At 40.0% G+C, this 72,089-nt stretch overlaps 6 protein-coding genes across 6 annotated transcripts; 4 read left to right on the top strand and 2 right to left on the bottom strand.

The window, feature by feature from the left end:
* Positions 1-2,907: 2,907 nt before the first annotated feature.
* Positions 2,908-5,331, top strand: LOC132127229 (proliferating cell nuclear antigen-like). Its single transcript, XM_059539001.1, has 6 exons — positions 2,908-3,368; positions 3,922-4,019; positions 4,187-4,254; positions 4,337-4,531; positions 4,615-4,738; positions 4,821-5,331. Exons 1-6 carry the CDS (start codon positions 3,148-3,150, stop codon positions 4,895-4,897), a joined length of 783 nt encoding a protein of 260 aa, XP_059394984.1. The 5' UTR covers positions 2,908-3,147; the 3' UTR covers positions 4,898-5,331.
* A 3,690-nt stretch (positions 5,332-9,021) lies between these two features.
* LOC132127230 (GTPase IMAP family member 7-like) lies at positions 9,022-10,689 on the top strand. Its single transcript, XM_059539002.1, has 2 exons — positions 9,022-9,309; positions 9,944-10,689. Exons 1-2 carry the CDS (start codon positions 9,276-9,278, stop codon positions 10,687-10,689), a joined length of 780 nt encoding a protein of 259 aa, XP_059394985.1. The 5' UTR covers positions 9,022-9,275.
* Positions 10,690-26,998: 16,309 nt separating this feature from the next.
* LOC132127024 (trace amine-associated receptor 13c-like) lies at positions 26,999-27,985 on the top strand. Its single transcript, XM_059538641.1, has one exon. It carries the CDS (start codon positions 26,999-27,001, stop codon positions 27,983-27,985), a length of 987 nt encoding a protein of 328 aa, XP_059394624.1.
* Positions 27,986-43,215: 15,230 nt separating this feature from the next.
* On the top strand, positions 43,216-44,327 carry LOC132127798 (trace amine-associated receptor 13c-like). Its single transcript, XM_059539919.1, has one exon. It carries the CDS (start codon positions 43,332-43,334, stop codon positions 44,325-44,327), a length of 996 nt encoding a protein of 331 aa, XP_059395902.1. The 5' UTR covers positions 43,216-43,331.
* Positions 44,328-52,409: 8,082 nt separating this feature from the next.
* LOC132126917 (trace amine-associated receptor 13c-like) lies at positions 52,410-53,345 on the bottom strand. The gene has a single exon (XM_059538516.1). The coding sequence runs from the start codon at positions 53,343-53,345 to the stop codon at positions 52,410-52,412; it is 936 nt and encodes a 311-aa protein (XP_059394499.1).
* An 11,555-nt stretch (positions 53,346-64,900) lies between these two features.
* LOC132127023 (trace amine-associated receptor 13c-like) lies at positions 64,901-65,978 on the bottom strand. Its single transcript, XM_059538639.1, has one exon. The coding sequence runs from the start codon at positions 65,897-65,899 to the stop codon at positions 64,901-64,903; it is 999 nt and encodes a 332-aa protein (XP_059394622.1). The 5' UTR covers positions 65,900-65,978.
* Positions 65,979-72,089: the final 6,111 nt, after the last annotated feature.

Genomic DNA, 72,089 nt, shown 5'->3' with positions numbered 1-72,089 from the left:
ACTTTGTTTTCATAGAAACATAGATAACATATGGTAACAACATACCTCTTGTATAGTGTTCTGCACTGTCAAAGTTCATCTGTAATATAATTATAATGCATGCACTTTTATAACACACAATTCATCTACATACAGTATATACTGTATAATATAGTTCAACCTATTTTCATATAATTATTGTACATGCACTTCACACTCTAACTTTGTATAAATTATGATATAAATAAGCAGCTTACAGTCCAAAAATTCTGGAAGAGTTTGGCAGGGTATCCAGCATCTCACCAATTATAGAAGCAGCACAGCAACTCGTGACAGATGTGCTGCTGTTACCATCCACTGACATCCTGGCACCTTCTGTGAGTACAGCAGAGGTCAGAAGGTGCTGTCAACATGCTCTGTCCCCAACTGCCTCAAGTCTGCCACCACTGTGCCCATCCCCAAGAAAACGGCTATTAACAGTCTTAATGATTACAGACCTGTGGCTCTCACTTCCACTGTGATGAAGTGTTTTGAGAGGCTGGTACTCAAACACATTAAATCATCACTTCCTTCCACCTCGAATCAACATCATACAGAGCCAACAGGTCAACTGCGCTCTCTACACTGCGCTGAATCATTTGGAGCCCCCGGGAACATTTAAGAATCCTGTTTGTGGACTTTAGTTCTGCATTTAACACTATCATTCCCAGCAGAAAGGTCACCAGACTGCTTGGGTGTCAGTGATTACATATGTATAGGTAAAGTATTTTATAACAAACCGCACACAGACTGTCAGACTGGGGGGGCCATCACTCAACCACTCTGGATCTCAGCACTGGAGCTCCACAAAGCTCTGTGTTGAGTCCTCTGTTATATTCACTATACACCCACGACTTCATACCAACCCACAGCAAAAACACAATCATTAAATTTGCAAATGACACCACTGTGGTGGGGTAAATATTAAACGGTGAGGAGTTTGCCAACAGGGAGGAGGTGGCTAAACTCTCAGAATGGTGTATTAATAACAACCTGGCACTCAACACCTCTAAAACAAAGAAGCTTATAATAAATTTTCGCAAACAGAAAGAGGAACCAGCCCCAGATACATTGGAGGAGAAATGGTGGAAAGGGTGACCACCTTTAAATTTCTTAGCACACATCTTCCAGGACCTCCCATGGACTGTTGGATGATGGATGGACACATCATCCCTGGTCAAAGTGGCACAGCAACGGCTGTACTTTCAGACGTTGAGGAAAAATAACCTGTCTCCGCAGCTGCTTGTGTCCTTTTACCACTGTACAGGAAGCATACTTTCCCATGGCACTCTGTTGTGATTTGCTGTATACTGTACACCTGTATCCATTTGCGCTGTTTACTTTTTCTGTATCATTGTTTACATTTTGTTAAATGTACATTTTTGTATGTACAGGTGCTCGTCATATAATTAGAATATCATCAAAAAGTTGATTTCATGAATTCCATTCAAAAAGTGAAACTTGTATAATCATTTATTACACACAGAATGATATATTTCACTTTTTTTTTTCTTTTTTTTTTTGATGATTATAACTGACAACTGAGGAAAATCCCGAATTCAGTATCTATATAATATTGTGAAAATATTCAATATTGAAGACACCTGGTGCCACACTCTAATCAGCTAATTAACTCAAAACAAATTTTGCATTTCATTTGGAAATCAGGGTCCCAGAGTCTGGAGGAAGAGAGGAGAGGCACACAATCCACGTAGCTTGAGGTCCAGTGTAAAGTTTCCACAGTCAGTGATGGTTTGGGGTGCCATGTCATCTGCTGGTGTTGGTCCACTGTGTTATCTGAGGTCCAAGGTCAACACAGCCAAATACCAGGAAGTTTTAGAGCACTCCATGCTTCCTGCTGCTGACCAAATTTATGGCGCCTGCACACAATGACAAAGCTACCAGTACCTGGTTCAAGGGTATTGAGGGCTGTACATGCTCATACTTTTCATGTTCATTCTTTTCAGTTGGCCAAGATTTCTTAAATCCTTTCTTTGTATTGGTCTTAAGTAATATACAAAATTTCTGAGATACTGAATTTTGGGATTTTCCTTAGTTGTCAGTTATAATCATCAAAATTAAAAGAAATAAACATTTGAAATATATCAGTCTGTATTTAATGAATTAATATAATATACACTGAATGGAATTAGTGAAATAAATTAACTTTTTGTTGATATTCTAATTATATGATCAGCACCTGTATGTGTGTACTTTCAATGTGAGTGCAAAACATTCTGTTCTAAGCTGATATAATATAGTAAGAAGATATACATAGCTAAAACTGTGTATAATTGTTATACACTTTTATGACATCATTTATTTTGTAGTTGATGCGATTTTATTTATGAGGTTTTCGTTGCGGTTTACTGCAATAACACATACACACACATGAATAATTGACGTTGGAAATGGGGCCCTCTTGTGGCCGATTGCTGCAGTTCAAAATTCAACGTTTTCAATAATCATTTGTCACATTAAGTAGCGTCACATTTGACCAAAGAGTATATATACTCTTTGTTTTGAATGATAGATGGATGGGATGGATAGCTAGATAGATACTTTTTTACAAACACCCAGATATTCATGTCATTTGTAGGATTTATTTTTAATTTCAGAAATTGTTTATCTTAAATGCTGTACTCAATTATTTTGAAATGTAATTTCCGTTTTAAACCTACCAAAAATAATTAATACTATTGCTACTACTAATGATTAGCAGTACTCATTATTAGTTAACGCTTTGACAAATCACAAGCTCACGTACAACTCAACTAAATGCGTATAAAATGACGCCCTCTTGTGGCCAGCGGCTGCACTTTCGTCCGTGTTCCAGGAGGAGTCCAGCTTTACAGGAAATGACGAAGGCAAGAGTGGACTAGTTTATGAAAGTCCCAGCAAAAGCGCGCGCAGTTACATTCAGAGCCTCGAGAGAAGAGAAGACAGGACAGATACGCCTGTGTTTCTTTTAGAGTCTTAGGATTCGTACGTGCTACTGCTAAAACAACTTGATAGTATAAAATTACTGCCTTCTTGCACTCTAAGACAATCATAAATCCAGACCGCGCTTGTGTTATAACAGGAATCAGATCAATTTTTTTCCTCCTCCCATTTAAAAAAAGCAGCACAATGTTTGAGGCACGTCTCGTTCAAGGATCAATCCTGAAGAAGGTTCTGGAGGCTCTGAAGGACCTCATCACCGAAGCCTGCTGGGATGTCAGCTCCTCGGGCATCTCGCTACAGAGCATGGACTCATCTCATGTGTCTCTGGTGCAGCTCACGCTCCGGAGCGATGGCTTCGACTCCTACCGCTGCGACAGAAACCTGGCCATGGGTGTCAATTTGAGCAGGTAACGTTAACGTCACTGATGGAAATTATTTGAGTTTAGTAGAGAGTTTATTTGCCATGTAACCGCTTACATCGTGAAAACTGAACATGTCTGTTCATGCCCGGCTGCGCGAGGAGCCCGCCATTTGTAAGATGTAAAAATAAGTTTTATTCCTTTCACGATGATTAGTATTGTTGAAATGCTGTTTAAATGCATCCCAAATAACTGCAGTTCAAAAATGTTTAGTATTTGGCGCGTAGAGTGTTTCCTGCATTCTCCCCTCACTGCTGAGTGTGACGTCATTTCCCCGCGCTCAAACTGGTTGGCGCGAAAAAGAGCCGGGTTGCTGAATGACAATGACTTCATGACACAATAAAAACCTCGTCAGAAAAGACGGACTAAATTTTTTACTGATAGTAAAATATTCGAGTGTATAATAATAGTTTTAAAAGGGAAAGTATTGTCGTTTTTTTTGTTTAAGCGTGAATTGATTTGATTCAGAAGACAAATCTATTTTTCAATAAAGTGTTAAAACTGAGTGTTTTATTCTAATTATTTTATGCTTGTTTTCTAGCATGTCAAAGATTCTGAAGTGTGCTGGAAATGAAGATATCATCACACTTAGGGCAGAAGACAATGCGGACTCTTTGGCACTTGTCTTTGAAACACTCAGTGAGTTCAGAAGACTTTAATATACTTAGTTGTTACATATTTAACTTAAATCTAGGAAAAAAGTTACAATTTACCTATGCCTTATCTGTTGTCTTGGCTATATGTTATTGATATTGTGCTGTGAGTTATAATAGTAAGAGCACACGAAACTTCGAATGTGTTTTCAGATCAGGAGAAAGTGTCCGACTATGAGATGAAACTGATGGATCTGGATGTGGAGCAGCTTGGCATTCCAGTAAGACTTATTTTACAAATACTGATGTGAATGTGCATGTGTTTTTATATTTTGTATTTTTTCATTCTCTTTTTCACTTCAGGAGCAGGAATACAGCTGTGTGGTGAAGATGCCCTCTGGTGAATTTGCCCGAATCTGCAGGGATCTGTCACAGATCGGTGATGCTGTCATGATCTCTTGCGCCAAGGATGGTGTGAAGTTTTCTGCTAGTGGAGAGCTGGGCACAGGCAACATCAAGCTCTCACAGACCAGCAATGTCGACAAGGAGGATGAAGCGGTAACATTACCAAGAAATGTCAGGTGTGGCAGTTGTGAGTTTGTGTGTCTTGAAGGGAATTCACAATGCTGTGTTCTCTACAGGTGACAATTGAGATGAATGAGCCAGTGCAGCTTATCTTTGCATTGAACTACCTGAACTTTTTCACCAAGGCCACTCCTCTGTCCAAGACAGTCACGCTCAGCATGTCTGCAGACATTCCGCTAGGTATGATGCATGCTCTCATGATCATATTAAATTGCTTTTTGAGTTGAAACAATTTAAATGGTTGTCCTTTTTTACTTCGCAGTGGTTGAGTACAAGATTGCAGATATGGGACACGTCAAATACTACCTGGCACCCAAGATTGATGAAGAAACATCCTAAATCCAATGTACAAGACTGAAATCTGTCTTCGGCAGCGTTTCGATCTGCATATCAGAAATTATTTCAATAGATGTTTTGGGAAAATGCATTTTACTACTATGTGCCTGCGGTGGTTTCCAGTTCAATGGATTCACAGTTCTGTAACCATCTAAGCCATTTCATGTTATTGGCTGATATATGGGCACACTTAAACAATAGTAGTTTGGTATTTGGCTTTATCAGGCGCTGTGGGCTAAATCTAAGGTTGTTAAAGACCATGGACAGACTCAACTTTGGTTCAGTCTCATTTGCTCTGTCTTTGTGCCCGTCTTCCTCCTTGACTCCACTTCAGGTTTTTGTCCAACTGCTCATTCCAGTGTGTAGATAATTCTGTAAATATACTTAATTGGACACTGTTCATCCAGTCAACCATTAATAAACGTTTTTGTAATGATGGTTCTCTTCTGTGTTTCTTAGGTCATAATGTTCTTGATTATTTAAAAGAATGTTGTTCAAATCTTATTAAATTATTATTTTAAATATAAAACTTAATGAACTTTTAAAATGCAATATTCTAAAAGTGTTGAGAATTCTGTTTGAAACAATGAACTTAGTTTGGCCCCCAGAGGGAGCCAGAGTAGCAGACTTTGCTGCAGTAATGTTTGCACAACTTTATTTTTTTTTTAGAACAATTTTTTACTTCTGTTTTGTAAAAAGGAAATATGTTTTTTTTTCTCTTGAGGACGTCAGAAACAGCATTTTCATTTTGTCTAAACGGTTCCATAAAGAACCTGAAGAACCTTAGTTTCACAAAAGGCTCCTTGTAGCGAAAGAAGGTTCTTAAGATTGGAAAAAGGTAAGGAAGAGATGGTTCTTTTAAAGAACCTTTGACTGAATGGTTCTTTGTGGAACCAAAAATGGTTCTTCTATGGCATCGCTCTGAACAACCTTTTGAAGCACCTCTTTTTTAGGAGTGTAGTTTTGATGATGAGGGCATGTCACTAATATGCTGCTGATGTCTGTATGCAAGCCAAATTGTTGAACACTCTGATAGCATTTATGGTGTTATATGTTACTGTACATGATTATCATGGCTTTAACCTTTTTTTCATTTAGCATGTTTTTTTCTCAGCTGTCTGCAACCCTATCAGAGCATACCACCTGATAACCCTTGATTTATCAGACACTTTTCATCATGATCGTGCATGTTTGGTAAATTGCAAACTTTTGTGAACAGCCTGGATCCTTAATCTGTATGCGCCTTGTGGTTAAATTGGACATGAGGTGCATTACTTACAAATTTAATTTAAAAAAAAAAAAAATCATGCAAACATTCCCAATTCGAGCAAATACACCTCTGTGGTTACTGGAAGCAATGTACAAAAACCATTTTGATACAAAATGCCAGCCAAAATATTGACTGACTAGCCAGTTATAGTGGTGAATTGAGATCACTTGACTAGTTTGGATTGATCTGAAAGCCACATAAGAAAAAAAAAAAAAAAACCAGCATGTCGATTTGATCACATACTATTAGATGACAGAGAAATTTGTAAGATATATCTTTGCTGTTTACAGACGCCCATGACACTTCGTTTATTTGCTTCATTTCTACATATGATATATCAATCTCACATATCCTACAGGATTGAGATGATGTTAAAAGTTAAATTATAAGATTTAAAGGATTTATAGTTAAGTACAGAGACTTATTTTTTAATTGATTTAGACTGTTTAGTCACTAGTATGCTAAATAACAGCTGTCCTTGACTTTTTGTTTCTTCATTGCATGTTTTGTAAAAATGTGTCTTAATGCAGTAATGTATAGTAATGTAAAGTATCTGTATAATTTAGTCGGTTTTTGAGTAACGGAATAATGAGTAAAATTGGCTAAAGGAAATATTAATTTATACTGTTTGTATTAAAGCTAAAACAAGCGATGGTGGGGGGAACTAGTAAAAAAAAAAAGCTATTGGCATTTATGCACATAAGTTTACCAAACTCCAGTTCCCACCTTTTATTTCTATTACAACCTTATACTGGAAACTAGCAAAGCATATATTTGAACAGTGTTTTATTTCAGATTCATGATAGACTGCATGAAGGAATTGTAGGCAGTTGTGTTACATAGGCCTATGTTTATTGCACCATCTAATGGTTACACATAGACATTACACTGATTATAACTCTTCTGTATATTTTCAAGAAAATCTTCAGTAAAACACTGAGCTGATTTGTGACATATATTCAGTTTATCTCAGATTCTTGCTTATCCTGCATGTTGTTCTTTTGACCTATAAGCTGTTTGTCGAGCTCAGTACTTTCCACATTTCTCCTGTAAACAGAAATTGTCTCCTTGCACTCATCTAGAATCTTTTTGAGGGTCTTATCAGCTTCAAAGGTCTCTCTTAAGTTATTTTCAATGCTCCCTATGAGCACAATCAAGCAGTTTCTTTCCAAGTACTGATCTTAAACATTTAAAGGGTAAGTTTATAAAAAACTTTTTCAGTGCCACATTTGGAGTTGGCCTAGATTCTAGAATAATAATTTCAGATAATTAAACATAGGTAAGCATTACCTAGCATTGTCAGTTGTTCTGTCTCATCTTTCTCCTTTTGATGAACATGATTGTTCATGTCTTCATGTAATCTAAAGGATAATGATGACATTTAGGTAAAAAGACTTAAATCAGCTTTGTGAACAATGCATGCGACAATAACAAAGGTTTTCCATTTGTAGAAGTGTACCTGCCAGGATCAACGTCTAGTTACTCTGTCGTTTTTGGAATGTGTATCAATATAGCTGTCTGACCAGGTCTGAGTCTGCAACAAATACTCTCATCACATTCATGTAAAATCTTTCTGAGGTTCATATCCTCTCTGTTTCAGGACGAGCCAGATAACGAACAATAGACTGACTCGTTCTCGAGTCAAGAACCGGTTGCATCGGTTTTCGGATCACCAGTACTTCTTTCGGACAGTTCGATTCAATAAACCGGTTGAAGAAAACGGTTCACCGGTTCTTTTGCGCTCGACGTAATGACGTCATTGGCGATGATTGGTTCGATTTGGTGAACCGGTTAAATCGAATGATTCGTTCGCGAACCGGATATCACTACACTGCAGACGAGCTGAAAAAGCATGGAAGTCATAGTTTTTGATATTTTTGGACCAAAATGTATTTTCGATGCTTCAACAAATTCTAACTGACCCTCAGATGTCCCATGGACTACTTTGATCATGTTTTTATTACCTTTCTAACCATGGACAGTAGCGTAAATTAAATTTTAATGGAGGTACAGAAAGCTCTCGGACTAAATCTAAAATATCTTAAACTGAGGTCTTACTGGTTTGGAACGACATGAGGGTGAGTAATGACATAATTTAGATTTTTGGGTGAACTAACCCTTTAATGCTGACACCTGTCAATCAAGAAGAAGACATTCTGAGAAGAACCATTTTCAAAATGTCAGTTGCCATTATTTTACTAGTCATGGAATGGGAAATGCAACATTAACCTGTTAACAGTGGTTTCTTTTGTTCATATATTTAAAAAAAGGGGTAATTCTTAGAAAAAGTACCGCATTTCCTTTACTTATCTAATTTTTGTACTTGTATTTGCAGTCATGTCATGGCCAATACATGTACGTAGCACTTGATTTCTTTGTTCAAATCTATTACACGATTAAAACAAATCTAGAAAACTGTGATTGACCGCATTGCTACATTAAACTCTGTAAAATGTTAAGTTGGTCGCAGTGCCATGCACTTAATGCCTCACATTAATACTTAATTAGAAGGGCGTTAACTGCATGACTTAATTGGCACTGTTGCAACTTAAAGATAAAAGAGATTAAAATACGGGTATGCAAGTTAACAGGTTAAATAATCAGTTTTGAAGTTAATATTTATTCATCTTTCTGTTGAACTTGACAGTATTTTATCTCTCGTTATTTCACAGGGAGCTTAGGTCAGCTGTGACCTGAAGAAGAAGTGGTGAAAATGCATGTGCCCTGTGTTTATCAGTGTCCTTATGTTCACTGGGTAAAAAGAAAAACTAAAAATGTATTTGGCTGTTTCCCCAAGTTTTTTTTATAAATATTTTGAAATACCGTGAATAATTTTTTTGGCGAAAATAATCATGCTGTGACAGCCCTACAAACAACGTGTTTTACCTTTTGGCATGTTGAATTTCCAGTCTGTTTACCAGGTTGCAAGAAACACCTCTGGTTATATGTTGTGAGGCGAAGCAGGAAAACAGTGATCAAATGAAAGTAAAAGCTAGCTTTGTACAAATGCAAAAAAAAAAAAAAAAGTGACGTCACAAAAAAATCTGGTATTAATAAGATCACGCCAAAAATTGTTTCAGTCGCTGTCAAGAGAAGCTGTTGCTGAAGGAAATGAGCTGCCCATGTCCCAATTCTATTCCGCGAGGTAGGTTGTGTGCAAAACATTTTGACTTGGGTTGTTTTGAGCATTCTGTTGACAAGTAACTTTGCACCAACATGTCAACTAACTCTCAGTAGAGTATTAGTAGACTCTCGGATTTCTGCAAACTCTTTAATGTGATTCTGTCCCAACAGACATACTGACTATGAGTAATTTTGCAAGTACATGTCAGCTTGTTCTAACCCTAACCCCACCAGTCAACTAATACTTCACTAACACTCTAATGAGAGTTAGTAGATGTGTAGATGCAGTGTTACTTATACTCAACAGAATGTTAAATGGACCATCAAAATAAACTGAAACCGTGTTGTTTAGTTTGGTTTTTAGTAAATGCTGAAAGCTCATTAATGCGCAAACATTTATCATGTTTGAGTAAAATAAAAAAAATTGAGTTCTGATTGTTTTCATTAATAAGTATTAGTATGTGAGGATTATATAACTCATATAGTTTAAATGTTCAACAAAATATTTTTAATGGATTTGAATCATAAAGTTTATATGTGCATTGATATGATATGATATAATGGGCAGGCTTAAAATGTAAAACAATTTCAACTCAGTTGTCTGTATGTTTCATTTTCTGTTTTATTTTTCATCCTTTGCTGTTTTCATACTGTAGGTCCACGACTTCGCATAGTATTGATTGGAAAAACTGGAGTGGGAAAAAGTGCTGTGGGAAACACTATACTTTGCAGAAAGGTTTTTGAATCAAGCCCTTCTGCAACCTCTGTCACTGAGCGGTGCAAAAAAGCAATGGTCTGTGACAAAAGAGAGATTTATGTGATTGACACCCCTGGAATCTTGGATACCAGCAAATCAAAAGAACTCATCAAAAGAGAAATAGTGAGATGTATACAGGTCTCAGCACCAGGTCCTCATGCGTTCCTGCTGGTTTTACAAATTGGCCGTTTCACTACTGAGGAGCAAAGATCAGTCCAGGCCCTGCAAGAGCTCTTTGGAGGAGAAGCTTCAAAATACATGATAGTGGTCTTCACTCATGCAGATGCACTAGGTGATCAAACAGTTGAGGAATATGTGAAAACCGGCCATGCAGAACTCCGTAGAGTGATCCAGAGTTGTGGTAGTAGATATATTGCTTTTGATAACACTGAAAAGAAGAATCGAGTTCAAGTAAGAAGATTAATTGAGAAAATTGATGAAATGGTGGCAGCAAATGGGGGAGAATGCTTCACTCAGGACATGTTTAAAGAAGCGGAAGAAAAGATTCAGCAACAGAAAGTGGAGAGAGCAGCCGCAGAGCTTCTAGAATATCAGTTTAGCTTTCTTGGGATTCTTGACAACAGAGTTGCTTTGTTCCAACAAGTATTGATGGAGGGTCTTTTACAACAGGCCGCTCTTGATTAGCAGCACTTCTGAAAACTTAAACAAGACATCTTAAAAAGTTAAATGTTGATGTTAAACAGTGGTGGAATATGATGTTATATATATATATATATATATATATATATATATATATATATATATATATATATATATAATTTGAATGGGCAAAATATAGCAAAATGAAAAATGATACATAGTTATCTAATATGAAGGCACTGTATTCTTTTTAGTTACTGAATTGTTTTCAGAGACTTTAACTGAACTAACACATTCAGTCATGAAATATTTAAACTACTAAACGTGATGGTGGGACTGATAGCATCAGTCCAGATATTAACAGTCAATACAATTTCAAGCAGGGAATCTACTAGTTAATGTATTGTGATCCATTAGATTACCAATTAATTGTATGCCTGATGTACTGTAATACTTTAGATTTTATATAAAAAAAATTCTTCACTACTGTAGACATAAATGTATCACTGTCTTTACCATTCTTTCTTCTTGAAGATTAAATTTCTTCAGAATAATCTGAATAACAGTAGTTTTTCTATTGTATTTTAAAGTATGCTAAGAATCAGTCATCCTTTGTATATAAATGTAACATTGTAAAAGTGTTAAATACAATAAAATGTTTATACTGTGAAAGCATGAGCTGTATTTATGGGCCTATTTAAAGATGGTTACATGAGAAGTTACACGAGTAAGTATGGTGACACAAAATAAACAGTGGCAATTTCCTAAGCAGATAAAAATGATGACTATAATGTATGGCGGAAGAGCACTTCGCAGCACTTCACCCTCGGCGTAGTAATATCATCACTCCTGAAAGCTCCTCAAGTTGGTTGTTTTGACTAAAGATAAAGGGATGTTATACAGTGGAGGCGGAGTTCTCAAGAGTGATGATATTAATGCGCGAGTGCTGCGAAGTGCTCTTCCGCCATACATTATAGTCATCCTTTATATCCTATTTTGGTTTCAAAACAGCTAATTTTGCCGAAAGGTGAGGGATTTTCATGTAAGTAATGGGCAACATGGGCTGCAGCACTGGGGGCCCTCGAGACGATTCTCTTTTGCATCTTAAATAAGGTTACCTGCCACCTGTTCCATATAATACAGAATCGTCCCATAGCTATTAAAACCGTATAAAAGCTATACAGAAAACAAATAATTTACAAATCATTATTTGAATTGCGAACGTAGCCCCTACAAAAAGCTTTAAGACCATGCAGAATCCTCTGCCGCCAGGTCACTCCTGTTTCACAGCGAGTGGGATTTCTGCAAATCACTCAAACGTAGAGATGTGATTATTGATCGTAAACAGAACATCCATCAGGGCTCGCAAAATTACAAAATTACTGGTAGCCCTTCGGGCAGTTATTCTTGAGATTTTGGATTAAAATATTTTTAATACACAAATATCAACAAATATGAAGCAATGAATTTTATTGAACTATTTATAGGGTGTCTGCAGAATTTTAAAAAATTAATTTAAGGCAATTTATGACCCATTTTAAGTGCTGCACAAGTAAAATGAACACTGTATGAGTGGTGTTGGACAATGTCTATGGTAATATACAGTTCTGAGCCATACAATTGCATGATTTACAGTTTAGATACAGGATTTAAAAAAAGAAAAGAAAAAAAAACTCATTTCAGCCTTAATAACCCTTGATAAATCAAGCATATAAATTATGTCAATTTAAAACATAAATATTACTGTCTTAATTGTTAAGATTTTTAGAATCCACATTAACTTCTGTCTTAGCTACATCTCTATGTGTTTGCTGCACACCGGCGGCGCCAGCGGGGGTCTTGGGGGGGGGTCTCAAGACCCTGCAAAAAAACGCCTTGACCCCCAATTTGACCCCCCACCCCCTTCCTGAATAAAAAATATATATATCCGGGATAAAGATAAAAAAAAATATTTCTCTTCAAACTACGCAGAACAATAATAATTATTATTTCGACATTTATTCGTACACTGAACCGAGAACCGTTTCTGTCAGACGCTTCTGATTCGAGAACCGAGGACCTGATGATACTGCGCATGTGTGATTCAGTGTGAAGCAGACCGACACACAGAGCGTCTGAACCGAACTGTTTCTTTTGGTGATTGATTCTGAACTGATTCTGTGCTAATGTTATAAGCGCGGGTAAACCGAAGGCTAGAATGAAGGGCAGTCATCGCCAATGACATTACATTGAGTGCAAAAGAACCGGTGAACCGTTTTTTTTTTTTCAACTGGTTTATTTGATCGAATTGTCCGAAAGAACCAGTTCACTTGAGCATCTGCTCCTTTGCCCCTTAAGTGCCCTTTTGTGAATGCCTGCCCACGCCCAATCATAATATTAATACAATTTATTAAGAATTTAGCCGTAAATAAAATGACCAACATAATGACCTTACACCTGACGACGATGACCTCATCCGACCGGGACGATGATTCACTCACGCCGCACGCACATTTTTTAATTGTTAGAGGATATTTTCAACACCGTGGCAGCTGGTAAGTGGTGTTTCATTCTCAGCTAAGTGATTTTTATGTTTATTTACTTATTATTATTTTACAAGAACGATGTGATGTGAGAACATGCAGATATGTTGTTTATATTGCTGTGTGTAGCCTGTAGTGTAGAAGTAACACTAGCGTGCTGTTTGAGGGAGAAAAGTTTCACAGGCATCGAGGGGTCTGGTCTTTTTTATGTTATGTGACTAAACTTTTATTATATTACACGACTTATTTATTTTTTAACATGTTGAGTGCCATAAAAATAATTATCACAACACTGGTAAGGCTTATTCAGATTTTCCCATTCTCTAATTATCATTATACAAATAAAAACAATTCAGAAATGAATTAAAATATAAGTATATTTTAAATGTTACGCAAATAATTTTTTTTCTACAATTGCAACAGTGTTTACAACAGCAAGACCACTTTAGCCTGTAAACTCAATAATATCTCTCTGGAAATAAATGTAAAAATATCAATGTCAATAAAAAATGCATAATATACCTGACATCAAAGTGCAGTGTGAAGGATATGAATAACAAATGTAGCCTGTCATTTGTTTACATTGCAAAGGTGTTAAATTTTAGACAACTACAACAGTAATAATAATATTAATCACTATATTCCAGTGTATCAGTTTTTTTATGTTTTGTATCAATATTTAAGGTGGACATATTGATTAGGTGCAAGAGTAGTAGTGATGGTTAAAATAATAGATTAATGCTGAAATAGTAAATTGAGCCTTGTTCCTAGATGGACAGAGGGTGGAAAGTAATAGATCAAATGAGGCGATGGAGTTTGAGGAAGAAAAAGAGGGAAATGTAGAGGCACAAGTGACAGAAAGAGAGCAGGTAACAGCAAGCCAGGAGACAGAGGCTGGTGAGAAAGAGGAAAATGCAGTGGCACAAGTGTTTTCTATAGTTTTTACTATAACCGATGTTCTTAATTGTTCTGTAGAACAGATAAGAAAAAGCCATCAGGTTGGGACAATTTAAGATATTTCAGTTTCTAATCCCAGAGCTATTATTTTTTTAAACTTAAAATTCTCTTATCTATTGTTTCTTTTTCAAAACTGCATCAAAGCATTTGCTGCTGTATCAATACATAATCATCCATATCGATACGCGAATCAGCAAGGAATGCATCACAATATATTGCTGTATTGATATTTTGAACAGCGCCATTTAAAGCCTTGTTCCATGTGCCCCTTTTATACTTTGAGCACCTGCCCCTCCAAAGGTCTCTGCACGGCCCTGCTCAGAGGGAGTGTCAGCCACGTTAAAAAAGTTAACCGCTTGAGTCATTTGTGGATTAATGCTTATTGGAGATGAGAACCGTTTCAAACAATTCAGTTCGATTTGGTGAACTGGTTCAAGAAGATCCAGGTACATTGAATGATTCGTTCGTGAACCGGATATCACTACACTTCAGTGTTTTGAAATCTCACACAACAGACACGGAACAGAAGACAATGCTGAATAAGTCGTAATATTTGCTATTTTTGGACCAAAATGTATTTTCGATGCAGTAATATGCAGTTATTAGCCGTGTCCTCTGTATTTTTTGTTGGTTTTCATGAGACCCCCCTTGAAATGACCAGGACTCCCCATTGCCCCCCCCCAATCAAAATTGTCTGGAGCTGCCACTGTTGCTGCATACAGGGCCAGCCCTAGCGTTTTGGGGGCCCTAAGCAGATTTCCAAAAGGGGCCCCCATAAGTAACCCATCCAAATGTACACATCCTACACTGAATATATATATATATGTATATCTCTTTCAAGATACAGATAGGAAAATATATTTGGGTAGTTGACAAATATGCAGTAAAAAAAAAATAATTTTATTTTTATTTTTGTAAAACAATATTCCTGGTCCTTCAACTAATTAAATTTGTCCATAGAGTTTAATAAAAGGATATGGTGTCACACCAGAGGACAAAGATTTTAGTGTCATAATGTATCAATTTCATATGCTTTTAGAAATATATGAATGAAAAAAAAATCTAAAATAGACACTTGTAAAACTGATATTTTTATTATAAATTGTATGCTTTCCTTTTAAATTGATAAAAGTTGTAATTTATTGAACATCCTATGACAATTTTGAGATTTAGCTAAAAATGTATAATAATAATAATAAATCTAATAACAAAGAAGTTTTTATGACAATGGTTCCAAGACAAAACATTTGAAATGATGACAATATTAATTATTATTATTATTTTTTTTATCTTGTGACAGTGAAAAAATGTCATGTCATGCAACAACCCATTAAAGCAAACTTTTTAAAATGTAAAATTAAAGAGTTTAACAATTGCTTGAGAGAAATGTATACAAATTCAGTGAGATTAATGCTTAAAACAAAAACACCTGGTTATGAAAATTATATTACAGAACATAATAATAATAATAATAAATGGGCTGGCAAAAAATAATCAGACATAAGTGTAAACACATGCTGAAGCAGATTTAAGCAACACCAAAGTGAAGGCAAATATCTGAGATGAGACACGAGATAGGGTTCACATGAATGAGACTAGTCAAGATTTTTACACTATTTAAAAAAATCTTCACTGATGAAAAACCTGCCTGAAAAAATAGTCTGCAGGTGCATTTGGAATGTTTTAACTTATCTTGCAATAAATGCCATATCTGCTTTCTGAGAATGAATTATTATATGCAATAACAGACAATACATATTTTGCCACAAAATCAACTCATGATTTCGAGAGTCTCTTCGGACCTATTGTTTGCAGGCTGTTAGTCAGAGTTTTTAGAATGTTTGACCTCCTATTTGAATTATTATTCCACAAATTGATCATTGAAATAAAAAACAAACAAACTAACTAAAAGAAGAGTTATATAAATTGTTATTTATCTGTTGCACAAAAGCAAAAAACAAAACAAAACAAAAAACATTAACATTAAAATGACATGCAAGCTAGACATAGTTTCTATTTATAGCACGTATTTAAAGGGTTGCGCAATGTGGGCAATCACAGACTCAGCTGTTAGCTGTATCCACTAATGTTGTTAAATAGAGAAACAAAATAATAATAATAATAATAATAATAATAATAATAAACTTTAGTGTGTTAGCTATTAAACTTGGACCTCCTTATTGAAAGCCAAATTCAAGCACCAAAAGCAGCCCACACTTTATATGTTCTCTTTCATTAAAAAAAACAATTATTATAATACTTTTCATGCATTCATAGGCTACATGGTTGCAATAAAATTTCAATTCAAATTGTTAAGTGTCATTGTTTAAAAATGATTTATTGACTGACGTTTCATAAGATGGTCAGTTGTGCTTTCAAATGTTATGCCATATTGTATGTAGGCCTATGTAATTTCACAGTATATCCGCTTCCTAAATTATTCCACCTATGTGCGGTAACAATTCCATGTTATTTTTGTATGAAGAATGAGGATTTAATTGAGGAATTCTCATTGAAGAAGAGCAGGAAGAAGCCATTTTAGTGGTGAGTGATATTTAATTAATTTTATTTGCTGAGCTGTTTCTGATTTGTATGATTATTACTCGATAATACTGTTTAATTTATGTAAATAGCCTATATGGGATTATGAGGTGCACATTGTTTATTTTTTATTTCATCTTTATATGCTGTATGTTCACTGAATATAACATGCAAAGGCTTAACGCGGCACTGGTCACCATACTACTCATGTAACTTTAAATAAGGAAAACATGGAAGTGTTTGGTAGCTTGTAAATTCATCCCTGTTTGGATCCTAAGGAATGAATGGTGCTAAGCTAAACGCTATCATAGTGGCGCCACATGCTACAGTGACTGAGTGCACGCACTGAGCCAAGAGAGGTACGTATCAACTCGTCTAAGCAGAGGGAAAAATGGTCTAAGCATAGTGGAATATGGAAAAACAGTGGCGTTTTCCTTTAAATAGGAACCATCAACTTTTTTTTCCAAATTGTTCAAAATATCTTCTATTGTGTTCAGCACATGAAATGAACTCACACAGGTTTGGAAAAACTTATGGTATGATTATGTAAACTATGAAACCCCGCTGAGCATTACAACAACAGGAAAAAGTACACCTGTATGTCTTCTCTGCTTATCAGACAGGATGTTTCTCAGAAGGAAGAAATTCTTCAGTGTTTTTCTTACAAGGAAGAAATTCTGTTTTTTTCCTCAAAAGGAATCTTAACCAGTCAAACTCTTGCCTTCAGCTTAAAAAAATAAAAAAACTTGTGTGACCACATTATCTAAAGATTTTACCCCTGACTAATACATGAAAATGGTAGTTTGATGTGCAAAGGATGATTTTTCCCCCATGCCATTCATTTTTCGTTTGTTTGACCTAGTTTTGGTAACACTTTATTTTAGGGTCTCTTAACTAGTTGCTTATTTGAATGAATATTACTAGGATATCAGCCATGTATTAGTACTAATTAAGCACATATCAATGCCTTATTCTACATGATCTTATTCTACATTTCTAATCCTACCCAATACCTAAACTTAACAACTACCTTACTAACTATTAATAAGCAGCAAATGAGGAATTTATTTGAAGGAAATGTCATAGTCAATAGCGAATAAGTGTTCACTATAAGAAACGGTAGTGCACAAATAGCATTTTTGAAGAAAATACATACATATTTGTACTTACACTCAATAATACATGGAACATTGCACCGATGTAATGTGTATTGTTATTGTAGCAAAAATGAATTAATGTTTTTAAATTGAACTACTAGCTCAGAACAAAAGATGAATCAGTTGCCAGTCTCTACTGAATTCTGCAGTCTTAGTGTTCTATATGTCAGAATTTCCATTTTTCTTCTTCATTTCCAAAATCATCTTTAATAGTCTTTCAACCTGTGAAATGTTGTGTTCATTGTTGTTAAATGCATGTCAACTTGACCCACAGGTTCTGATCAGCTCTTGCAGCTGTGAGTCAGTGTTATTAAAGGGGTCATATGATGCGATTTCAAGTTTTCCTTTCTCTTTGGAGTGTTACAAGCTGATTGTGCATAGATAAGATTACTGAAGTTGCAAAGACAAAAGTCTCAAAACCAAAGAGATATTCTTTATTAAGACTCTGCCACGCCCCCATAAAACGGCTCATTCAAACATGCCCCCAAATGTATATGTGGAAATATTTGAATAAAGCTGCCCAAATGTTCATGAAAAGAAATAAGGCATGGTTTCAGTAACCTCAGTAAGTGTTGAAGCAGTTATGTCAAGGAGACGCTGTATGTACAGTATCTAGGCAATCTTCTCTCATTAAGTAAAAAATGCTCCTCTAGAAAGTCTAGAAAATTCTTTTAGGGTGGATAAAGCTTTCTCTTTTTCTTATTATAATAGAAATGCATATTATAATATATAAATGAAGATTATGTTTTGGTTATCATCTTATTTTATAATGTAGAATTATAGGTTATAATATATGATGGATTTTACCTGATGTATGCTTTTGTGCCATCGCTTCCTGTGTTCTCCTTGTCATATACATGTGGTGAAACGTGTAATATCTCTGCCACTGGCTGCCAAATTTTTATTGCAAAAATAATTATATTTTTTAGTTTTCTGATCTAGAAATTGGAATGCCTAAAAGCAGTTCAGTGTTTTGACAACACCATGTACTCCCATCACTTACCCATTAATTTATATTTGTCTCTATCATGGGTGCTTCTCAAATGGAAAGCTGTATCCTACCGAGGCTGCGTCCTTCCTAGTCTTGTAGGCTAGACTCCTCATCGGCATTAAATGCTAGAATGAGACTAGTAAATCTAGTAAATGCATGAGCCTACATCACATATGTTCCCGGCCTCACAGTCACGGCACAGAAACAATAATAAAACTTAGTTTTTGAAAAATACTTTGTATTACAAATCTTCATATTATTTGGCTTTCTATTAATGCAATGCAATGAATCACAGCCATCTACAATCTCCCTGTGTCTTAAATTATTGGCAGTTTAGCGTTTAGTAAGTAATTTACATCAAAACAAAAGATAACATCTATCCTTTCATGTCCGAAAACATAATATTTGTCTTCCATTTCATAATAAATTCAGAGAAGCTCAGTACTGATGCGTTTTTCGTCAGTTTCTTTTCACGAAATGGAATGGGGACAAAGGATTGTGTGCGACATAGAGGATACATCACATGCATGGACGCGAATTGAAGGCTGCCATCCAAGGATCCTTCTGATTGAGATGGCCTTCAGTGATGTTTGATGACGTGGTAGCCTTCCCTATTAATATAATATATAGCAAACAAAAATATTTTGTAATCCGTGGAAACTCTCGAACGCAATTAAGTGCAAAGTCATTTACTTGCTTTTAGTCATTGAAGATTTTCAGTGATCTGAATTTGTTTTGAGAACTGACAAACACCATTCCATTAATAGGCTTCAGCATCTTGTCCACATTACCACTTTACCATGGCATTATTTACTACTGCATTATTTCTCTAATAGTTTTAACGGCCTGGTGTCACAACAGCATCTCAAGACATCGTTTAGACAATTTATTTCAAAATATTTGTCAAATTGTCGTCCTGAAAACTCAGTGTTTAATGAATTTACGGACCTCAATCCAAACCCTCCACTGTGAATTCAAAAATTTTATTTGGAATGAGCCATTGATAAGCAGGCTAATGCAGTTTTTAATGCAGTTATTAGAGAGAGAGAGAGAGACAGAGAGAGAGAGAGAGAAAAAGAGAGAAAGCGAGAGAGAGAGATTAATAAGTGTGTGTAAATACCTGTTTCTGAGCATCTCTCAGCAGTGATCAGCAGCAGCGTCTACTAATATTGAATCTTTAAGTTGAACTGCTTCAAGAACCTTCAAGTATTATTATTCAACTATTTTACTGATAAATTCACAGGGCAATGCTGACATGTTTCTGTGCGCATTTCCACATGTGTGCACTAGTGCAAGAGATAGAAAGCATGATCATTTCCTTACATAAAAAAGGTAGACATTATGGAAATAGTTTGTCATTTTTAATCTTATTGTCTGTTATATTTATTTGCTCAATGTCTTTTGGGGTTTTGGTTCTTTTACTGTTGTAGATAAAGTATAACAAAGATATTATATATGTCATTGTACTTGGGCTCCCCTGGAGCAGTGAGCAGGCACGTGGCTAGAATGCTTATGCATAAATTCAGCCCTGTGCCTTACACTCCTGGGCCCGGTTTTTCAAAAGTAATCCAGTAGAATTTTTGATAACGGATTGGAAAAAATCTTGAAAATGTGTTTTTCAAAAGAAAAAACGGATTACATAATCGGATTAGATCACGCAATCCAATCTTGGTTTTGATCCGGATCAAACCTTTAGTTTGGGGTTTTTTTAACAACTTTTTTGTAGGATTTGGATCACTTTGATCCCAAAAATCTGGATTAAACTGATCCCATCAGAAGGGTGGATTCAGCATGGATTTCATGGCCAAAATGTAATGAAAACTTTAAAAATGTATCAAATAATACTATATTTGGATCATGCAGTATCTTACAAGATATCCTATTTATTCATAAGGTTTTAATTTTATTTGTTCATCCGTCAGGCTACAGTGATTAGGTAGGCTTTTTTTATTATTCAATACATCTATACTTGATACTTGTTATAAATATCCTCAATGTATAGTGTTTGTGTTGTATGTCTCAGATGAGCAAACTGCTGGAAGAGGATGGGGTGGGGTTTTTCTTGTTTTTAGTTTTTTTTTTAAATGTGTGGGTTTTCATTTCAAATAAAAATAAAAACTTATATTGACCCCACACTGGCTATTCTACTTGTTGCTCTTAACATATCTATAGTTCTACATTGTGATTTCCTATCCTGTTTGAGCACTGGTTATCCTGATTTGGTGATCCTGAAAAGTTCCTATCCGGATCAGATTGATCCAATCCGATGTTGCTTTAAAAAACTGGCTCCAAAAGTAAGATGGATTACGTAATCACGGATCGCAAAAAAAGGATTACTAAATCCGGATCAATTTTATCCGGATTAAACCTTTTGAAAAACAGGGCCGTGAAGATAAAATGAATCCAAAACAGCCCCCTGGTGGCTAGTTGCAGTATAGGTTAAAAACTCCAGCCTCTGCATATAAACATATCAACCATATAACTGTGACAGAAGTATTATACAATAAAAAAAAATAATACTCCCTTCACCTTTAATGTCAGAGTTCCCACAGTCACGGAAAACCCTGGATTTATTGTTTAAATGTTCTGGTTTCCAGACCTTTAGATGTAAAATAAATGTATAGTTGGTCTTTAATTGTATAGATTACACTCTTTGTGATCTCTTTGGAATGGTTTTTAAAATCAATATTTAGTATTCTTTTTAATTAAGAAATTCATGGAAGTTAATACAATGGTTAGATTCATGGATTCAGCCACAACATTAAAACCCCTTGCTTAATATAATGTGGGTCTCCTGTGGGGTTGGCACCAAGACATTGGCCAGCAGATCCTTTAAGTTGCAAGATGCAAAGATGGGCTAAGTGGATTGGATTTGTTGGTCCAGCACATTCCATAGATGCTTAATCGGACAGGAATATAGGGAATTCTTGGTATGCATGGGTGAAAAATATTTCATCATATAGATCTGGTACTAGATATTCTGTGACATTTATGTAAATCCATGTCATTTAAACTCTAGAACTGGAAAAGGTGTGAAAAAATGTAAAAAATATAAGGCAAATAGGCATGGGAACACTGTAATGTCAATGCTGTGTGTGTATCCGTTGACAAGAAGATAGGTGAATAGGTAATCATTGGGTTCATCATCTCTAAGAAGTATGTGTAAGGTATGTGTTAAAAGGAAAAGAGAGTCAAAGGTCATCCTGGTCTTCAGTGTTCTCTGCACTAATGACGTAATGATTCTCTTGTGACCAATCAACACTTTTACCTTTTTTTGGACCATGTTAATTATCTGACAAAAACGTGTAATGCTCTAGAGAGGCTATTAGCACTTATCACAAATGTTCGGCATCCATAACGATGTCTTCTCCTTCAATGTAAAAATAAGTGTCTAAAGAAAAAAATGAGAGTGACAGTTCAACCTTGTCTCTATAGTGTCCAATGTGCTTGCCTTATGATGCAATAATTCAGTGAACTCTTTCGTGACCAATCAGCACTTTTACCATGCCGTGTTTTTGTTCAAATATTAAACTCTCTTGAGAATCTGTTAGCACTTGTCACAGAGAATTGTCATCTGTAGTCTCATTAAAGTTGCTGTTGAAACCTAATAGTCAGAGGTGTCATGTAAACCGACTGGAGCTGATGCAACCAGAGCGATTGTACCTGAGATCCCTTTGCATTGGGAGTGGGTTACTCATCATTACACCAAAACACTTTTTGTTTGTCTTGTACAATTTAATACATAGTTTAAATGATTTTGGAATACTTGGCAGAAAAATACATAATGCCTGTGTACATAAACAAGCGAGTCAATAATGTCAGCTACAACAAGTAAATGTAAAGTTTAAGCTTGTTTTTCCTCTTTATTTGTTTGTAAAGTACCAATATTGTTTTGTTTGCTATAGATGGCCACAACATATTACTGCAATCTTATTTTTTAATTGAGAGTGTGTTTACACTTGTAGTTCAGTTCTTTTGATCCAGACCAAATAATAAAAATATACATTTAGTTCAGGGCTCCTCGCTTACTTTTCTTTTTTAATTTTTAGTTTTTTTAAATTTAGGAGCACAGTCTACAATTTCAGGAATACCTTCTAATCAGTAATCAAAAGTTTTAATTAAAAAACAAATTAGCCTTTCCATCATGAGATGAAATTTGACTCCTTAAAGTAATGTTCAGGGAACTTTGTTTTTATGTTTGTAATGGCATTGTTCTAATTTTATAAAAAGTATGTAATCTTTTGTCAAATTAAAAAATATATTTATAGGATTTAAATATTTCTATTTAAAACAACAAACAAGGAGAATAAGAGGTATAATAAGAATAGGTTAGCAATCAAATTAAATAAATATTAAAAGCACAATTTGTACTGCAGGTGGCACAGATGAACACAGAAGTGGCTTGTATGTGTTTTGTTTTCAGATGCTTTTATACAACTTTGTATATAGAAATAGTAAATTATTAAAATGATAAACTTTAAATTAAATTTTAATTTAGACAGAAAAGCCGCTGATCTATGAGACTCGAAGCCTGCTTGCCGTTGACATCCCTTTGCAGTGGACCAAGCTGAACCAGAGACCTCTCTGCTCGGCTGATTCACTGCTTCTTCCACCACCTTCAGTGTTGCAGCAGCAGAGGTCCCAGCTTATTTCCTGCCGCCATCCGGCGAGTCTAAAAGCTCTTATTTCTTAGTAAGTTCTAAAAGAGAAAAAAAATCCTAAGGATGTTGTTGCAAATATCATGCTGCAAATATGGCTTGTGCAGGGATCCTGTCTGGACAGTCCCTACGCAAAGCTGCTCTCTCACTAAATCTGGGCCCATAAATAAAATTTTCATTAGGCATTCAAAGATTTGTTTAAATTATAAAAATTTGTATTTGCTTAATGCTGACGGCAAACAATAAAGTATTATGATGTTTGCCTTTCTATTACTAATAGGCGTAATACAATAGCAGTTGTTATAATACTTTCTGTATAAATTTATTTCTTTGTTTAACCATCAGATTATTAGACAGACTTCTATCCATATCAGACAGAACTGTTAAAAATGACAGCGAACAAGAGAGAGTGTGAGCACTGTGTGCGCTCAGGCACTGCCACTCTCAGTGCCGTCAAAATAAAAGCCCCGCCTCAAACACATCTGCCAAGCAGAAAAACTTATCGGCCGATGCCGATATTTGAAAAATGACAAATATCAGCCGATATATCGGCATTGTTGATATATCTGCATTGGCGATATAACGGTCGACTACTAGATTGCACCCCACTCATCACTATGATAATTATATAAAACTTGCGTCCATTAACAGCACATTTATTCAGATCTTTATAGATAAGCGCTACTTAGCAACAGCACGCTGGCATGTACTAATTTAGTTACCAAAACAACAACAATACTTGCATGTAAATAGTCAAACAACATATAGTAGTCTTTAAATTTTGATGTCCATCCTCAACCTAACCACAGGCTCCACTCTTCACCATAAAGGTAACACTACAAAACCAACATAACAGAAACCTATGTTAATCCTAACATAACTCAACATTGGAGTACTAACTTATGTCTCTCTATGTTAATCTTGTGTAAAAGACTGTATAAAACATGGACTTAGTGTCCATGACGTCATCCGTAGACTCCTTGAAGAGCGTTTTTTGAAGCTCAAAGTGTGCAGAGTAGGCCGTTGCCATCTTGGCAGCACATCACCGTGTGCAAATCCAAAATGGGCAAAAAGGCGGGAGCTGGTTGCTGAAGCCACGTGGTGCTGGTGGTTATGTGTGTATTAATCCTCTGTGAGTTTTCTTTGCAGTGCTCAATCGCAATGTTTACTAAAAACTTGTCGATAATATTTTCAGCCGGTATGATAGCCCTGATTCTGGTTTCATGCTTCCGTTATCATGAGGCCAGGTCATAGGTTTCTGCGAGAGCCTTCTTGATTATCAGGCCCGGCACGACACTGCAAAGAGTTTCCTGGATGTCCGGCCAGGAGGGGTTGGCACCAAGACATTGGCAGCAGATCCTTTAAGTTGCGAGATGCAAAGATGGGCTCAGTGGATTGGATTTGTTGGTCCAGCACCAGGGCTTCCTGGTCACCTGGATTTGCGAGAATCTTCTTGTATATGCTGTCGCAGGTAATGCTCCCCTCGCCAGAGGTTTGTAAATTTGAGCTTGTACACACGCTAAGCTCTGTGTACTTTCTGAAATCCATATGGTGGTGGGTGTGCACATTGAGCACTTTGCACACTTTATAAAATCCACGTAAGTGGTAAGTGTGCACACAAGACTCTGCGCACTTTCTGAAATCCTGTACGGTAAGGGTTAAATGCTCAGCTTCGTTCCCTTTATTTGAGTTGGTTAGAGCTTGGTTCCTTGGGCTCCACTCAGCCAGTGTTTCTTTATTAATACACTTCAGCAATCGTTTCCCTCACACTTGAAGGGCTATTTGGGCGGTCCTCGTAGTAGTTTAGCTGCGCTCCCATTTACCAAAAAGGGTTACCTATGAGTACACTAGTTCTCCTCTCACGTGAGATTGAGTTCTCTGTTTTCGAGTTGATGACTCTCAAACATATTGTTTTGGGATGCACCATTCCATCTATGAGCTGCTCTTTCCAGGAGAGCCCCCCCCCCCCCCACCTTAGAACTGTATTTAAAATCCATGTTATGGTAAATTGTGCACGTGAAGTCTTTGCACACTTTCTGAAATCCATACTGTGGTAAGTTTGCATGCTAGTCCTCTGCGTTCTATTTAAAATCCTATATGGTGAGGGCTTCGCGCAGTTGCTTTCCCCCCCATTCATCTTGGGCATCACTCCACCTATGTATCCTCGAATACCTATCTCAACATTGTGTTGCTACTAGGGATCTGTTGAGACAGTTCCTTCAGCAGCTTATGAAAGAGCAAGCGGTAGCCCCTGTGCTAGGCTCTTTGCCATATCCCTTTAAAGGAATCTTTCTTGATTCCAAGCCTTGAGCTCTACCCCGAGCCGAGGCCCTAACAGGTAAGTTGGGTGTGTGTCCTTGGCCTTTGGCTGTAAAGGATAATGTCACGGACATCCGTCTAACATCCCAGGAGCAACTCCCATGGAAATGGTAGAGTTGGTACTTAGTACTAGCCATGGTTCTGGCCTGCACTTCCCTCAGCATGACGGCGTGGGTATACTGTTCCCCATAGCGATCCCTAGAGGACGCAGTTCGAAGTTCGATGTAACCATGATTCCCTGAATAGGGAACAAGACACAAGACCTCTAGCTTCCTGCCATGCTTCGAATGCAAGCTTTAGACGAAGAAGTGAATGATGTGTTCTCCCGGTGCCTGTTTATCTATAGTGACATCAGGGGTTGTTGCCGGCCAACTTGTTAGTGTTTTTTCAATGTATGCTTCAGACACGGGTCATAAGGAGGCTTTCCCCTTAGCGACCCCTAGAGGATGCAGTGTCTCGTTCCTTACTCAGGGAACCATGGTTACATTCGGAGCCTGAGACATTTTGTTTGTATATTTGCTTTAGTGTGATGAAAGTATGATCGTAATGCAAAATGTACAATAACAATGATGTGACTATAATTTTGTGCAAATCCAACGTGTCCAATGCCTTTCCAAGGACATGTCAAAACTATTTAATGTGTAATACTTCTAGCTTTTCATGTTTTTTTGTGATGAAAGTATGATCGTAATGCAAAATGTACAATAACAATGATGTGACTATAATTTTGTGCAAATCCAACGTGTCCAATGCCTTTCCAAGGACATGTCAAAACTATTTAATGTTTAATACTTCTAGCTTTTCATGTTTTTTTGTATTAACGTGCATAAATGTTAGAATTTAGGCAAGTTGTTCTAACAGTAACTTATGTCAAACCTACTGTAGGTGGGTCAGATACAATTTATAAAATGTAACTGTAAAAGAAGCTCTGAGCTATTCTATGTCTTGAAAATATTATTGGATTAGTTTTACTCATTCAAAACTATAAATCAGATTAATCCAATCTATGAATATATAAATAGTAGGTGGGTCAAAACGTGAATAATCAAATCTAATTCTGAGTGGGTAGTCGCTACTCTTTCTGAAAGTATAAAACATGGTCATGTCAGTGATGAGCGCAGGAGGCCAAACTGACAAGCATCCTCAAACAGATTTGGAACAGTTCTCTGATGAAGCACACAGTATACTCTATATTGTGTTATCACCAAAATGTCTATCTGGGGAGCGACACATATGGAAAATGAATCAATTCAATTCTGCTTTCCAAATAACAATTTGTCTTGTACCAGAAACATAAAACCTGGTGCAGAATACATTTTTGTGTACCTATTCATTTCTACAATATCAGTATTTACTGTGTTTCTGAACTTGTTGGTGATCATTTCCATCGCTCACTTCAAACAGCTCCACACTCCAACCAATGTGCTGATCTTCTCTCTGGCAGTGGCTGATCTGATCGTGGGACTGATTCTTATGCCAGTACAGGGCATAAAATTGATTGAGCCATGTTGGTACTTTGGAGAAATATTTTGTTCAATATTTCCTTTTATCTTCTATGTGGTTATTACGGCATCTCTTGGTAATTTGATTATTATATCTATGGATCGTTACATTGCTGTGAATGACCCTTTGCGATATCCAGCAAGAGTCAATATTAACAGAGCTGTTCTTTCTATTGTTGTAAACTGGGTATTTTCTTGCATGTATTCTTTTTTTATTTTGTATGAGTCTATACTCTATCCAGAAAAAAATCATACATGTGTTGGAGAATGTATACTTTTTATTAAGTTGGAATATATCATAACTGATGTCATAGTTACTTTAGTAACACCGTGTTGTTTAATCATTTCTTTATATATGAAAATCTGTTTTGTGGCAAAACATCAAGCTGAGCATATAAATTCACTTTCAGACAAAAAAGCCAAATCAGAAAAAAAGGCTGCAAGAACCTTAGGGATTGTTGTCATGGTTTATCTTCTTTGTTGGATACCATATTATATAGCTGCTCTTACGCTTGGGCAAGACACAGGTGACTCTCTGGTAATTAATATAATGTATTGGATTTTATGCATGAATTCATGCTTGAATCCACTTATTTATGCAATGTTTTATAGATGGTTCCGAATATCAGCAAAATACATTTTGACTCTAAAAATATTTGAACCTTCATCAGAATACTTCAACCTGTCAAGATAAATGATTTTATGCTAATCTTATGGTGTTACACAACTGTAAAGCCTCTGTACAGCACACATAAAAGGGAAATGGTTAATGCAAAAAATTTATTCAACCTCATGCTGTTCCAAAATGTTATGACATAAGGTTGGGTAAATCATATCAGCTTTTTAAATTTTTGGTTGAATTATAGTCTTTGGTTCATCTGTTTCCAAACAGAATAGTTTAGGTTCTTTTGTAATCTTCATTGGGAAAAATAATGTCTATGTAGCACATATGGTTTTGAAATGTTTAGGTAGGGTGTCTAATGACAGTGTGACAGATCTGAGGATTTCAAATGATTAATATCATCTAAAGAAGCTTCTAAGAATTTATTATGTTTAGACATTAGGAATTATGCTGCTGGATAGCATTACATATAATTGTGTAAAAATATGGTGTCTTCATGGACATTTCCATGGTCTTTTTTTTTTCTTTTTTTGGTCCATTTGTGGCTTTATTGTGCAAATGCTCAAAAACTGTGGTGAGAACTTTGCTACTGAGTAACAGATGTTGTCTGATGGAAAAATGTAGTAGTTTTTGTAATGTTCAAATGGTGTTTCAGAGACAATCTTTATTATAAATGACAGACGTCTTACTGTTGAGCCCTGAATTATTATATATATATTTTTTGCTGCCCTAGGGGGAAATGTTTTAAACGTGATAACAACAAATAAGATAAACTGGTTGAATACCTAAAGATTAGTGTGAGTTATATATGACCATTCAGTTTTCTAGACTCTGTTTTAATGGTTAAATGAAATTGTGTTAATCAGAAAACGTATAATTAATTGAAATCATGAAACAATACTAAACAGGGATTTATTAGTTTAACAAAAATGTAGATTTTAAGGCCCTTTGAAATGGTTTATTTTTTCTGCTAAATAAATTCTGGTATATAGTTTTTCTGGTAAATATTCCTTTATAAATAATGTTGTTAACACTTTCTATGAAGCCTGTATTTATAATACATTATAAGGGTATTCTTAAGGCATTATAATGAATACATAATGCATTATATATATATATATATATATATATAAAAAAAACATTATAATATGTTGTATCATCTCATGAATATTCATAAGAACAGTTTTAATATATTATAATATTTACTTATTTGTTGTTATAGCTTTTAAGAATATGATGATTTATAACACAATGAACATGTTGCATCCACTTTTACAATTGATTATATTTCTCATAGTTATAATGTATTATATGTCTCATTGTAACAAGGAATCAGAGACATTCAGATCCATGATCAGCAACAGTAACAAGCTGAGGTCGGGGCAGGCAGCAGAGAATAACAATCGGTATAAACAATCCAAAGTCAATCACGGAAGGAACAAACACTAGGAAAACGCTCGGAAATGCTAGACAGAACTAAACAAGACTTCGCAATGTGAGTGTGGATGTTACAATGTTACAGTGTCACTGATAGAAAACAGGTGTGGTTCAATAATGATTTCCTAGGCAGGGGTTTATGGGAAATCATGGGCGTCAGTTTGGTTTGAAATGTGGTGGGGACAGAGACGCATTCAGAAGTGCATTTTCAGAAGTGCTGGGTACAATGATGCATTTTTTTTTTCTCTTTCGCGCAGGTCATGTTTTGAAAGACGTCCTGTATCTTATTAATGTAAATAAATAAAAATGTATACAAAAATGTGATGATGTCCGACTCGTTTTATGAAGAAGAAAGCCGTACAAAGCATTAGACATATGATATATAACCCACTAATCTGCTTCATATCATCATATAAGTACCATGTTGACAATATGACATGGCCATGACGTGGTTTAATGTACCTAAACAATGATTACCAAATTTCTCTTTCATGTTGCTTTGTTATAACCACTGAAAACGGGGAAAAAAATCTAACCCAAAATCGGGCCTCGCTCTACATTACCCCGCTTATTACATGGCTACCCACCAAATAAATCAATAATTTGACACAAAATATTGATTTAAAAAAGAGTTTATTGATTTAAACACGATTGTATTGCTTCCGCTAAAGAAAATAGTTCTGTCTCTACGATTAGAATCCTGCCGCGTCCATAGCAACACTCTGTTTTTCATGGCAACGGTGTTATTATCAAGAAATAACAGACTTCATTCTACAGTGGAATTCAACCAAGCCATGTAATAATTTGATTTAATTCCCAGTACAATGTACCATATCTACACACAACACAACTTAAGCACTACAAATTTTATCAAGATTGAAAAAGCAAAAATACGTGTAGCACAGATGAACACTATTGACTATCACACCATGATCTGACTGCTCTCAATTCACAACAACATGCATCCATCCAATCTACATCAGGCATTTTGACTAAAACTTGATCCATTCCTCATCATCATCATCATCATCATCATCATCACAACTATTCCAGAATTCAGCAATAGATTCAAGCAATAATTAAACAAGATACTGACTACTCAACAATCATCTCCCCCAATACTTGCTGTATGAACGCAAACCGTAACTAGCTAATTAAGTTGGTGGCTAAGGAAGTCTAACGTAACATTAATTGCAAGAGAAGAATTAAAACAGCCGATCCCTTGTGTGCAAATGCACAAGACCTAGCCATAATACCAGCAAATCTTAATAAACATAAGTTATCGCGTCTTACCTTTGTGTCAATGGTCTGCAGACCCATGCTGTGTGTACAACAACATCCATTTGTTCTACAGGTTATCACTTTGATATGTTATAGTCCATGGCACTAGGATGCAACCTTGTGATATTGTATGAAGGCTAAATGACTTGCTCGTCTATGATACATTCGCCAGAAATTCTGGCCAATCCCAGCAAAGACTAGGTAGCCTCGTTACCGCTCATTCACTGTCCATTTCAAACTGTCAACTCATTTGAAAAACATTCTTTAAAAAAAAGAAGCGCGATAGTCATATAGAGAAAATAATATCAGCATTATGTCAAAAAGAAGTGGACAGGACATCAGAGCTTTTTTTAAAGCCAAGCAGACATGCACAGTAAGTGCCGGTATCTTAACGGCTAAATGAATAACCCATTCTGTCACTCTTTTTGACAAACAATGTTATTAGCTAGCTAGCTAGCTAGCAGTTACCCATGCAGTTACCGCAGCGCACAGTTTGCTTTGCTCTTCATGTGGGTGTACCACTTGTTAACTTCCCGGTCAGAAGTGACCGCACACCTAAAAATGGTGCCATCTGTTGATAGAAAATTAAATAAAACTTGTTATTTCATGGGTTTACCACTAGATTCCTGTATAGCTCTCTATGGAAAGTTTTGTGAAATCTAGTTGTTTTTGAACCCAATTACTTACTTTTAAGATGTGGATTTGAATGTATTTTTAAGATAAATTCCCAAATAATACTTTTTGCCAAGGTTTATACATTTTTTTTTAAATAAATTTGATGTGAAGTGTACACGTTTTTTGCATTATTACTGTGATTGTCAAGAATAAATTAATACGTTACCTCCTCCACATGTTCATGCAGGCGGCCAGTAGCACCACGAACAAAATGGTCCAGTCCGGAGAAGAAGTGAAAGTGAACAGGCACGTCAGCTGAGCTGCACCTGCCTCAGTGACATGATGACTCCCCCTCCCCCTCCCCCAACCTAGAACGTATCCCAATGTTACAGTTGTTGCAGTTTTAATGAACAGAAAAGCGTGTAGGAAATGTAGTCCAGGGTGTACTGTGTCATGTGAAAGTCTGTGTGGTGAATAAACGGATTTGCAGTGACTGGATAGCGAAGGCGGATCAGGGTGAGAGATGGAGGGCCAGGTCCGTGTGGAAGTGGAGTGGCTGGGGGCTTGGCCTTAACATGGGGGACAGGAGCCCTTCCTGGGCCTAACATGGGGAACAGGAGCCCTTCCTGGGCTTAACTGGGGAACAGGAGCCCACCGGGCAGAGCTGGAGCCCACAAGGGCAGAGCAGGTGGAGCTGGAACCCACCAGGTCGAGAGCTGGAGCCCACCAGGGCAGAGCAGGTGGAGCTGGAACCCACCAGGGTGGAGCAGGTGGAGCTGGAGCCCACCAGGGCAGAGCAGAGGACCACCACAGCTGAGCAGACAAAACAGAAGCCCACCAGGGCGGAGCAGAGGACCACCACAGCCGAGCAGACAGGACAGAAGTCCACCAGGGTGGATCAGAGGACCACCACAGTGGAGTGGATGGCACAGGAGAGCAAGTCTGGTCAGGTAGGACTGAAACAGAGAACATAAACAGGTTAATGGCAGCCGCCGTGGTCGTGATGAGATGGTAAGAGAGAATTCCCAAATGGCCCCCATAGCCGTGACAGGGAAGGCATAGAGTTCACAGATGCTTCACAGCTGCTTCAGTGCATGGCTCTCCAGTGTTTGTACTGTTTTTGTACGTTTTTCCTGTTTTTTTTTGTTTTGTTTAACAAACATGATCAGTTTCACCAGGGATGAACTGCTGAACATTGGGCAGAACACACCTCAAAATCTTTTACCGAATTTCAATTATTCTGACATTTTACTGTCAGCAGAGCAGTGGCGCTGAACAAATGCTTCAAGATGCGCAGACGGGGAAAGCAAGCCGGCGCGCTCGTCAGATTCAGGAAGCGTGGATTTTGAACGCCACTGCCTAGCATCCATCTGGCAAATCTCTGCTTTCTACCAAACAAAAAAGACGAACTCTTTCTGCTCTCTCGGAAAAATAAGGATTTCTCACACTCTGCTGCTCTGTGTTTCACAGAAACCTGGCTGAATGACGCCATTCCAGACAGCGCACTCCATCTGCCGGACTTTCAGCTGTTTAGAGCAGATCGCGACGCAGAATCAACAGGGAAATCGCGTGGGACATGCTTTTACATCAATGAACGGTGGTATACAGATGTAACTGTGTTAAAGAAGATGTGCTGTTCCGATCTACAAGTGCTTTTTGTAAACTGCAAGCCGTTCTATTTGCCGGAGGAGTTTCATGTGTTCATTCTGGTGAGTGTTTACATTCCTCCGCAATCGCATGTAAGCCATCTTTACAGAAACTTGCTGAACACATCACAGAGACAAAACAACAACACCCAGACTCTATTTTAATCAGTCTTGGAGACTTTAATAAAGCAAATATATTGGATCACAGTTACACCATAATAAAGGATGCATATCACTCTGTTCCTCGAGCAGCTTTGGGACACTCTGATCACTGCCTGGGTCTTCTTATACTGACCTACAAGCAGAAACTTAAATCTGCTAAACCTGTAGTAAAGACTGTGAAGAGATGGGCCAGTGAAACAGAGCAGGATTTACAAGCTTGTTTTGATCTCACTGATTGGAGTGATTTTGAAGCTGCTACCACCGATCTGGATGAACTCACAGAGACCGTGAAATCCTATATTAGTTTTTGTGAGGATATATGCATTCCTACCAGGACTTATTTAACATTCAAAAATGATAAGCCATGGTTTAGAGCAAAACCTATGGACCAACACTAAAAGGTTTGAAAACGTACTCGGTTACTAAACGTAACCTCGGTTCTCTCTAGAAGAGCTGTCTCGTACTGCGTCTTAGCTAAGACGCTACGGGAACCCAATGCAAAACGCCGTGCGCGCAGGGATCACACACCAATAAACCTGAAGCAACGCCCAGGATTTACAGTGCACAGTCACCTGAGGGACTCACAGAGAGTCCAGGACAGAAAAGGGGGAAAGCCCTCCGTCCCATATCTAGCAGCATCCGTAGATGTGGCAATATGACATCACACAGCCGCGGCAAAGCCTGACCAATGTGGCAATGCGGGTCTTACGCAATACTGCCCATATAACAGTCGGCAGCGCATAGCGCTCATGAACTCAGAGTTCCCCTCAGGGCCCTGATTCGACTATACCGACAGCAGCCTTGCTTGCAAGGCGGGAACCTCCAGGTTATAGAACCTGATAAATGTAGACGGCGAGGCCCAACCTGCCGCCATACATATATCCTGCAAGGAGATCCCAGTAGACCACGCCCACGACGAGGCGACGCCTCTTGTGGAGTGTGCTCTGACGCCCAACGGGCACTGAAGGCCCCTGGAAGTGTAAGCTAACGCTATGGCGTCAACTATCCATCTGGATAGAGTCTGTCTCGAAATAGCCATTCCCTTGGAACGTCCACCGAACGAGACAAACAGCTGCTCCGTCTGCCGAAAGGCAGCAGAGCGAGACACATAAGCTCTTAAAACCCTGATAGGGCAAAGAAGACTCGAGTCTCTATCCTCTTCTGACACCGGCAGGGCAGACAGGGCAATAACCTGAGCCCGAAACGGCTTGTTGAGGGATTTCGGCACATAACCGTGCCTAGTTTTGCGTATGACCCTTGAGTCATTAGGCCCAAACTCCAAGCACGACTGGCTCACCGAGAGCGTGTGCAAATCACCCACACAGAGAGCCAACAAGAATACTGTCTTGAACGACAGATGCTGAAGGCTAACCGATTGGATAGGCTCAAAAGGGAGACCCTTCATGGCCTCCAAAACCGCTGCGAGGTCCCACATAGGGACCGACGGAGGTCTGGGAGGATTCAGCCTCCTAGCTCCTCTGAGGAACCGGATGACCAAATCATTCCTTCCTATTGACTGACCGAGCGCTGTTTCAGAAAACGCTGCAATTGCCGCCACATAAACTTTGAGCGTGGATGGGGCTCTGCCCTTATCCAACAGCTCCTGTAGGAAGGAGAGAACCTCCGTCACCTCACAACTAAGGGGTGAATATCCTCGAGCTGTGCACCAGCTGGAGAACACCGACCACTTCGAGGCATACAGAAGTCATGTCGACGGAGCTCTAGCCTGAGTGATGGTATTCAGCACTCCCACTGCGAGATCAGCGGGTAACCGTTGAGTGCCCACACATGGAGGGACCACAACTCTGGTTGAGGGTGCCAAATCGAGCCCCTGGCCTGCGAGAGGAGGTCCCTCCTCAACGGTACTGGCCACGGGGCGACATCTGCTAACTGCATCAAATCTGGGAACCATGGTTGGTTCTTCCAAAGAGGTGCTACAAGCAGTATTGAACATCTCGTTTCTCTCACCCGTTCTATCACCTGCGAAAGGAGGGAGACGGGAGGGAAAGCATAAAGCGGGCAGCACGGCCATTCCCGTGACAGCGCGCTTTCGTTCTTGGAAAAGAACGCAGGGCAGTGAGCGTTTTCGTGGGACGCGAAGAGGTCCACCTCCGCCCTGCCAAATCTCTCCCACAACAGCCGGACTGTTTGCGGGTGTAGAGACCATTCGCCCGTAGGAACATTGCCTCTGGACAGCCTGTCTGGACCCAGCGCATCAGCACATTTTGATATGGGGACAAAAGCGCATCAGCACGTTCTCCACTGCCAGCATTTCCAGACAGTTGATATGATGGAGCTTTTCCCGTTCTGACCATAGGCCAAAGGACGGTCTGCCCTCGAGCAGCTCTCCCCATCCCGAAGTGGAGGCGTCCGTCGACACCATCTTCACATTCAGGGAAGTCCCCAGGCTTATACCTGATCGGTACCAGCCGTTCGCTGTCCAAGGTGCCAGAGCTGTGACACAGCTCTGATTGACCTTGAGATGCAGCCGGCCAGACGCCCACGCTCTGCGCGGCATCCGCGTCTTCAGCCAGAACTGCAGGGGGCGCATGCGGAGCAGGCCCAGCTGTAGAGCCGGAGATGCTGAGGCCATGAGGCCCAGCATCTTCTGACAGTGTTTGAGCGACACGGTCGCGGCGCAGCGGAAAGAACTTCGCTGCGCGCTGAATGCCCATCACGCGCTGTGGTGACAGCCGCACGTCATGGAACACGAGTTCATAACTATACCCAGAAACAGAATCGTCTGACTGGGGTTCAGCGAACTCTTCGCCCAATTGACACTGAGGCCGAGCTTCACGAGGTGATCGAGTAAAACGGCCCTGTGGCCCACGAGCTCCGCTCGTGATCGGGCCAGAACCAGCCAGTCGCCCAAATAATCCAGCACTCGCATGCCTCTGAGTCTGAGAGGAGCGAGCGCTGCATCTATGCACCTCGTAAACGTACGAGGAGCCACAGAGGACTGTAAACTGGTATGCCTGGCCCTCGAAGGCGAATCTCAAATATCGCCTGTGGTTTGACGCTATCTGTATTTGAAAATACGCGTCCCTCAGATCTATTGACATGAACCAGTCCCCTCTGCGAATTTCCTGGCCGTAAGCATTTTGAAACTGCGTTTCATCAATGCCTTGCTCAGCTGTCTTAGATCCAGTATGGGCCTGAGACCCCCGTCTCTCTTGGGCACCAGAAAGTATCTGCTGTACAGCCCCCCCCCCCCCCCCCTCGCTTTGAGCTTGAGACACAGGCTCTACAGCCCCTTTGCTCAACAGTTTTGATATTTCGGCCCGAAGTATGTGTGCTACTTCTGTTTTGACCGTAGTTTCGACGCGCGCTGAAAAGCGTGGAGGGCGTCGAAAAAACTGTAGCGAGTAGCCTCTCTTTATAATGCCTAGCACCCAATCCGAAACCCCTGGAAGCGCTGACCATGCATCTGCATGAATGGCTAAGGGCTGGATGCGAAGCGCGCTCTGTTGACTGGGCAACGGCGGCGCTCGGGTGTGCTGCGCATTTGAGGCGGGGAGCGCGCTGATCACAGCGGGCAGATCGCTCCTTCTCGACCCCGTCCCGGCGCTTAACCGACTGGGGGAAGTCTGAGCAGGTCCCGTGGGACTCGATTTGTCTGCGAGTAACTGTGGGATGCATATGTGCACATTTACCACTTTCAACTCGCTGTCTGCCTGTGCAGAGCGTACGTGCACGGGCCTCGTTTCTACAGAAGCCACGCTTACTATGCGGCGCGCTCGACCGATCTGTGTCGATCTTATGTGCGCGAGCCCTGTGTGCAGGGCTTATGCTTACATGTGGAGATGGGCACTGAGGAGTGGGCATCGTCACTGCATTTATAGCACCATCGGCCGTGGCCGGACGAGCGTGCACGGGTTTTGTTTTTACAGAAACCACATGACGCGTGTGACATAGTAATTGTGGGCACTGAGGGGTGGGCACGCTTACTATGCAGTGTGCGCGATCGACTTGAGTCGCTTTTATGGGCGCAGGCCCTGTGTGCAGGGCTGTGCTTACATGTGGAGATGGGCACTGAGGAGTGGGCATCGTCACTACATTTATAGCACCATCGGCCGTGGCCGGACGAACGTGCACGGGTTTCGTTTTTATAGAAACCACATGACGCGTGTGACATAGTGATTGTGGGAACTGAGGAGTGGGCACGTCTACTATGTAGTGCGCGTGATCGACTTGAGTCGCTTTTATGGGCGCGAGCCCTTTGTGAAGGGCTGTGCTTATATGTGGAGATGGGCACTGAGCAGTGGGCATCGTCACTACATTTATAGCACCATCGGCCGTGGCCGGGACACCAGAAATTACACCTTTTTCGGGAAATATCTGGGTAGCCGTGATAACGGTTTTTGTGTGCAGGCAAGCGGGCAACCGTACAGGCTTGCGCATTGCAAAAGACGCTGAAACAGTCACAATCTCTGGAACTGAAACAGCGGCGCGCTTAGGTGAGAGTCCGGCCACAGTGGAACTCGTACACCGGCGCTTCGATGAAGCAGCCATCGTGTGTAGTGCAGACGCAGCGTCATGCAGCATGCATAGATGGCTTTCCTAGGATGGCTTCGGGGCTCCCGGCCTCACCGTAATCCTCTGCCGCGGTCCCCGCGGTGCGGGGCGACGGCTGGTAGAGCGAGAACGGGGGTCTCGAGCTGCGTTGCTGAAGCTGTTGAGATAACAGCTTTTGTGTGCAGGCAAGCGGGCAACTGTGCAGGCTTGCGCGTTGCAGAAAACGCTGAGACAGTCACAATTCATGGAACTGAAACAGCGGCGCGCTTGGGTGAGAGCTTGGCCACAGCGGAACTCGTACACCTGCGCTTCGATGAAGCAGCCATCGCGAGTAGTGCAGCCGCAGCGTCACACAGCAGGCTTTAGATGGCAACACCGCTTTTGCCGCCGTCCAGCAGTGGGCGGACAAAGGTGCGTCGCTATCGCCTGTTCCACCGGCGGAAGTGACTGGTAGTTCCTGTTTTTAGCATCATCAGTGTGGAGAATGCTAGTGAGACAGACGAACGAGTTCGCGCTGAATATGGAGCGTTCCAAGCCTTTGCCACCTCTTCGTGAAGCTCAGGAAGAAATGAGGCGGGCTTTGAGAAGTACGCTCATCCGAAAGGGAAATACCATCCAGCCGGGAATGAGAGGGGGGGCGCTGGTGCAGACCACTCGCGGCCGAGACTCATCGCGGCCAACGCAAGCATTCGCCCCGGCTCCTTCTCGATGTCAGCTCGTCTGCTGGGCTTCTGAGCAGAAGCTGGGCTCCTCACTGCCCGAAGCTAGCAGAGAGCGCTTGTCCTCTTCCCCCGACGCGGCCCTGAGATCGACTTCCTCGGACGACGCGCCGGCAAACAGCGGCCGCTGCCTACCGGGAAGCGATGCAGGGGGCCAGTGAAGCAGGGCGAACCGGCGAGCTCGGTTGAGCTGAAAACGGTTCCGGAATCCGCTGGAAGCGATACTTTTACGGCGCCTCAGCGCAGTGGAGAAAGCAGGCTCAGAGAAAAAGGCCAGGCGAGTCCTCAGAGTCACCATGGCAACAGCTCGCAGTGGGGGCATCCGCCGTCAGCGAGTGCGAGCGCTGCATGATCTTCACCCAGGCAGGAGACACAGATGACGTACCGGTCTCCCTCGCTGAGTGGGGCTCTGACGAGCCGCAGGAAGGCATCTTTTTAAAAAAGACGCGAGCTCTTTTACGACACATAAAGAACAGCTGGATATAACAGAATTGAAAGGATATAGGCTCCGGATAGCGCAGCAGGAACGGCAGTGGAAGGCGGCGATGCCAGCAGCTTCAGAATGGCTCGTCCTGCTGATATGCTTTCTCAGACGGCGCTTGCTTCCTCCGTGATCCAGCGATGCGTGAGCTTTGCTGAAGAGATGAAAAATCAGGTGAGTCAGCCTTTTTGAGCTCCTTTTATAGGTTGGGCCACACCCGTTTCGGCCCAACCTATAAAACCCAACCATATTGGTCTGATGTTGCATCAGTCTGCGCTCGATAGGCTGTGCAGTTGCCGCAGAACAAGCCAATGAGCGAACGAGCCGTCTTGCCTATGGCTGTGTACTGCTGCAAATGCGCTTTACAAAAATACAAAATTAAGGATAATTTTTTGCTTCAGTATTTCGTGAAAAGAGACTTTTCCCGTAGCGTCTTAACTAAGACGCAGTACGACAGAGCTCTCGTAAGAGAACCAGTTTACTTACAATGACTCAACTTCAGTGTGGAAAGGGCTGAGAGCCATCACAGACTACAAGACACCATCCCCCTGCACTGAGGCAAATCAACGACTTGCTAATGCCCTGAATGAGGTTTATTGTAGATTTGAAACCCCACACACCCTTTCTGACCATCTCTCTACATAACCGTTTACACCTCCTTCCCCTCTCCCCCTCCCCTGCACTTAAAATCAGTGAGGATGATGTGCGCCAGTTCTTCAGGAAGAACAAAAGAAGAAAAGCACCAGGCCCAGATGTCGTTACACCAGCCTGTCTGAAAACCTATGCTGACCAGCTGGCCCCCATCTTTGTGGAGTGTGAAGGGGTGTTGGTGGCGCAGTGGATAAGACACATGCCTTTGGTGTGCTGTCCCTGAGCAAGACACTTAACCCCTAGTTGCTCCAGAGGCGTGCGACCTCTGACATATATAGCAATTGCAAGTCGCTTTGGATAAAAGCGTCAGCTAAATTAATAATGTAATGTAATGTAAAAAGTCCCTTCCTGCTTCAAACGCTCCACCATCATCCCCGTCCCAAAGAAACACAAGATAACAGGACTTAACAACCACAGGCCTGTGGCTCTAACATCTGTCATCATGAAGTCGTTTGAAAAACTGGTTCTAGCTTATCTGAAGGACATCCCTGGACCCCCTGCAGTTTGCTTACCGAGAAAACAGGTCTGTGGATGATGCACTTCATCCTGCAACATCCGGACAAAACAGGGACTTATGTGAGGATCCTGTTTGTGGACTTTAGTTCGGCTTTCAACACCATCATCCCGACAGCCCTCCAGACCAAACTGACCAGCTCTTTGTTCCTAGCTCTATCTATCAGTGGATCACCAGCTTTCTGAAAGATAGGCAAACAGCTAGTGAGACTGGGGAAATTCATGTCCAACAGCTGGTCCACCAACACTGGTGCCTTTCAGGGGTGTTTTTCTCTCTCCACTGCTCTTCTCGCTGTTCACCAACGACTGCACCTCTAAAGTCCCCTCTGTTAAGCTCCTGAAGTTTGCAGATGACACTACAGTCATCAGTCTCATCCATCAGTCTGCTTACAGACAAGAGGTTGAGCAGCTGGTTGTCTGGTGAAGTCTTAACAACCTGGAGCTGAACACGGTCAAAACAGTGGAGATGATAGTGGACTTCAGGAGAATCCCCCCTGCTCTCCCCCCACTCACCATCATGAACAGCACTGTGGCTGCAGTGGAGTCATTCAGATTCCTGGGAACCTCCATCTCTCAGGACCTGAAGTGGGACAATCACATTAACTCTATTGTTTAAAAGGCCCAACAAAGGTTGTACTTCCTTCATTCCTTGGATCCCTCTCCTCCAAGGAACCCCATCTTTGAACTTTTTCCATCTGGCCAGCGCTTCAGAGCCACAAATACCAGGACAGTCAGGTTCGTACAGTTTCTTCCCCCAGGCAATCAACCTCATGAACAGTTAAATGTTCCCCAGTTAAACAGTTAAATGCAGGGGCACCAAATAAATATAAGGATATTCCACATTTTTATTGCATAAGTGGGGAACATTTAACTGTTCATGAGGTAGATTGCCTGGGGGAAGAAACTGTTCTTATGCCTGGCTATCCTGGTATTTGTGGCTCTGAAGTGCCCACCAGATGGCAGAAGTTCAAAAAGGGGGTAACTTGGATGTGAGGTATCCAGAGTGATATTCTGAGCCCTTTTCCTCACTCTGGATGTATACAGTTCTTGCAGGGTGGGCAGGGGAGCACCAATAATCCTTTCAGCATTCTGAACCGTTCTCTGTAGTCTTCTGATGTCTGATTTTATAGCTGAACCAAACCAGACAGTTATTGAAGTACACAGGACAGAGTCAATGACGGCTGAGTAGAGCTGGCAGGTTAAACTTCCTCAGTTGGCGAAGGAAGTACAACCTTTGTTGGGCCTTTTTAACAACTGAATCATTGTGATTGTCCCACTTCAGGTCCCGAGAGATGGTGGTTCCCAGGAATCTGAACGTCTCCACTGCAGCCACAGTAGAGCTGAAGATCATTGCCTGAACCCGATGGGACCCGACAGGTTCAGTCGGGTTCGGGCTTAATTTATATCATTTTAAACGGGCTCAGGCCGGCTTTGGGCTTGTGCTCCGGTTTGCGAGGTAAATGAGCAGTCATGCAATGTATTTCGATTAGTGCGAGAAAGATGCAAAAATAGATAGAGTAGGTGAAACGGAGGCTTGCCTCTGACGATTACGTTTTGGTTGCAACAGCAACTAAAGCAAAGTCTGAGGTGTGGAAAAGTTTTGACCATGTTTATAATGAGAGATATGAGCCAGTGGGTTATGCTGCTGGACGCTCCATCAGTGAGCGCAGGAATGCGATGAAGCCATTTACAGTGGATTCAATAATTTTCCTCCACAAAAACATGTAGGCCTAGCCTAATCTTGGTAAGTAAAGGTTTTTCAAATTATGACTAAATATTAATTGAGTCCTAAATGCATAATGTAGACAGAGTATATAGGCTAATGTTCTGATAGTGGCGAAGAAAATCTTCATTTAATTTGTTAAGAAAGACTCTTTTTTATTGGTGCTTTGGGCTTTTTATAGGCTAAATGAGCCTATGCCTAGACCTATTTAGAGTGCTGAGGTGTTATGATGTTACAGAGGATTTATTTTATGTCTTTGTTCCAACTTCCAAGTGGCCTATAGCTACGTTAGTCATGAATAAATTATGTTAAAACATGTATAAATGACTCTTGATAAAAGGCAAAAGAGCTGTGTGTGTGTGAACACATTTAAATAATGTCGGGCTGTAAATGGGTTCGAGCTTTAGAAAAGCTGGGCAGAAAATCTGTCGGGCTCGGGTCCTGTCAGGCCTAACTTTTAAGGCTTGATTACAGCTCTAAGCCACAGTGCTCTCTATGATGTTGAGTCAGGGGAGTGCAGGGGGGTTTCTCCTGAAGTCCACTATCATCTCACAGTTTTGAGAGCGTTCAGCTCCAGATGTATTATTTGATGTATTATAATTGTTGTTATGATTATTCATGAGTTGATATAACATATTATAAGGTTTTTTATAATGTATTCATTAAAATGCCTTAAGAATACCCTTAATATAAATATGGGCTTCATAGAAAATTTTAATAATTTTATTAGTAGAAGCTGTACTACATGAAGTAATATTTCTTCAAAGTCACATATTCTTCAAGTTAAACTGAACTGTTATTTCGAGGTTATTATTAGTAGGGGTGCACGAAAAAGATCAGCCGATCATTAATGCGCATCTTGTCAGTAAAGCCGGTTCTCTAATCAGCAGAAAATTGCATCAGGTGCTGATTTCACATAGAGCAGCTGTTACTGATCTGTTAATCTGTTAATGATTGGACGATCTTTATCGATGCACCCCTAATTATTAGGTTGCCGTGAAAACCTTTAGGTTTCTGTTTGTATATCATATGACGATAGTTTTACTCAAAATAAATTGTAAAATCCTCATAAAGTGACTCACAGAGCAGCTCTAGAGATTGTTTGTGTTCATGAATCATATTTTTGTTTGTATATTTACTTTGGTTTGATGAAAGTATGATCGTAATGCAAAATGTACAATAATGATGTGACTATGATTTTGTGCAAATCCGACTTGTCCAATGCCTTTCCAAGGACATGTCAAAACTACTTAATGTGTAATACTTCTAGCTTTTAATGTTTTTGTATTAACGTGCATAAAAGTTTGAATGTAAAGTTATTCTAACAGTAACTTATGTCAAACCTACTGTAGATGGGTCAGATACAGTTTGTAAAATGTAACTGTAAAAGAAGCTCTGATCTATTCTGTTTTGAAAAAAAATATTGGATAAGTTTTACTAATTCAAAACTATAAATCAGATTAATCCAATCTATGAATATATAAAAAGTAGGTGGGTCAAAAAGTGAATAATCAAATCTCATTCTGAGTGGGTAGTCGCTACTCTTTCTGCAAGTATAAAACAGGGTCATGTCAGTGATGAGCGCAGGAGGCCAAACTGACAAGCATCCTCAAACAGATTTGGAATAGTTCTCTGATGAAGCACAGAGTATACTCTATATTGTGTTATCACCAAAATGTCTATCTGGGGAGCGACACATATGGAAAATGAATCAATTCAATTTTGCTTTCCAAATAACAATTTGTCTTGTACCAGAAACTTAAAACCTGGAGCAGAGTACATTATTGTGTACATATTCATTTCTACAATATCAGTATTTACTGTGTTTCTGAACTTGTTGGTGATCATTTCCATCGCTCACTTCAAACAGCTCCACACTCCAACCAATGTGCTGATCTTCTCTCTGGCAGTGGCTGATCTGATCGTGGGACTGATTCTTACACCGGTAAAAGGCATCAGATTAATTGAGCCATGTTGGTACTTTGGAGAAATATTTTGTTCAATATTTCTTATTCTTTTCTGTGTGGTTGTTACCGCATCTCTTGGTAATTTGATTATTATATCTGTGGATCGTTACATTGCTGTGAATGACCCTTTGCGATATCCAGCAAGAGTCAATATTAACAGAGCTGTTCTTTCTATTGTTGTAAACTGGGTATTTTCCTGCATGTATTCTTTTTTTATTTTGTATGAGTCTATAGCCTATCCAGAGAAAAATGATACATATGTTGGAGAATGTGTACTTTTTATTAAGTTCGGATATATCATAACTGATATCATAGTTACTTTAGTAACACCGTGTTGTATAATCATTTCTTTATATATGAAAATCTGCTTCATAGCAAAACATCAAGCTGAGCATATAAATTCACTTTCAGACAAAAAAGCCAAATCAGAAAAAAAGGCTGCAAGAACCTTAGGGATTGTTGTCATGGTTTATCTTCTTTGTTGGACACCATATTATATAGCTTCTCTTACGCTTGGGCAAGACACAGGTGACACTCTGGTAATTAATATAATGTATTGGATTTTATGCATGAATTCATGCTTGAATCCACTTATTTATGCAATGTTTTATAGATGGTTTCGAATATCAGCAAAATACATTTTGACTCTGAAAATATTTGAACCTTCTTCAGAATACTTCAACCTGTTCATGCAAGAGAAATGATTTTATGCTAATCTTATGGTGTTACACGACTGTAAAGCCTCTTTAAAGCACACATAAGAATGTACTCACCTTCATGCTGTTTTTAAAATGTTATGACTTAAGTTTTTCTGTGGAATACAAAACATGTTTTGAAAAATATCTCTGCATTCCTTAAAATATATATATTTTTTTTTTTTCCACAAAAGAAAGAAATGCATACAGGTTTGAAATTACATAAGGTTGGGTAAATCATATCAGCTTTTTAATTTTTGGGTGAATTATAGTCTTAAGTTCATCTGTTTCCAAACAGAATAGTTTAGGTTCTTTTGTAATCTTTATTGGGAAAAATAATGTCTATGTAGCACATATGGTATTGAAATGTTTAGGTAGGGTGTCTAATGACAGTGTGACAGATCTGATGATTTCAAATGATGAATATCATCTAAAGAAGCTTCTAAGAATTTATTAACTCAGAGTGGAAAACTAATGCAAGGACAAACTCGTTTAGACATTAAGAATTATGCTGCTAAATAGCATTAGTGCATATTACAGTATAAAAATATGGTGTCTTCATGGACATTTTCAGTGTCTTTTAAAAGTTTTTTTTTTTTTTTTGGTCTGCTTTATTATGCAAATCCTGAAGAACTGTGGTGAGAACTTTCCTACTGAGTAACAGATGTTTTCTGATAAAAAAATGTAGTAGTTTTTGTAATGTTCAAATGGTGTATCAGAGATGATCTTTAATTGAAGTGACACTTCTTACTGATGAGATCTTAAATTTTTTATTTTCTGCTGCCCTAGAAGGAAGTTTTTTAAACATGCGATACCAACAAAAGAGATAAACTGGATGAAATAACTTAAGATTCGTGTGAGTCATATATGACCATTATTTTGGACCATTATTAAGCTTTTCATGTTCCCTGTTTTCCCAGTAGTGCCACTAGATATGTAACTTCTCTAACATACAACTATGGACAACAGTTTTGGTGGGCTGTTCATTAAAAGAGCCCAGTTTAGTTTGTCCAACAAGAATTACTGAGCAGATTTTCTTTCAATAGGTGGTGCTGTAAACATTGAATCTGGATCTGGTTGGCCAGATTACTTTACATTTGCTTTTTTAGAGGTACAAAGGTCATGGAAACTGAGGTCATTGAAGGTCTCAATGAAATCAGTTTAATATATATATATTTTTTTCCCCAAATTGAGTTTAATTTTTTTTCTGGATTCAGTTTTCTACATTTACATTTATGCATTTAGCAGACACTTTTATCCAAAGCAACTTACAGTGCATTGAAGCTAGACATTTTTTTACTAGTGTATATTTGTTCGCTGAGAATTTGTACCCACAACCTTTTGAGCTGCTAACGCAGTGTTCAACCACTGAGCCACAGGAACTTACATTATAGACTCTGTTGTAATGTTTAAATTAAATTCTATTAATCAGAAAACATGTATAATAATTGAAATCATGAAACTTACAGTACTAAATAGGGATCTATTAAGTTTTACAAAAATAATTTTTTTAAGGCCCTTTGAATTTTTTTCTTTTTTTTCTGCTAAATAAATTCTGGTAAATCGTTTTTCTGGTAAATATTCTTTTAAAAATAATGTTGGTTACACATTCTATGAAGCCCGTATTTATAATACATTATAAGGGTATTCTTAAGGCATTATAATGAATACATAATGCATTATATATATATATATATATATATATATATATATATATATACATATATATATACATATATATATATAAATAATAATAATAATTATATGTTGTATCATCTCATGAATATTCATAAGAACAGTTTTAATACATTATAATATTTACTTATTTGTGGTTATAGCTTTTAAGAGTATGATGTCTTATAACACAATGAACAAGTAGCATCCACTTTTACAATTTGGTATATTTCTCATAGTTATAATGTATTATAAGTCTCATATCTTGCCATTTTTCTGATGCTACTTTACCTAAAGCAAAGACCACTTATAAGTAGTAGTAGTCGTATCAATAATAATCATAAAAATTCTCTCAAACAGCCATAAGATCAGATATCAGATCAGATGAATGTGTAATATGACACACTTGCTTTGAACTATTCTTATTGTAATACCAGTTTGATTATTTTGATGGTACCCTTTAGACAGCTGTTGATAAGTAACTCTGCAACTACAAACTCGATTCCAAAAAAATTGGGACACAAATTGTGAATAAAACAGAATGCAATGATGTGGAAGTTTCAAATTGTAATATTTTATTCTGAATACAACATAGATGACATATCAAATGTTTAAACTGAGAAAATGTCTAATTTTAAGGGAAAAATAAGTTGATTTTAAATTTCATGGCATCAACACATCAAAAAAAAAGTTGGTACAAGGCCATGTTTACCACTGTGTGGGATCCCCTCTTCTTTTTATAACAGTCTGCAAACATCTGGGGACTGAGGAGACAAGTTGCTCAAGTTCAGGAATAGGAATGTTTTCCCATTCTTGTCTAATACGGGTTTCTAGTCGCTCAACTGTCTTAGGTCTTCTTTGTCGCATGTTCCTCTTTATGATGCGCTAAATGTCTTCTATGGGTGAAACATCTGGACTGCAGGCTGGCCATTTCAGTAGCCAGATCCTTCTTCTATGCAAACATGATATTGTAACTGATGCAGCATGTGGTCTGGCATTGTCATGTTGCAAAATGCAAGGTCTTCCCTGAAAGAGACGATGTCTGGATGGGAGCATATGTTGTTCTAGAACTTGGATATACCTTTCAGCATTGATGGTGCCTTTCCAGATGTGTAAGCTGCCCATGCCCATGGTTTGATGAATGTATGATCGTAATGCAAAATGTACAATAATGAAATGACTATAATTTTGTGCAAAATTCCAAATTGTCCAATGAATTTCCAAGGAATTTAAAGGTCAAAACTATTTAATGTCTAACACTTCTAGCTTTTAATGTTTTTTTGTATTAACGTGCATAAATGTTAGAATGTAGGCAAGTTGTTCTAACAGTAACTTATGTCAAACCTACTGTAGATGGGTCAGATACAATTTGTAAAATGTAACTGTAAAAGAAGCTCTGAGCTATTCTATGTCTTGAAAATATTATTGGATCAGATTAATCCAATCTATGAATATATAAATAGTAGGTGGGTCAAAACGTGAATAATCAAATCTCATTCTGAGTGGGTAGTCGCTACTCTTTCTGAAAGTATAAAACATGGTCATGTCAGTGATGAGCGCAGGAGGCCAAACTGACAAGCATCCTCAAACAGATTTGGAACAGTTCTCTGATGAAGCACACAGTATACTCTATATTGTGTTATCACCAAAATGTCTATCTGGGGAGCGACATATACGGACAATGAATCAATTCAATTCTGCTTTCCAAATAACAATTTGTCTTGTACCAGAAACTTAAAACCTGGAGCAGAGTACATTTTTGTTTACCTATTCATTTCTACAATATCAGTATTTACTGTGTTTCTGAACTTGTTGGTGATCATTTCCATCGCTCACTTCAAACAGCTCCACACTCCAACCAATGTGCTGATCTTCTCTCTGGCAGTGGCAGTGAACTAGTTTCCCAACGCCTGTCTAGATGGTGACCGTGCACTCCTCGTTAAAGAGGATACTGCGGGTGCTGGTGGAAAACGAGAAGGTCGCCGCTCCCCATCACAATCTCCGGCATAATGACCAGGTTGTTGACACCTTCTACAAATAATCTGATTAGGCCGGGATGATCGCATTCGGGGTTGGGGATTTTGAATTTGAGCTATGCTTTGGGTCAATTGATTCAATTGTTGTTGTTGTGTTTTCAGCATTTCTCGTAATTCGCTCAATTCAGATGTAGTTGAAACGGAGTTACTACTTGTGTGTGAATGTCCCTGTACTACATACTGAATGCCATAAGCAGAAGGAACAGACTGGCTTCGACCACGTGTACCCCCGGGCACTCCCTCCCGTTCCCAGCGAATAGCTTCACTGCGAACATCCAACAATGTAGCAGTGGGTTGGTGACGGACTAGCTGTTTTAACTCACGTTGGAGGGCACCATCATTAACATATTCCACGAATTGATCGCGCAGCAAAGTTTCCGCATTAGGCATGCCATAAGGTGATTGAGATTTTACCTTTTCCAGAAGACCCATCAGAACCAGGGAGAACTCCAATAAGCTCTCCCCATCCTGTTGTTTCCTGGAAAAAAATGACTCCTGAAGAGCAACATATGATTTCGTACAGCCATACAGGTTACGCAAGGCCTGAAAAATTCTCTCTGGATCCTCCCTCTCGTCCCTTGACCGATAGCGAATCTCTTCCCTTGCTTCTCCCTCCAAATGATCAACCAAAAAATATGCCCGATCAATATTAGAAAGGTGGCGAAGCCCCGGCGACTGAAAGAAAGAAAAAAAAAAACAAACAGACAGACTTCAGAACAGTTACAATAAATCACAATTTGATTACATCACTGATCCCAAAAACAGGGCGAAGAATAAAGTCATATCAAGTCACAAACAATATACAGATGTTGGTACAATAGAAAAAGAAAAACAGAAAGTGACTTAAGTCAGACCAGCTTAAAAGGAGCAACCGCGGGGTTGCCTTCTCCTTATTTCACAATGTAGTGAACGTCGACTCCAAAATACACTAAACTATGATTTAAAGAAACCAGACAGCGACAATCCTCCTGATTAATTGGACGATACGGCGCTCTCGCAGTATGGCAACGGAGAAGCAACCGGGACTGCAACTATAGCAGAAACAAATCGCTCACGAGCGGGAGAGAGAATCCGAAAAAGTGGAGATAAGGTCTATTATCCCTTTACCGGCACAAATATACGATATTCACATAACTGCCGTTCAGCTGGGATACAAGGAACACTGCACACAACGTGAAACATCAACTGATCCCCAAACTCCACCAAGCTAACCAATCTGCTTTCAATAAACAGTCCGCACATACCTGAGAGGTTAGTAGTCTTAACATCCACTCAACACAAGCCGAGGGAACCAGGGAGGAGAAAAGACAGGCTAGAATCGCCATGAATCATTACTGTCACACAGCAAACAACAAAACTTGCTACATGCTAATGAAACATACCCGTGTCCACTGTCAACAACGGAAAGAGAGGAGGAGCCGGACGTGACGCATCCCAGGCCATAACCAACCAGCTCTTAAATAGTGGATCCTCCCTGCTGATTGGTACTCACAACCGTCAATCACCACCGCTCGTCCTATTCATTCGGTTACAATCGGTTAGTTGGGTACATTTCATGAGCCAATTAGTGTCGTGTTGTTGCTCATAGATGGAATGGTGCATCCCAAAACCATATGTTTGAGAGTCATCAACTCGATTAATGATAATAATGCTGGAGTGCTCGGGGGGAAAACAGAGAACTCAATCTCACGTGAGAGAATTGCATACTCGTATGCTCGAATCGATGGATATGTAAAAAAACGGCCTCTTCCATTTCTACTCGATCTCTGTATGGAGATCAGGAGGACATGGAAGCATGAGCCGGAGGGCTATGGCCAGAAAGATAACGCTCATCGAGATGACCTCACGGCGTCACCTTCTTAGTATGATTCCACCGCAAGTCCAACATTGTGATCCATAACATCCAACAGCTCGCGGGAAGCAGATGTCTTCCCCTCTTTGCTCAAAAATCAGAATCAACATTCATTCTACTCCAGCCCACTGCTGATCAAAAAAATCATGCAAACGCTTCTCAGCTTCAACATACCTCATCGGCTGGAACTGCTCCAAACTCACCATTCCTTCTATCAGTTTCAATTCCATCAACTGACATGCTGCCCTTGAACCTTAATTTCTTACACTCATTCCTTCTTAAAATATATGAACATGCTCTTTCCAGGCCTACTTATCGGGAATATACAACTTCTATAAACTAACCACTGGAAAAAGTTTTTCCTGGTATCTCTCATTCTCACATATCCATGCTCGTTAAAGGTTTACAAAACAAGAATCTATGCCAAGCCACCAAGATTCAAGATTGATTTATTGACCCATGGTTTCTGCTTTGAAAAAGTTTTTATTGTTATAGTTTGTGTTTACTCCTCAACCAGCGTGCCGACAAAGCTGATAGCTACATTCGCTAACTCACTGACATCAGTAGAACTAGACCTAAACATGTCCCAGTCCACATCAACGAGCGCGTCCTGTAGAGGCTACTTAGCCTCTGCATAATCTCATAGAATCATGCTATCCAAATCCGGAGACTGATCAAACTTTAGACTTCATGTTTTCGCAAGTATTCTTCGGCTACATATGATGCTCAGAACTCGCTCTGACTCCTCTACATTCAATCCTTCTATCCTTTTATCCTTCTACATTATTATCTACTTCTCAAGCAAACCGACCAGTTAGGAACATCGTTTCCTATCTATATCTTCTGCCCATACTCCTTCTGAGTTCTTTCGAATCTATTTCCGAATGTGTCCACTATTGACACGGACTGCGTAATCACTTGCTAATGATCTGCTCTTCCTTACAGAAACTGGAAACTGTCCACAAGATTTAGCAACATCAGCAACCAGATCAGGAACCTCCAATGAGACTGACACAACCCTTGGCTGCTGGTCATTTTGAGCATACCATGCCTACATCCGCAACAATATCCAGTTCTCTGTCAAGCCCAAGCTTACCTCAGCTCTTCTCAACTTGGCGGGGTCAATTTTCTGGCCTAAATATATAAACGAGTCTCTCATGGCCATCAATTCCAGATGCCCAGATCAACCTGACCATCATATCCACTTTACCTTTTCATCCTCTTCCAGCTCATCCCTCACATTCTGAACAATAAACTATTATTTTACATATATGGTTTTGGTGTGGTCCTTGATTGTGAAGCTATATTTAAGTAAGGTCAAATTCTTTTTTTTCTTCAGTGAAGCTGATGGACATTAGTGATTATCGACTAGCAGTTTAATCTTGTTTACCAGTTCTATTGATCAATGTTACAATTGTATTGCAACTAACAAATCTGTATGCTTTCGTACCTGCTATGCTTTATATTTGTTTTAATCAATCTTGTATGCATCTTTTTTATATGGAATACATCAGATACAATGGATTGAACAATATGTCTGCTTAATATTTTAACTGCATTGTTGTATCATTAATTTCATATTGTCATTTGGTTGTTAAGGGTAAATATTTATGAGAATGTTATATATTTTTTCTGGACTTACATGTCTACATTCAGAAAATATTTTTCTGTTTGTATCGCAACAGTACGCTTCTTAACTTTATTATACTTCTTTCCAGGTACATAAACATAAGAAGTGTTAGTAATACAACGTTTGAAAATTTTCAGCAGGATTCAGTTAAATGCTCATGGGAAAGATGAGTTTTAAGCTCTTTTCGAATATTGTCAAGGATTTGGCTGTTGGCATGGGGTTGGGGAGATCATGCCACCAGCAGGGGACAGTGAATGAAAATGTTTGAAATCTGATCTCTCTGACCTTTCTGAATGGAAAATAGACTGATAAGATTAAGGTGAAGTAGGAAGGTGTGGAATTTATGGCCATTCTCTATGCAAGCATCTATGTCTTGACCTTGATGTGAGCTTTAACTGGTAGTCATTACAGAGCTGTGACATGGGCTTAATGTAGATTAGTCGAGCTGCTATGTTCAGTATTAGTTGTAGGAGTTTGAGTGCACATATTTTTTTTAATTTCAGGAAAAAAAGGTTTATTAGATGTTATCTGACTGCCTAAGTAATGGTACATGATCATTTCATTATTTTCCCTAAACAATCTAAGTGAAAGGTGACAGAGACTGTGGCTTAATGTTTAAAAATTACATACAGGTTTGGAACAACACAAGAGTAGGTAAATTAAGTCCATTTTCAAAAGTTTGGTTTAACTTCCCTTTAATATTTAGTTATTGATAATCATTTTATGTTTAATTCCTATATTTGAGAATGTGAATAGATTTCACATGCTGTAATTTTTAAGGGATTGATCTCAGAGTCTATCGAGTTAAAAATTAAAAATAAAACAAATAAATCCCTACTGTAAATCATTAATGACAATCAGTTAAAATGTCCATCAGAGAGGATGCTGGCTGAAAAATTCTACGAGTTTTTAATTGATATTTTAAACCAATTGTAAAATAAAGCATAGACAATAGGATTCAGACCTGAGTTTATATAGGAAGTCCATGTTAGAAATGCCAGTGTAGTGGAGGATACTTTTCTTGTTAGAGAACAGATGAAGAATGGAATCCAGCAAAGAAGATAAGCTGTCACAATGATTCCTAATGTCAGAGCAGCTTTGGTCTCAGATTTCCTCCTCACTGAAATGTCTATTACACATTTTACACAATTCATTTGAGAGTTAATAACTTTGACTTGCCTTTGCACAACATAAAATATCCTCAAATATGCAGTGATGATCACAGTACAAGGAAGTAAAAGAGAAACTATTAAATCAGTCAATCTCCAAGCAGGTGTAATCAAAACCATACACTGGCCGTAACACGGTGTTGTGTCTGACATATTAAAATATCCGTAACTTATTACAAACCAAACAATGTACACTGAACAGCAAAACCAGCAGAGACAGATGCCTATTAAAGTTTTAGTTGTAGTTATTTTCTGTGGGTACATTAAAGGATGACACACAGCCATATAGCGATCCACAGCAATTAATACCAAATTACTAAGAGACATAATAAGGAGCAACCTAGCGATGATCACATACAGTCCAAAGTAAGTGTCTCCGAAGTACCAGCATGTCTCAATTTGTTTGATTCCCTCTATGGGTATCACAAAAAGTCCAACAAGCACAGCCAGAGAAAGAATGATCAGGTTAGTTGGAGTGTGAAGCTTTTTGAAGTGAGAGATGGAGATGATCAGCAGCAGGTTCAGAAACACAGTCCAGGCTGAAAGCAATAATACAAACAAATAGATGATATTATGTTCAAAATTGGAGCGTTTTCCCTTGATGCATGATGAGTTGATGGCAGGAAAGCAGTATTGAGTCTCACGATTCTTTATCTCTTTAGCCATGAGTGAGCATCCTCCTGTTAGAAGTTTGTTCTGTTCTCCTTACTGTGCTTTAATTTATAGTGTCTAGGTCACACAGACCAACCCATCTAACGCCCCCTCTGATGCTGAATAATCATATAATAATAAAAATCACCTCTCTCCATGTCTAGCCTATTTATGCTGTAGTGTAAAAAAATGCTAAGTAATGTCAAACAGAGTTGTGGAACCAAAAACAGTAAATTTAGTAAATTGTAACATGAAATTACAAAGTAGTCTGACAGATGTTGGGAAGAAATCGATACGTAATATTAGTTTTTACCTGAATGTTTCTCTTCCAAATTTTCATGTTATTTTTGTGGATAAATGAGTGAATTTCTCATCATGGTACATGTATTGGTTTTTGTCACAGTTACATGTGTCTTTGTGTTTTGTTACTAACGTAACCTTGGTTTTCTTAGATACGCAACGAGTACTGCGTTGTAAGCCGTTAGGCTGAGACGCTATGGGAAAAGTCAAATTTCTCAGATTTCTGAAGCCTTTCTCAATCACCATTGGTTCCTGGAGTTCAATAGAAATGAACAATGGCAGCGCCGCGCGTACCTATGGTGAGCGAGCTCGCCCGAACCCGCCAAAATGGGCAGGGCATCGGGCTGCAGCCGTCTCACCAAGGCAAACTGATTTAATTCAACTGAAGCGACAACATGAGGTGTCCTTGCGTATAGCATGGCGAGGTACGCAGTACTCATTCCATATCTAAGGGAACTGAGGTTATGTTGGTAACTGAGTACGTTCCCTTTCAATACTATACTCGTACTGCGTCGTAAGCCGTTAGGCTGAGATGCTACGTGGACAATACAATCATGCTGTGCTATCAGGAAGGATGACCGGGTATTCACCCAGAGCACTAAGAAGGGCTTCTAACTGTTGGAAACTCAAAAGCGAAGACCAGGAGACTCTTGGGTAATCTTCAGCAGAATTCTTTATTGAGAACGCTCTGCATGGCTCATTCTTAAAAAAGCCAAATGCCAAGGAAGAGTACAATGACAAAAAGTCATTATCTCAGACACCTGGGCCTTGATCTTTCTTTACCTCAAAACGTTTTCAGTTTATATGCTATTACTTTGGAACCTAGATTTAACATTTTATAAATTTGTAATCCTACAAAACGAATGCATTAAATATCCCAGACCAGCGCCAAGGGGCCTGACAACGTGTAGGGGACAAAGCTAACCCCAGGGACCCGGACGCAGTCGGGGTCAAAGGCTGGACAACAAGCAAAAATGGGCTTATGCTGAAAGGACCTGCATTTGTAGTGCAGGAATATCCAGGTTGTAGAACCTGACAAATGTGGATGGCGAGGCCCAGCCGGCCGCCGCACAGATTTCTGCAATAGACACGCCACTAGACCACGCCCATGAAGAGGCCATGCCCCTTGTGGAGTGCGCTCTAACTCCTATCGTCATTGGAGCCCAGAGAATGAGTAAGCGAGATCTATCATGTCCACTATCCATCTGGATAGCCTTGGCTTTGAGACTGAATGACCCTTGGTGAGGCCTCCGAAAGCACACAAAGAGCTGTTCCAACTGTCGAAAACAGGCGGAATGGTCAATGTAGGCCATTAAAGCCCTGACAGGGCAGAGTAAGTTCAATTCCTGATCATCCTGAGAAGGAGGTAGCATGGAGAGAGCAACAATTTGGTCTCTGTATGGAGAGTACTGGTACTGGACGCGTCCTGGCAAGGATTTCTATATTGCCTAAAAGAAATCCAGATTTTGGCTGTTTGCACTGTGCAGATCGATCATTGTAAGACATTCATAAGAGCTATAGAGAGCAGAGCAGACAGACAGATATGCATTCAAATCACTCTCTTTGTACTTCGGTGTCATACAATGATCAGTGCACAGCGATAATTCAAGGTTTTTTTTTTTTTTTTTTTGTATAGCGCTTTTTACAATACAAATCGTTACAAAGCAACTTTACAGAAAATTATGTTTCTACAATATTTAGTAGTAGCTAGTAGTTTGTGCACGTTTGACAGGATTTTAGAAAAATAATAATAATAATAATACAAGACGTAGTCAGCTAGATGATGAACTATCAATATTATTAATTAATAGTAATTATAGGATGCAGTCACACATGTAGCAATAATTGTTAGTTCTGTTTGTTGATTCAAGGTTAGCATCATCTGGGGTCCTCTGAGGGTCAGCATCATCTCTTCTCAGGTGTTCTGGATCCAGACTGGAGCTTGTGTAAATCCTAGTTACCACGGGATGTAAATCCCGTGGCAAAACATAGAAACAAAATAGAGACATCATTAGCATAGCTGCTGATCCAACAAAGTAAAATTAGTTTAACCCAAGCTAAAGAATAAAAATGCAGATGCAACTACACTCACAATTTAAGAGATACATTATTCGAATGCTTGGCGAAAGAGATGCGTTTTTAATCTAGATTTAAACAGAGAGAGTGTGTCTGAACCCCGAACATTATCAGGAAGGCTATTCCAGAGTTTGGGAGCCAAATGTGAAAAAGCTCTACCTCCTTTAGTGGACTTTGCTATCCTAGGAACTACCAAAAGTCCAGCGTTTTGTGACCTTAGGGTGCGTGATGGGTTGTAGCGTGGTAGAAGGCTAGTTAGGTACGCAGGAGCTAAACCATTTAGGGCCTTATAGGTAAGTAATGATAATTTGTAACTGATACGGAACTTAATAGGTAGCCAGTGCAGAGACTGTAAAATTGGGGTAATATGATCATATTTTCTTGACCTGGTAAGGACTCTAGCTGCTGCATTTTGGACTACCTGTAGCTTGTTTATTGACGAAGCAGGACAACCACCTAGAAGTCCATTACAATAGTCCAGTCTAGAGGTCATGAAAGCATGAACTAGCCTTTCTGCATCAGAAACAGATAACATGTTTCGTAGCTTGGCAATGTTTCTAAGATGGAAGAATGCGGTTTTTGTAACATTGGAAATATGATTTTCAAAAGACAAATTGCTGTCCAATATAACACCCAGATTTCTGACTGTAGAGGAAGTAACAGTACATCCGTCTAGTTGCAGATTGTAATCTACAAGATTCTGTGTGGTGTTTTTTGGTCCAATAATTAATATCTCTGTCTTATCCGAATTTAATTGGAGAAAATTATTGGTCATCCAATCTTTTACATTTTTAACACACTCTGTTAGCTTAGATAATTGGGAAGTTTCATCTGGTCTCGTTGAAATATATAGCTGAGTATCATCAGCATAACAGTGGAAGCTAATTCCGTATTTTCTAATAATATTACCAAGGGGCAACATGTATATTGAAAATAGAAGGGGACCTAGGACGGATCCTTGTGGCACTCCATATTTTACTAATGATAAATGAGATGACACCCCATTTAAGTAAACAAAATGGTAGCGATCGGACAGGTAGGATCTAAACCATCTTAGAGCCTGCCCTTGAATACCTGTATAGTTTTGTAATCGATCTATTAGTATGTCATGATCTATGGTGTCGAACGCAGCACTAAGATCAAGTAAGACTAGAAATGAGATGCAGCCTTGATCTGACGCAAGAAGCAGGTCATTTGTAATTTTAACAAGTGCAGTTTCTGTGCTATGGTGGGGCCTAAAACCTGACTGAAATTCTTCATACAGATCATTTTTATGCAGGAAGGTGCTCAATTGAGCAGACACAACTTTTTCTAAAATTTTAGACATAAATGGAAGATTTGAAATAGGCCTATAATTTGCCAGTACACTAGGATCTAGTTTTGGTTTCTTAATAATAGGCTTGATAACCGCCAGCTTGAATGGTTTTGGGACGTGACCTAAAGATAACGACGAGTTAATGATATTGAGAAGCGGTTCTTCGGCTACAGGTAACAGCTCTTTTAGTAATTTAGTGGGTACAGGATCTAATAAACATGTTGTTGGTTTAGATACAGTGATAAGTTTATTTAGCTCTTCCTGTCCTATATTTGTAAAGCACTGCAGTTTATCTTTGGGTGCGATGGATGAAACTGAAGTGTAAGACGCTGTAGAATCTACATTCGCTATTGTATTTCTAATGTTATTTATTTTATCAGTGAAGAAATTCATAAAGTCATTACTATTTAACGTTGGTGGAATATTTGAATCAGGTGGCGTCTGGTAATTTGTTAATTTAGCCACTGTGCTAAATAAAAACCTTGGATCGTTTTGGTTATTTTCAATGAGTTTGTGGATATGCTCTGAGTTTGAGTTTGTGGTGTTTGTTCCTTCCGTGTTTGACTTTGGACTGTTTATGCCGACTGTGATTCTCTGCTGCCTGCCCTGACCTCAGCTTGTTACTGATGCTGATTTTGGATGTCCCCTGATATACCTCACGCGGTTTTCTCATCTCTGTCTGTTTTGACCATTCTCTTTAATAAACCACTGAATATGGATCATACCATCTCGGACTCCTTGTTAAAATACCTCATTCTACAATATTTCTATTATAAAATGAGACCCATCCCCCTATCAGCCAATCACTGTGGGTGTAGTTAGTAAGCATTCTGACATCATCCATACCAACAAGTTCATCCTCACCCTTTCTCTTAGCTTAATATTTTTCCCCATTCCTAAGTAAAAATTTGTCTTAGCTGCTTTATGAATAGGTTTTATGAGAAAACTCTTACCTAAGCACTTTTACTGCTGTTAAGGAGAACTCTAAGTGGTAAGATAAAATATTTTGTGAATACAGAATATTATTTTTATATTATTATTATTATTATTATTATTTTTTTTTTTTTTGTGATCAACATTTTTATTGCTTTCCAAAGGGGGGGGGGGGGGGGGGGGTTACAGACATATCCAAAATCATATGCAACTATATGGAAAAAAATAAATAAATAAAACCATCACAATGGTAAAACAGTGCATAAAATCACAGAGACATGTTTTCACAGACATTTTGCAGCTCTATGTAATTCATTCAGCTCTAAAGCAGCTTCCAGATCATCTTGCTCAGTTTGCTTGAGGCAGGGAAGCTCTAGCCTGTCAAGAAAATGTTTACTGGTAGCATCATCATCAGAGATTTCGGATTTATATAAATTTTCATAAAATGTTAAAAATGTATTATTAATGGCCTGGGGGTTAGTGGTAATTTTGCCCTCAGGTGTATTAATTGCTGGAATGTGAGCTTTTGTTTCACATTCCTTAAGCATAAGAGCCAGTAGGTGACTAGGCCTCTCTGCTTCAAAATAGTACCTTTGTCTGGTTCTATGCCAAATAAATTCCGCCTTTGATATGGCCAGTGTATTGTATTCATCTTTGAGAGAGGCCAGTAGTTTAGACTGGTCATCTGAAAAGCTATGTTTTTGTAGATTCTCTAATGATTCTATTTTGTTTTCAAGAGTTGTGATCTGGAACGCTTTTGTTTTAGCTAAAACTGAGGAGAATGAAATACAGAAACCACGAATAAAACACTTTGTGGCCTCCCATAGAACTTGTGGATTAGAGCATTTTTTTGTGTTAGTATCTAAAAAATCCTTTAGTTGTACTTTTAATGAACTAAGGAATCCAGAATTAGTTAGTAAAGATGTATTTAAGCGCCACCTGGGGGCCTTTGTCTTAATGTTGGGCAGATCGATGTTGCATAAAAGTGCAGAGTGATCAGATAATAGAATTGGTAGAATATTAATGGATGTATGTCCTTCAATAAGGGTTGGGCTAAGAAAGATATAATCTATCCGGGAAAATGTTTTATGCCTATTGGAGAAAAATGTGTAATCTCTAGCAGTAGAATTCTGTATACGCCATATATCCACAAGATTAAAATCTTTGAGAAGCGATTTCAATAAGATAGATGAAGGATTGCCTATTGCATCTGAATTAGATTTATCAAGAGACGGATTAAGGACTGCATTGAAGTCACCTCCCACCACTAAGGAAAAGTCATTTTGTTCTAACAATACGTTTCCAATGTAAGAAAAAAAGTCTTTGTCAGGCTCATTTGGGCAGTATATGGATGTGAAAGCTAATTTATGATTAAATATACAAACACGGGCAAAAGCAAGTCTTCCATTCTCATCATTTCCAGTAATATTTATATTGCATGATATTTTTCGGTTAAGAAGTATGCATACTCCTTTGGTCTTATTTAGGGCGCATGATGATGCAATTAATCTGTAATGTTTATTTTGAAATCGTGCCACATCGCATTGTTTTAGGTGTGTTTCTTGTATCAGGGCGATGTCTACCTTTTTACGATATATATACTTAAGTACACGGGTGCGCTTGATAGCGGAGTTCAGGCCATTCACATTGAGTGATAATATATTCAGTGACTGCATCGACATATACCACTAAGATTTGTCTTAAAATATGAACGTGCTAGTATAAGATATAACAGAAGCGTATCCTGCCAATTACCGTACGGATGCCCCAAAGCTGTTGTTCTATCAAGGAGTAGGAATATGTCTGTAAAGGGAAGGGGGTGGGAAAAACTATATACAAAAGCAAACACAGACCGCACAGGAAGAAATCCGTAGGTCTGTAAGAACAAAAACATTGCCTGATACGTGACCAATCCACCCCAACGCATGGCAATAGAATCAGATAAACCCACACAATCCTAACATCTAGAATGAATACATTCGTCAACTCTCGAACTGGGTAAATAAGGCCAATTTTGCTTAACATTACTTGTTCTTAGATCGTACCTTGTAGCGAAGACCCGGAGTTTGATCATTGCTACATAGTTTGTTATCTAAGATTATTCCGCCATGTCCACTAAATTGCCTTCTCTGTCATGAGGAGAATCACCGTTGTTGATTTCTTTGGTCGGGTGTGACGCTGCGTCAGTAGAACCACCGTCTCGCTGTACGTGTGTAAGGGAAGACCTCCGCGGAAGAGAGTTGATAAAATCTTCGGCGGCCTGAGGGGAGTCGAACATCTTCCTTTCGCCTTTATACTGCAGCTTTATCCGCGCAGGATAAATGAGGAATGGCTCCAGGCCCATGCCCTTGGCCTTCTTCATGGTAGAACTGAAGCTCTTTCTCTTTGCTGTTGTCGCTGGACTATAATCGGGGAAGAACAGGATAGTGCCGGTGTTCTGACCACCGGCTGTCGGCGCCGAAGAATGAGCGAGGGGCATGAGCAGGTGAGTGGATGATGCGCGCACGCCATTAGCAGCATACTTTACTGGATAAACTTGACGTGCCCCATTAAGGATAGCCGATCTGTCTTGCCAACGCAGTAATCTGAAGATGAGGGTGCGCGGCTTGTTGGACTTAGCCTCTCCTCCATCATACACACGATGTGCCCGTTCAATGTCAATGTTTCTGCCCACCAATGAGGGTATCCACTTGGGAAGATTATCTTTCAAGTAGCCGATTGCATCCGAACCCTCCACTGTTTCTGGTAAGCCAACCAGCCTTACATTATTTTTTCGTCCCCTGTCTTCCAGGTCTGTCAACTTTGTATTGAGCTGGTCTAGCTGTGTCTTTAGTTCGATAACCGATCGCCTGTCCTCTCGTGCAGCCGCCTGAACAGATTCCACACGGTCTTGAGTCCGTTTGTTAGATTTGGCTACCGTCTCAAGTTCACTCCTGATCTCCTTCACGGTGTCATTAGTTTTTTGGATTTCCATTCGCAAGTCACGTAGTGCTGGGACCAGAATGGAGTCCACAGCTTCCCTGACAGCGGAGGTTACGGCCAAATCTAGACCACGTTGTTGTTCTTGGAGGGCTAGCTTTATGCCATTAGCAATAGCTGCATCGAGTTCTTCCTTGGAGATGGCAGAATCCTTAAATTTTTTCTTTATAGGCGATTGTTCATTTTCCCTTTTCCTTGTTTCTTTGCTTGGGGAAGGAATCATGATGAGATAGATGTCGATGTATTGCAAATGTTTTAAAGGATTATTGAAAAAAATAAGATTATGTGAGCAGAGCCGAAACCTATGCTGGCATCGCTGTCGATGGGTCACGTGATCTCCATATTATTATTTTTTATAATATTAAGTTTTTATAAACCTGTTGTGAGCAAAGAAGCAGTGTAGTAAGTTTGTGTGGGCAAGGAAGAGGACAAAGGGGTCGGCAGGACTGCTGACGTATTTATTAAACTGAAAATAAATTAAACTTTGCAAACACCAAATGGTGACTCTTATTCTGGCACGTTGTTCCATCACTTCCGATTTACGCTTTCCGGTTTCGCTTCCGGCTTCGCGTCCGCAATCCGTCTCTCTCTCGCTTGCTTCCAACTCTCCTGGCGTTTTATACGCTCTCCACGCCAATTACTAGAACCAGAAACAGGTGATGATAATTTTCACCCAAACCACTCACTTACCGCTCGTCTCCTGATTCTCTCTCCCGCTGCAGACTTCGCTAAACCACGCCCCCCCTGCCACATACCCCCACCGCCCGACTCAGGCCGGGGAGCCATCCGGCCTGCAGCCCCCCCCCGCCCATTTCTGGAGAGGAAGTCGGCCACCGCCATCTGAACACCCGGCCTGTGGATCACCTTGAACTTAAAAGTCTGAAGAGCTAGATACCAACGAGTGATCCGCGCGTTGGTATCCTTCATGCGGTGGAGCCACTGCAGCGGAGCGTGGTCCGAACAGAGGGTGAACTCCCGTCGCAGGAGATAATAGCGGAGGGTGAGGACGGCCCATCTGATGGCAAGGCACTCTTTTTCGATGGTGCTGTACTTAGCCTCTCTCTTCGAGAGCTTCCGGCTAATGTACAGCACCGGCCGTTCCTCTCCCTCTATCTCCTGGGACAGGACTGCCCCCAGCCCCCTGTTCGACGCGTCTGTCTGCAACAGAAAAGGGAGAGAAAAATCAGGAGAGTGTAACAACGGCCCGCCACACAGGGCAGCCTTGACCTGAGTAAAGGCCTGCTGACACGGCTCCGTCCACTGGACTGTATCCGGCACCTCCTTTTTAGTGAGGTCAGTCAAATATAATAGTAGCTGGGGGTGCGCCGACCCCTGGGCACGCCACCATGTGGTCCTCCGCCAGATGGATGGCCGAGTCCAGCGACGTGGGGCGGTGGCACTGGACCCACTCGGCCGTCTTCTTGGGAAGCCGAGCGATGAACTGCTCCAGCACCACCAGGTCGACGACATGCTCCACGTCGCTTCCCTCAGCTAGTAGCCACTTGCGGCAGGAGTCCCGGAGCTGTTGGGCCATCGCGAAGGGCCGACCGGCCTCGCCCAAGTCCAGGGACCGGAAGCGCTGGCGATGTTTCTCTGGCGACCGGCCGACCCGCTGGATGATGGCCCTCTTCAGGTCGTTGAAGACCAGGAGGTTCGCCACCGGAAGTTGTTGGGCCGCCACCTGGGCCTCGCCGGAGAGCAGGGGAATGAGGCGCACCGGCCACTGCTCGCGGGGCCACCCGCAGGCCTCCGCCGATTTCTCAAACAATTCCAGGAAGGCCTCCGGATCGTCCTGGGCCCCCATTTTGTGCAGTGGCAGATGGAAGGGGGCGGCGGGCGGCCCGGCGGCCTCGGCGCGAACCTCCCGATCTATCTAGCTCCGGAACCTCTCGCGGTCCTCCTGCTGGGCCTGAACGATGGCCTGGAATCGTCTTTCCTGATCGGTCCTCAGGTCCAGCAGGGCCTGGTGTTGTTCGCGGTGCAGGACCGCGAGGGAAGCAATAACGTCCGCAAGTGGCGTGGAGGACGGGCTTTGCATGGCGGCGGCGGTCCGACTTCCTTCCCGGGTTTCGGCACCAGTGTAGTAAGTTCGTGTGGGCAAGGAAGAGGACAAAGGGGTCGGCAGGACTGCTGATGTATTTATTAAACTGAAAATAAATTAAACTTTGCAAACACCAAATGGTGACTCTTATTCTGGCACGTTGTTCCAGCACTTCCGATTTACTGTTTCCGGTTTCGCTTCCGGCTTCGCGTCCGCAGTCCGTCTCTCTCTCGCTTGCTTCCGACTCTCCTGGCGTTTTATACTCTCTCCACGCCAATTACTAGAACCAGAAACAGGTGATGATAATTTTCGCCCAAACCACTCACTTACCGCTCGTCTCCTGATTCTCTCTCCCGCTGCAGACTTCGCTAAACCACGCCCCCCCTGCCACAAGCAGCTTTAAGGGTACCTTGTGGTTTTGCACAAAAATAAATGCTTAATAGTGTAATGTTAGAAAACGAAGAATACATTGAAATAGTATTCTTCTTGAAATAGTATGAATAGTATTGTAATTTTAGTTTTATTATTTAAAGATTATTCACAATACATTATTACAAAATAATGTTTCTTATTTTATTTAATATTTTATGTAATAATCAAACAATTATGTAATATTGACAGTGGGAATGTAGTCTATGATAACACAAGTGGATTTTTTTTTTTTTTTTTTGGTGGTTCACAATATATATATTTTTTCCATAAATATATTCTCCTTTAATTTAACCCTAATCATTCTATTATAATTCTTTCTGAATTAGAATTTAAAACTGCTGTATTTCTTCATATTTAAATACACTGCCATTCAAAAGTTTAGCATCAGAAAAAAAAGTTTGTTAAAGAAAAAATTATTCTAATATGACAATTTATTATCAATGTTGGGACCTGTTTATTATTATTATTATTTGTATTGTTATTCTGGTTTTATTTATTACTAAATTGCACGTTTAATATTTAAAATAATTAATGTCATGGCATTTCAAAAGTTTCTGAGAAATTCATTTCCTAAAAATCAACTCTTCCTTACAGAAACTGGAAACCAGCCACAAGATTCAACAACATCAGCAACCAGATGTGGAATCTCAGATGAGACTATCGGGACCCTTGGTTGCTGGTCGTCTTGAGCCTACCACTCCTAAATCCGCAACAATTTTAAGTTCTCCGTCAAGCCCAAGCTTACCTCAGCTCTTCTCAACTTGGGGGGCATTTCGTCTGGCCTAAATATACAAACGAGTCTCTCTGGGCCATCAATTCCAGATGCCCAGATCAACCTGACCATCATATCCCCTTTACCTTTTCATCGTCTTCCAACTCATCCCTAACATTCTGGTCAATAAACTAATATTTTATACATATTTGGTTGTGATGTGATTCTGAAAATCGTTTTCTGTTTGTAAAGAGCAGGAGATTTTAGTGTCACAGTATATAAACACTGTACAAACTGATGGAAGCCATCACAGGAGCATGCTTCTTTAACTTTATTCTTCTTCTTTCCAGGGGTACTACATTAACATGAGAAGTGCTAGTAATACATAGTTTTATAACTTTCAGCAGGATGCAGTTAAATGCTCACGGGAAAGATGAGTTTTAAGTTTTGAGTCTTTTTGAACAAGAATTTGGCCTTTGGGGATGGGGTTGGAGAGATCATGCCACCAGCAGGGGACAGTGAATGAATAAGAGTCGTAGTAGTAGTATGAGTAGTAGTAGTAGTTGTGCTGCTGTGTTCAGTTTTAGTTTGTAGGAGTTTGAGTGCACATATTTTTTTAATGGGAAGAATTTCAGTAAAGAAAAAGGTTTATTAGACATTAATTATATTATATTGATGATTATTTTATTTGTAATTCCTATATCTGAGCATGTGAATACATTTCAAAAGCTGAAATTTAACATAAAATAAAACAAATAAATCCCCACTGTAAATCATTAATGTCAATAAGTCAAAATGTCCATCAGAGAGGATGCTGGCCGAAAAATTCTAAGAGTTAGAATGTTTTTAACAGATATTTTAAACCAGTGGTAAAATAAAGCATAGACAATCGGATTCAGACCTGAGTTTATATAGATGGTCCATGTTAGAAATGTCAGTGTAGTGAAGGAGACTGTTTTTGATAGAGAACAGATGAAGAAAGGAATCCAGCAAAGAAGATAAGCTGTCACAATGATTCCTAATGTCAGAGCAGCTTTGCTCTCAGATTTCCTCCTCAGTGAAATGTCTATTAAATATTTTAAACCCTTCATTTGAGAGTTAATAACTTTGACTTGCCTTTGCACAACATAAAATATCCTCAAATATGCAGTGATGATCACAGTACAAGGAAATAAAAGAGAAACTATTAAATCAATGAATCTCCAAGCCTGTGTCATCAAAACAATACACTGGCCATAACACAATGCTGTGTCTGACATATTAAAATATCCGTTACTGATTACAAACCAAATAACGTACACTGAACAGCAAAACCAGCAGAGACAAATGCTTATTAAGGTTTTAGTTGTAGTGATTTTCTGTGGGTACAGTAAAGGGTGACACACAGCCATATAGCGATCCACAGCAATTAATACCAAATTACTAACAGATATAACAAGGAGCAACCTAGCGATGATCACATACAGTCCACAGTAAGTGTCTCCGAAGTACCAGCATGTCTCAATTTGCTTGATTCCCTCTATGGGTATCACAAAAAGTCCAACAAGCATGTCATCCACAGCCAGAGAGAGAATGATCAGGTTGGTTGGAGTGTGAAGCTTCTTGAAGTGAGAGATGGAGATGATCACCAGCAGGTTCAGAAACACAGTCCAGACTGACAGCAATAATACAAACATATAGATGATATTATGTTCAAAACTGGAGCGTTTTCCCTTGATGCATGATGAGTTGATTGCAGGAAAGCAGTACTGAGTCTCATGATTCTCTGTCTCATTAGCCATGAGTGAGTCTCCTTCTGTTAGGAGTTCGTTCTGCTCTCCTTACTGTGCTTTCATTTATAGTGTCTAGATCCCACTGACCAACCCATCTAACGCCCACTCTGATGCTGAATAATTATATTATAATTATAATTATTGGGAAGTTGTGGCCTAGTGGTTAGACAGTTTGACCCCTTAACCCTAAGGTTGTGGGTTTGAGTCTCGGGCCGGCAGTACCACGACTTAGGTGCCCTTGACCATGTAGTGATAAGAAGTTTTAGCATTTTTTGGAGGGCTTTGTTTTACCATAACTTTGCAAAAATTAATGGTTTGTGTGTTGAAAACCCTTTAATGTGCAGTGTTTTTATGAGAATCCTTATAATTGCCTAATTTTGTGCATTTATTTTGTTACAAAACCATTCTTTTGTTTAATATTTTAATTAAACATTTTATTGCACAAATTTACAACAAAACCGCAAATAAATCCACAGAACTAGAACCAAACTCAAGCAAACAGTATTAATGTCCTCAGTGAAGATTGGCATTCAAAAAAAAATCAGATGTCTCAGCTTTGATGGACTGATCCTATTTCTTCTTTCTGTGATAATCTGCCCGTTTTTGAGAAGATTCTCTCTGAAGGAAACGATGTTGTCTCCCCTCCTTTAACATTGTTACGACTCGTTAACTTGCAGTGGAGTGCCGCTTCATTTCATCCCCTCTCTGTTTTTACATAATGTTATGATCCCATATACTCACATCTGATTGGCCGCGATGCGATTCCTGACCAATCCAAACAAAGTTCTGCCTTGAGGTAAGCAGCCAAAGGGAAAAAAAACTGCGAGCCGGCTCTTCTGATTTACTACAAAGCATCAGCTCTCAGAGCCACATCTTTTGCGCATGACCCATCACTCCTCCTCCCTGTTCCCCCAGTTAAGCCCAGGAAGGGCTCCAAATCCCCATTTAAACCCAGGATGGGCTCCGGTTCCACCTGCTCCACCCTGGCTTCCTGCTCTGCTGGCTCTGCCCTGGTCCCCGGCTACACTCCACCTTGGGAACTGTTTATTATTATTTGTATTATTATTTTAAATTGTGTCACTTTTTTACAGGTGTACAGGCAAAAAATAATAATTATATCAATAACTAATAAGTTTTAAAAGTCCACATCACAATGATAATGGCAAAGAGAAACAATATCAATGGTATCACTTTCAGAATGATTTTTTCCCAGCTCATGAAAAATAAAACCATTGATAGCCAATCAGAATCCACCTGAATTTAAAGAGCACAGTCATTTAAAACAGCAACTGCGGAGCATGCTTACAATGAACATAATTGTCTGCTGGTGTGTGGACACTAATATTGTTATAGTTATCAATAAGTTATTATTCTTATTCTGAAACTGGCTTTTAGGGCACAATGTCCTTACTAATAGAGAAATATTTTGACAACTGACGTGTGAGAACATTTTATGTCCTTATTTTTAAAAATATTTGTTTGAAATGTATATCTAAAGGGTTAGTTCACCCAAAAATGAAAATTCTGTCATGAATAATTCACCTTCATGTTGTTCCAAACCCATAAAACCTTCAGTCATCTTCAGAAACAAAATTAAGAAGCTTGGTCTCAAGAAAATTCATATAAATATTACACCAAATAAAAATGAAATCTTGTGGTATTGATAAGCAAAAATTGACTTTGGCCTGTATATGCTATGCGCATGTTTGGCATGCATTTAACGTGCAGTTTTCACATAAGATACGAAATTTGTTGGTATGCATAAGATACGCAGTTTTCGTGTACAATTTGATACGCATCTACCCCACAACCCTAATCCTACCCATCGCGTAGCATATACACACCAAAGTCCATTTTTGCATATCAATAATACAAGTTTTCCTTTTTATTTGCCGTACTTTTTATGTGCACTTTCATGAAATCGGGTTGAATTAAGATATTTTTGATATTTTTTTTATCCAAGTGACAATAACATAATTTATTCAACAATTCCTTTCCTTGAGTTACCGTTTTCTGCCATTTTGGAAAGTACCTTAAAACGTAATCAGTGGTTAAGATGTCACATGTGTGGCGAGGTGATGGACCGGGTAAATTACAGTTACACTTGAGGAAAAGTATAACTAATTGAAAAGCAGACTACGCCACCCCGTTTCACTAAACGGAGAAATGTATACAAGACACGCTGGTTCGTGACCACAGAGGACAAGAGACGTGGATCAAAATACAAAAATACTCTTTTATTTTCTCAACAATAATTTAATATATAAAAACTTTGAGGTAGACAAGTTTTGCACTGTTAAGTGTGCACCAGGCCAAAAACAAAGAAAAACAAAAATAACAAAACAAAAACACTTTTGGGCTGAGGCTTGCCAGCAGGGAGCTAGCTGGGCAGTAAGTGTCCTAAGGTCACCCCACTCATCAAATTCCCCTCCACACAACACTCACACTCACTAGGTGAAAGACACACGCGCCCACGGCAAAACACTCTGTGAAGGAACCACCACCAAAAGAGGACAGACAGCTAGCTCCTCTGCAAAGGGCGGGCCTTCAGCTCCTGAAAGAAACAAAAACACAATATAATACACCTTCACAGTTGGCTGCAAACTTATGAAGTTATAATAAAACAAATTCAACAAAGAAATCAACAGTCTGCAAATTACTGAGCACCGTAGTTAGCCTGGCTGGTAGTGACCTAGAAAGTTCACAATGTGGCCATGTTACAACAGCCAAAGGCTATGAACAAAAATGAAATGAACCACACAAAACACAATTTGACATTAAATCACAGAAATCAAAAACCAGGCTTACAAGACAAAGAAATGTTGCTCACTTCACAATCTTCGAGGAACACACGGAGCAAAAGGGCTCAAGGATAACCCAAAGGCTGGTGGTTATATATTAAGTGAGGCTAAATTATACCATCACATGCAGCTACGTCATGCATGGACGGACGGCTCGGAAGCTAGCCAGTAGCCACACACTAGTACAACCAGCTTTTATAACCATATGCAGATGCAATGTGAGCTAACGAAAACAAATAATGAATCACGATGATCACAGTGATATTAAATGGCAGCAGAAAACAACAGTGCCGTCTTAGCGACGTTATCAATGGAGCATTTTGCCTCCAGTCCACAATGATGAACCGCTCACAAGTGGTTTACTGCACTAAAAAGAGAGAACGATTAATGAATGAATTTAAGAAAAACCCCCACCTCAGGTAATTCAAGTGGTTAGATTTACCTACCCCGTAGTAGATCGCTAGACCCACAGAGGATTAAGTTACTCACACGCAGTCTCGTTCACAACAGGCAACCCGCCAGCGTACAGAGATGTTACATCCGTTCAAGCACATTAGCCGCACTCGGATAGGGACAGCCTGCACCCACAAGCAACGTCGCATTAATTCGGACAGTAACCTGGCTCCCACGGAACTGCACGCGCACAACAACAAAGTCTGTGACGATGACGTATAACCGGGTAACCTGAACTCCGCCTTAAATAAGCCAGGGGTGGCTGCCGATAGGCTGTCAGCCCCGTCACTCAACACAAATCACAGGGCGGAATCTAACCCGCCTTGCCACAATCTACCCCCAGCTTTTGCATCGTCGCCCCGACGATGGACCTAGTCACACTACCACTAAGCGACTCCTAGTGCCAGGGCCTAAAGAGGGCAGAGACCGTATTAGACACAGCGGCCACCCTAGAGGGGTCATCCCTCACAACTTCCGGTGCCCGAGGGAGGTGGTGTCGATTCGAATGATGACCAGCATTAGCTCGCCCCGTCCGTCGCAAGGTTACCTCACCATTACCAGGTTGATCCACAGGCAAGGGTTCCATTACCCAGGCGGGTTCTGGAGCGACCGCACCAAGCTGTCTAGGGGTCAGTAAAGCCGTAGGGCTAACGCTCTCGGTTAAACATCGAGGAGCCGGCCCACTAACAGCCTGTGGGGTTTCAGGTACCAAAACCCACAGATCAACCTCCTCCGATGGAGATCCCTCCGATGGTGGTGCCTCAATCACCAAAGGGCCGCCTGTAGAAACTTCAACAGGAGAGTCCCTTCGTACACGGGTCTTCAACAGGGAGCGGTGGACCCGTTTTACACTACTCAAGTCATCCACCGGCGCAATTGTATACACAGACCGAAATCTGTAAAGCAGATCCCTTACCTGACCCTGTTCTACTTCCGATAAAACAGACAGATCAAGTGCTTCATTTTTTTCCTGAACACGAGGGCTCGCTTCAGGGGCTATAGAACCCACCATTGCCTCTACAGACCTGACCTCACTAATTCCTGATGGCAAGCTAACCACACAAACGTTATTTAATGTACCAAGGACAGTGTTAGCATAGAGCAACACGTCGATGGTTCCCACATTTACCACGGGTAAATAAACAGTACCTCGCGTAACTTGCACTAATGCAGGAGAAGCCAACAAACCAGCTGGTAACCCAGACTCTGGAGGCTCAAAAAGAACAGTGTTGTTGGCATATTGCTCGGAACAAGTAGCTGCCACAAACTTCATCATGCCGCCTGGGATGCGCCATGGTCTCCTCCCTCGCACTCTGACCCTTCCTGAACTTACCTCAGGGGGCTGGTTATCAACTAGATGACAATGTTGCAGCGCCTGCAGAACAGAATTTGGAACCTCGATGGTCAAAGGCAATTCGAAAAGGGCCGGGCCATGTTGTCCAAAACACTCCCGGTAGCATCGGCTAAGCACATTCATTCCCAGAACACCTGGGACCCGAGTGCACAAGCCACCAGGAGGGTCCCGTACAACAAGCACGCCACATCCCGAAATCAACTGGCCGCACAATTCTATGTCCAATTCCACATAACCAATATAGGGAATTGAAAGACCATAAGCAGCTCGAAGCTGCAACCACTGGCACGATTTAAGTCGATCCTGACCCCATGGCTCAAAATGTTTCTGAAAACAGCTCTCAGTGATCGTGGTTACCATGGAGCCAGTATCCACCAGACAGGACACTTGAACTCCGCCAATCAATGCGTCAAGGTGCGGGCAAGATGACATTAAATGCGACATATTTGAAAGTTTTGAGCCAGTTAATTCCCCATCCGTGTTATGGCCCTGAATCACGGTGGGAACTAGTTTTCCGACGTTGCAAATGGGCCAGGCTGTCCTCTTCCAGCTACTGACGCGACTGAGCATGAGGGAAATTGAGCGCGAGAAGGAGCACGTTCCCCGTCGCAATCCCGAGCATAATGACCAGGTTTTTGACACCTTCTACATATTACCGGTCCCTGCCGGGGAGGTTGACTCCGTGACTGGGGGTTCTGCAACCGGGCAAAACTTTGTGTAAGTTTAGTTAACTGCTCCTGTTGGCTTTTAAGCATATCCCTCAACTCAGCCATCTCCGAACTCCCCGGTGAACTACGGATGCCAACAAAAGGATTCCCTTGCACCCCATATTGGATCCCATGAGCAGAGGGAACAGAGTGACTTCGGGCCCTTGTGCTTCCTGGCATACCCTCCCTCTCCCATCTAAGGGCTTCGCTACGAATCTCCAACAAAGTTAACGCAGGTTGCTGACGAATCAACTGTTTTAATTCGCGACGGAGGGCGCTATCAAAAACATGTTCGACAAATTGGTCTCGCAGTAAAACATGCGAATTTGGCATACCGTGAGGAGACTGTTGCTTCACTTGCTCAAGGAGACCCATCAGGACAAGGGAGAACTCCAACAAGCTCTCCCCTTCCTGTTGCTTTCTCGAAAAGAAAGCCTCCTGCAATGAAACATATGACTGTGAGCAACCATACAATTCTCGCAAAGCTGAAATAATCCTCCCTGGGTCCTTACGCTCCACTTCTGGGCGGTACTTAATCTCTTCCCTGGCCTCCCCTTCTAAGTGGTCAAACAAATAAAACGCCTTATCGGTTTCAGAAAGGTGACGAACGCGCATACAAGCCTGGGCCTCCTCAACCCACTCTTCAATGCCAATGCCCACCCTGCCATTAAATTTTGGACACTTTCTGTCTCGTGGTACAAAAACAAATCGGTCCGGTGGCATCAACATTACTGTGTTGCAAAGGAACAGAAGGCCCAGGTAAAAGCGGTGCATCAACAGGACCTGGAGGCACAGGAACACGCTCCTGACGCAACCTCTCGTTGTCTGCTTTAAGCTGATTAATCATTTCCCTCAATTGTTGTAACTCCTCTTCCATATTTTAA

The sequence above is a fragment of the Carassius carassius genome, chromosome 45, assembly GCF_963082965.1.
Source record: "Carassius carassius chromosome 45, fCarCar2.1, whole genome shotgun sequence".
Lineage (NCBI taxonomy): Eukaryota > Metazoa > Chordata > Actinopteri > Cypriniformes > Cyprinidae > Carassius > Carassius carassius.
Note: the sequence above shows the minus strand (reverse complement) of the source record. Positions and strands in the feature narration are given on the sequence as shown.

What these genes read in the sequence shown, in the direction of transcription:
- LOC132127230 (XM_059539002.1), top strand. Translation starts at nt 9,276, where the DNA reads ATGAGCTGCCCATGTCCCAATTCTATTCCGCGAG. An exon ending in TCCCAATTCTATTCCGCGAG is followed by an intron (nt 9,310 to 9,943) that starts GTAGGTTGTGTG and finishes TTCATACTGTAG; the next exon opens with GTCCACGACTTCGCATAGTA.
- LOC132127229 (XM_059539001.1), top strand. Translation starts at nt 3,148, where the DNA reads ATGTTTGAGGCACGTCTCGTTCAAGGATCAATCCTGAAGAAGGTTCTG. An exon ending in ATGGGTGTCAATTTGAGCAG is followed by an intron (nt 3,369 to 3,921) that starts GTAACGTTAACG and finishes CTTGTTTTCTAG; the next exon opens with CATGTCAAAGATTCTGAAGT. An exon ending in TCGACAAGGAGGATGAAGCG is followed by an intron (nt 4,532 to 4,614) that starts GTAACATTACCA and finishes TGTTCTCTACAG; the next exon opens with GTGACAATTGAGATGAATGA.
- LOC132127023 (XM_059538639.1), bottom strand. Translation starts at nt 65,899, where the DNA reads ATGGCTAATGAGACAGAGAATCATGAGACTCAGTACTGCTTTCCTGCA.
- LOC132127024 (XM_059538641.1), top strand. Translation starts at nt 26,999, where the DNA reads ATGTCTATCTGGGGAGCGACACATATGGAAAATGAATCAATTCAATTC.
- LOC132127798 (XM_059539919.1), top strand. Translation starts at nt 43,332, where the DNA reads ATGTCTATCTGGGGAGCGACACATATGGAAAATGAATCAATTCAATTT.
- LOC132126917 (XM_059538516.1), bottom strand. Translation starts at nt 53,345, where the DNA reads ATGGCTAAAGAGATAAAGAATCGTGAGACTCAATACTGCTTTCCTGCC.